This window comes from Pelophylax lessonae (assembly GCF_965119305.1).
Source record: "Pelophylax lessonae genome assembly, chromosome: 7".
NCBI classification, from domain to species: domain Eukaryota; kingdom Metazoa; phylum Chordata; class Amphibia; order Anura; family Ranidae; genus Pelophylax; species Pelophylax lessonae.
The window spans coordinates 32126414-32198502 of record NC_138774.1 but is presented as its reverse complement, the minus strand read 5'-3'; the positions used below and the strand labels follow the sequence as shown (position 1 = coordinate 32198502).

Genomic DNA, 72089 nt, shown 5'->3' with positions numbered 1-72089 from the left:
GCGTCGGGGGTTCTTTTTTATTTATTTTTTTTACAATGTCCCTTTAATTTTTTTTTTCCCTTATCACTTTTACTCCTATTACAAGAAATGTAAACACCCCTTGTAATAGGAATAAGGCATGACAAGTCCTCTTTATGGAGACATCTGGGGTCAATAAGACCCCAATTCTCTCCTCTACCCTGGAAAGCGTGAGATCAAAAAAAATAAATAAATAAAATTTCTGCCTTTCAGGGAAAAAAAAAAAAACTGGCAGTGTTTACATCTGCTAGAGCCGGAAGTGACGTCATGATGTCGCTTCCGGCCTCCCAGGGTCATAGAGATGGCTGGGGACCATCCTGTCCATGGCCAGCTCATTGGTAATAGCACAGGAGAGCCTGGAAAGGCACCAGAGGGCTGCCGGGGGGGGGGGGGGGGGGAAGTCCCCTTCAGCTGCCTGTAAAAGCAATCCAGTGGCTGCTGCTAGGATGGCTTTTACATTAAAGGGAATCGCCAGCTGAAAATAGAGAGGTCTGAAGGATTCCTGTAGCTGCAACCATCATCCAGATATCACCACTTCAACCTAAGGATCTCATATGACATCCATGGGCGGGAAGTGGTTAAAAATATCAGAAAAGCCCTCCCGCGTTGTATTTCAGTGAGGGACAGCTCAGTCTGTGTGGGGTTAAAGACACTGCGGGAATGGCCAAAAAATCTTAGAATCAGCCATGACACCTTTTCCTTAGAAACATCTAAAAAGACAAGAAATATACACTATATTACCAAAAGTATTGGGACACCTGCCTTTACACGCACATGAACTTTAATGGCATCCCAGTCTTAGTCCGTAGGGTTCAATATTGAGTTGGCCCACCCTTTGCAGCTATAACAGCTTCAACTCTTCTGGGAAGGCTGTCCACAAGGTTTAGGAGTGTGTCTATGGGAGTGTTTGACCATTCTTCCAGAAGCACATTTGTGAGGTCAGGCACTGATGTGTGACGAGAAGGCCTGGCTCGCAGTCTCCGCAATAATTCATCCCAAAGGTGTTCTATCAGGTTGAGGTCAGGACTTTGTGCAGCCCGGTCAAGTTCCTCCACCCCAAACTCACTCATCCATGTCTTTATGGACCTTGCTTTGTGCACTGGTGTGCAGTCATGTTGGAACAGGAAGAAGCCATCCCCAAACTGTTCCCACAAAGTTGGGAGCATGAAATTGTCCAAAATGTCTTGGTATGCTGAGGCTATAAGAGTTCCCTTCACTGGAGCTAAAGGGCTATGCCCAACACCTTAAAAACACGCACTCGTGAACCCTACACACTGCGCACTCGTGAACCCTGAACTCTGTACACTGCGCACTTGTGAACCCTGCACTCGTGAACCCGGCACACTACACTGCGCACTCGTGAACCCTGCACACTGGTGAACCCTGCACTCTGTACACTGCGCACTTGTGAACCCTGCACTCTGTACACTGCGCACTTGTGAACCCTGCACTCATGAACCCGGCACACTGTACACTGCGCACTCCTGAACTCTGCACTCTGCACACAGTGCACTCCTGAACTCTGCACACAGTGCACTCCTGAACTCTGCACACAGTGCACTCCTGAACTCTGCACACAGTGCACTCCTGAACTCTGCACACAGTGCACTCCTGAACTCTGCACACAGTGGGCAGTGGGTAGAGGGCAACCATACTGCCAATGTGGCCCTTGATAAAATGGAGTTTGACATCCCTGTTCTACAATGTGTCTGCTTTCTGAAAATATATAAATTTATGAAGGGTTTATGTAATCTTCAGGCCTAAAATTATTTAAACGTGTGCAAAATCGGTTCTGAGAGAGAAAGGGTTAAAAAGAATGTGTCTGAAAAAATTGGTTTGCAGCACCTTTTTCGCTGACTCATGCATTGCCTTACATTTGGAATAAAGGGGAAGTGAAGACAAACAAGTCAAAACTGAAATATAACTGCAAAGTGTCTCAGTTCCCATTTGTAATCTTTATTCAGCTAGTTTCCTAATCCACACATCTCTGTCAGACAATGTGACCACGAAATCATGTACCTGTACATCTTTTTTTTTTTTACTGGGTCTGGGGTACGCATGTGCGCCGCCGGCGAACTGCTCCTGCTGTTATTGGACACAGCAGGAGCCAATCAGCAGATCCAGCGATCGTTCCCGAGGGAGGCAGAACAGCGGTCTGCCTACAGTATGTAAACAAGGCACATCGCCATTCTGTCAGAGGGGAAGATGGAGATCTTGTGTTTCTGCTAAGCAGGAACATGGATCTCTGTCTTCCCCCAGTCAAAGCACCTCCCCCACACACAGTTAGCAAGCACCCCCAGGGAACACATTTAACCCTTTGATTGCTCCTGGTGTTAACCACTTCTCTGCTAGTATCATTAGTACAGTGACAGTGCAATTTTTCTTTTCAACTAGTATAAAAAAAAAAAAAGAAATTCCATAAATATATCCATAGTTTGTAGATGCTTTAACCACTTGCCGACTGCCTAACGCCGATCTACGTCGGCAGTCAGCCCCTCACAGGCAAAGTGACGTAGGGCTACGTCACCAGCTTGTGAGGGTCTAGGGAGCGAGCGCGCGCCCCCGGAGGCGCGCTCCCGCTCCCGCGTGGTCACGGACCCCCCCCGCGCGTGTGACCAGCGGACCCGATGTCCGCCGGTCACTCTGCGATCGGCGGGGGAGAGGGAGAAAGTCAGGCGGCTTGTGTAAACAAACCACCTGTCATTCTCCTCCGTGTAAAAACACTGATCACACGGATCTACTATGTAGATCCGTTGATCAGTGTCCTTACAGCTCAAGCCACAGCCAATCACAGTAGAAAGCACGCCCCTAGGGACACACACAGCCCCTCCCTCCCAAATAAAGTTAACCCCTTCACTACCAGTGTATTTTTACAGTAACAGTGCATATGTATAGCACTGATTACTGTAGAAATGTCACTGGTAACCCCAAAAGTGTCAAAAATGTCAGTCAAGGGTCCGATCTGTCCGCCCCAATGTCGCAGTACAGCAAAAAAAAAAAAAATCGCAGATCGCCGCCATTACGCGTAAAAAAAAAAAACAACAAAAATGACAAAAATCTTTCCCTTTGTTAGTAAACGCGATAACTTTTGCGCAAACCAATCAAAATACGCTTTTTGCGATTTTATTTACCAAACATAGGTAGCATAAAACAAATTGGCCGAAAATGTTAAAAAATTTTGATTTTTACATTTTTTTGGGGGGGAATTTCATATAAAAAAAATGTGAAAAATATTGTTTATAGTGCATGATCAAAAAAAAAAAAAATCGCACAGGTGATCAAATACCGCCAAAAGAAAGCTCTGTTTGTGGGGAAAAAAAGGACGTCAAATTTGTTTAGGTACAGCGTCGCACGACCCCACAATGGTCCGTTAAATTCACGCAGTGCCGAATTGCAAAATAGGCCCTGGTCGAAATGGGGCTAAAATCTTCCGGGGCTTAAGTGGTTAAATGAGTAGCATTCATGTTTGGGACAAATAGAGTAAAGCAGAATAAGAAGACAATTATAAATCTTGCAGAATCTTTATAGCTGAATGTTCAGACTTTGCCCAGCAGTGGCTGTCTCAGTCACAGGTCTGTGTATGATCACAGCCGCAGGATGTCTACCATTACATGTTATGGCTCGTCACATGTCTCCTTCCTATTCTATACATAGAATACATCATCTGCAGGAGGTAATGAGGGGACTTATCGCTCCCTTCTGTGCAGCACAACAGCTCAGCGATCAAAGGTGACAGATTTCGGAGCACGCAGGTTACTGGCCGTCTTACGACTGAGAAAGACGGGAAGTCGGCCCATTGGCATACCAATTACTGCTCTTCTGAAGCCCTTTCACCACTAAATTGGGGAATTTGTCTATTTTTTTCCCTTTTCAATATTCCGAAAAGTCGACAATCCATACAGGGATAGTAGTAGAACTTAGCGAATATTAGGAAGTGTCTGTAAAGCCCAAACATTTATTTGTTTGGGTTGCAATAGAATTAAAGCAGTATTAAACCCAAATATATTGCAGCTTACTAGAGCTGCACGATTCTGGCCAAAATGAGAATCACGATATTTTAGCTTGGAATAAAGATCACGATTCTCTGTGTAACAAAAAAAAATTGGGATAACTTTACTGTTACGTTTTTTTTTTTTTTTTTATTCATTAAAGTCTATTAATTGCGTTTGAAAGACTGCTGCGCAAATACAGTGTGACATAAAATATTACAACAATCGCCATTTTATTCTGTAGGGTCTCTGCTAAAAAAATATATAAAATGTTTGGGGGTTCTAAGTACTTTTCAAGCAAAAAAAAAAACTGATTTTAACTTGCAAGCAACAATTGTCAGAAAAAGATCCAGTCTTTAAGAGGTTAAACTTCCTTTCTCCCTGGCAGAGGGGAGGGAAAGATACAATGTAATCATTTTGTTTATAGTTACTGGGAGGCTTTTTTTTTTTTTCCACAGCTGTTCTCTCTGCTATGCAGCTATGCAAAGAATCCAGCAAATGTCAGGTTTAGATCGTCAGGGGGGGTGAATCGAGATCGCGATTTTCATACGATTAATCGTGCAGCTCTACAGCTTACCAATTCTTAGATGTGGTGGCTGCATTCTTTTTAGGCTTTCTTTTTCTTCGATTTTCATCTAGTGATCCAGTGAGCAAGTCTGTTGTTTTTAACAAGCTCTCAGCAGAATGTGCACTATATTGTCAAAAGTATTGGGACACCTGCCTTTACACGCACCGTGCTTTGTGCACTGGTCCAAATCATTTGATGGAGGGGGGGATTATGGTGTTGGGATTGTTTTTCAGGGGTTGGCCCCTTAGTTCCAGTGAAGGGAACTCTTAACCGATTTACTGCAGCAGGCAGCCGCTCCTAGGCAAATCGCCGTACATGTATGGCGCTCGCTCTCGGGAGTCTAGGGGGGCGAGCGCGTGCCGCCAGCGCGCTCCCGTCCCCACTCGTTAGCGGGGAAGCCGATACAGCGGGCAGGGGGCTCCGATTGCCACCTGACACTCGCGATCGTTCCCCACTGAGAGAGGACGGTCGGCGGATGTAAACACAGCTGACCGTTCTTCTCTCTGGAATGATCACAGAGCCCATGTGATCCTTCTATATAGGATCACAGGTCTTTATGGTAATTTCAGAAGCCACGCCCCCCCCCCACAGTTAGAATCACTACCCTAGGCTCACATTTAACCCCTTGATCACCCACAGGGTTAACCCCTTCCCTGCCAATGTAATTATTACAGTAGCAGTGCATATTTTTAACACTGATTACTGTAGTAATGTCACTGGTCCCCCCAAAAGTGTCAAAAATGTCAGTTAGGGGTCTGATCTGTCCGCCAGAATGTCGCAGTCCCGCAAAAAGTCGCAGATCGCCGTCATTACTAGTAAAAAAAAAAAAAAAAAAAAAAAAAAAACAACAAATCTTTCCCGTAGTTTGTAGACGCGATAACTTTTGAGCAAACCAATCAAAATACGCTTATTGCGATTTTTTTTTTTACCAAAAATATGGAGCAGAAAAAAAATCGACCTAAAATGTTAAAAAAATTTAGATTTTTACATTTTTTTGGGGAATGTTATATATCAGAATGTGAGAAATATTGTCTTTTTTTTTTTTTTTTCAAAATTGTCGCTTTTTTTGTGTATAGCGCAAAAAATAAAAAAAATCGCACAGGTGATCAAATACCACCAAAATAAAGCTCTGTTTGTGGGAAAAAAGGACAAAAACTTGTTTGGGTACAGCGTCACACGACCGCGCAATTGTCAATTAAAATAACGCAGTGCCAAGTTGAAAAAAGTGGCCTGGTCATTAAGGGGGCAAATCCTTCCGAGCTTAAAGTGGGTAAGGCATCAGCGTACCAAGACATTTTGAACAATTTCATGCTCCCAACTTTGTGGGAACAGTTTGGGGATGGCCCCTTCCTGTTCCAAAATGACTGCACACCACTGCACAAAGCAAGGTCCATAAAAGACATGGATGAGTAAGTTTGGGGTGGAGGAACTTTACTGGCCTGCACCTCAACCCAATAGAACACCTTTGGGATGAATTAGAGCGGAGCCAGGCCTTCTCATCCAACATCAGTGCCTGACCTCACGAATGCGCTTCTGGAAGAATAGTCAAACATTCCCATAGACACACTCCTAAACCTTGTGGACAGCCTTCCCAGAAGAGTTGAAGCTGTTATAGCTGCAAAGGGTGGGCCAACTCAATATTGAACCCTACGGACTAAGATTGGAATGCCATTAACCACTTCTGGACCGGAAGGATTTCCCCCTTAATGACCAGTCCATATTTTGCGATTCAGTACTGCGTTATTTTAACAGACAATTGCGCGGTCGTGCGACGCTGTACCTAAATAAAATGTATGTCCTTTTTTTCCCACAAATAGAGCTTTCTTTTGGTGGTATTTGATCACCTGTGCGATTTTTATTTTTTGCGCTATAAACAAAAAAAAGAGCGACAATTCGGAAAAAAAAAAAAACACAATATTTTTCACATTCTGCTATATGACATTCCCAAAACAATTTTTTGTTAAATCTATTTTTTTTTTAACATTTTAGGCCAATTTGTATTCTGCCACATATTTTTAGTAAAAAAACAAAAAAACGCAATAAGCGTATTTTGATTGCTTTGCGCAAAATTTATCGCAACTACTAACTATGGGAAAGATTTCTGTCATCTTTATTTTTTTTTTTTTTTACTAGTAATGGTGGCGATCTGTGATTTCTAGCGGGACTGCGACATTGCGGCGGACAGATTGGACCCCTAACTGACATTTTTGACACTTTTGGGGGGACCAGTGACATTACTACAGTAATCAGTGCTGAAAATATGCACTGTTAAATTCTTTATGGAAAAAAAAAAAAAAAAAAAAAAAAAAAATATGCACTGTTACTGTAATAATGACACTGGCAGGGAAGGGGTTAACCTAGTGGGTGATGAAAGGGTTAATTGTGAGCCTAGGGTAGTGTTTCTAACTGTATAGGGGAGGAGCTTATGAAATGATCATAGAGACATGTGTTCCTATTTAGAAGGATCACAGGCGCTCTGTGATCATTCCAGAGAGAAGAACGGTCAGATGTGTTTATAACAGTCGACCGTCCTTCTCTCTGTGGGGAGTCCCTGCTGCCGAGTTGGGGCGGGAGCGCACCCGCCGGCGCACGATCGCCCCCTAGTTGCAGGTTTGCGACCGATGTAGAGCTACGTCAGTTCCCGCAGGAGGGGCTGCCTGCCGCAGTAAATCTGAGGTGGGCGGTCCTTAAGTGGTTAAAGTTCATGTGCATGTAAAGGCAGGCGTCCCAATACTTTTGATAATATAGTGTGTCTGTTTACATGGATGAGACAAACCATTGCTGCTGGCAGCTGGGACTGGACCGGATCGGCTGCATAGTAAGTACAGCGATGTTTGCTTTACAGGGTTAGAATGTGGCAGAGAACAGGTTTTGCCTGAACTTCCACTTTACAGCTTTTTCTCCTTTTGATCTGGCCATTAACACACCTCCTGTATTAGAGCCCCCCCCCCCCCATACTCTGGATTAAGGAGCACATGTCTCACAAAATAATGGGGTGGGCAACTATATGGCAGATGAGGCAAAGTGGCTCTTGTAGCTCTGACGACGTAGACCTACGTCGGCAGACACTCCCCCAACTCGGCGGCGCGCATGCGCCGCCGGAGGCTCGCTCCGACTGTATTCAGTCACAGTGGGAGTCGGGCCAGGGGAGGAGCAGCAGTGGTCACCGCCGCTCTTCCCCGATCATCGGGGAATCGAGTGTGGAGATCCGCCCGCTTGTGTAAACAAAGCGGGCGGATCTCCTAAGTGACTACAAACAAACTGAATATCCGCGCTACCAGTGTAAGCAGCTGTCATAAACCACAGTGTGATCAGAAAATGAAATATAAAATACAGCGCTGAAAATGAAATCCTATGTATATATGGAAAAGTAAATACAATCAAAAATAACGATAAAATTCTGGAACAGTCCAATCCACCCATGCACCATGGCAAGTGAAGAAATCCGTCTAATAGGTGCTTGAAAAAGTGAGAACCTCCACCACATGTATAGTGACCAATTGGCCTCTTACCGAATACAGGTGACCAATGCTCTCACAAAGGTCATCAACGCTTTCGCTTTTGGCAGCCAGAGAATGTAGTAGGCTGAAGTTAGTATTTTCTTTCCTAAATGGGTTTTAAATGCCGGCACATCAGCTGTGCGGGCTGTGACAGGCGATCTGTACTCTCAGAGCCAAACAGCAGGCATCTGATAGCAGGCTCCGCCCCCTATACGCGTTGCGTCATCTGTTGACTTTGTCAGTAGGGGACAGAAGAAACACCGGAGAGAGAAGAAACCCTTTTAAAAACGCTGTCTGGGCAAGGCCATCTTAGACGTGGGCATCTGCAGCTGCAATCTCCTAAGTGACAGTCAGGGACAGATTGCAGGGTTCAGCATAGCTGAACCTGCGATCTGTCACTGTCACTCAGTCACCTCCCCCCACACATGTCAGTAAGCACCAGGCATACATTAACCCCTCCATCTCCAATAAAATTAACCCCTTCACTGCCAGTGTCATTTTTACAGTAACAGTGCATATTTATAGCACTGATTACTGCAGTAATGTCACTGGTACCCCCAAAAGTGTCCAAAATGTCAGTGAAGGGTCCGATCTGTCCGCCGCAATGTCGCAGTACCGCAAAAAAAAAAAAAAAAAAAAAAAAAAAAAATCGCAGATCGCCGCCATTACTCGTTAAAAAAAAAAAAAAAAACAAAAATGACAAAAATCTTTCCCTTAGTTAGTAAACGCAATAACTTTTGCGCAAACCAATCAAATCCTCCGGTGGTAAAGTGGTTAATGTTGAAAAATATAAAGTAATGCACCTGGGTGCCAGAAACCAGAAAGCAAGCAACTCATTAGGGGGGGGGGGGGGATCTCTGGGTGAGTCTAAGATGGAAAAGGACCTGGGGGTACTGGTAGACAACAGGCTTGGCAGTGGCATGCAATGCCAAGCCGCTGCAAGCAAAGCCAACAGAATACTGGGATGTATAAAAAAGGGGATTCACTCCAGAAATAAAGAGATTATTCTCCCACTCTACAAGACTCTGGTCCGGCCACATCTGGAGTATGCTGTCCAGTTCTGGGCACCGGTCCTCAGGAAGGATGTGCTGGAACTGGAAAGAGTCCAGAGAAGAGCAACAAAAATAATTAGTGGAATGGAGGACATCAGCTATGAGGAAAGACTACAAGCACTGAACTTATTCTCTCTGGAGAAGAGACGATTGAGGGGGGATATGATATCAATGTACAAATACTGTACTGGTGACCCTAGCATAAGGAACAAACTATTCAGAGAAAGGAGATACAATAAGACACGTGGCCACTCACTAAAACTAGAGGAAAGGCGGTTTAAAATACGCAGGGGGTTCTTCACTGTCAGAGCGGTAAGGATGTGGAATTCTCTTCCACAAGCAGTCGTATCAGCAGGGAGCATCGATCATTTCAAAAAACTATTAGATGGGCACCTTAACCACTTGCCAGCCACCGCAAGTACATTTACTGCAGCGGTCAGCCCCTCCTGGGCAAAGTGACATAGTACTACGTCGCTAGCCCAGGAGCCTGTAGGGGGCGAGCGCGCGCTCGTTCCCCTGCATCCCCGCGCGTGTGACCGGCGGCTCCGATGTCCGCCGGTCACTCGCGATCTTCCGGTGGAGAGGGAGAAAGGCAGGCGGCTGATGTAAACAAAGCCGCCTGTCATTCTCCCTGGTGTAACTGCAGAGACTATACGATTCTGCTATGTAGGATCGTATGTCTCTGTGGTTACATGAAAAACCACACCCCCCCCACAGTTCAGCCCCGTACACACGTACCGATCATCGGCCGAACGATCGGCTGTCTTTTGTCCAGGGCTGTCGTGTCCGCTGAAAAGTGCAAAAGACTGCACACGAATTTTGTCGGCCGACTGCAGAAGTGATGTCATGTGATGGTTAACTTTCCCTGTGTTTTTTTTTCTATGAGCATGCCCAATCTTGCAAATCTGCTGTCTGTCGGCCGAAATCTGTACTGACTGGCGAACAATCGGCCGTTCTGGTGTTGGCCAAAAAAAAATTTTAATGCCTGCACAACAGATTCTGTTCGGCCGAAAATGCGCTGTCGGCTGTCGGAAGCATCATACTAACAAGCCTACAATCGGCCAATCGGTCATCGGCCGAATATTTACGGCCGACGATCGGTACGTGGGTACGGGGCTTTAGACGCACACCCCTAGGGACCAGAGATGTATAGTAACTAAGTAGAACTACTTCACTACTGTACTTAAGTACCGAAAGGCGGTATCTGTACTTTCCTAGAGTAGAATTTTTTTCTCCTACTTCCACTTTTACTTCACTACATTTTTTCAATGATTTCAATACTTCTACTCCGATTTTTTTTTTTTGTGCTGCATAGTTACTCGTTACTATTATAAAAATTACCACTAGGGATGCACCGAAATGAAATTCTTGGCCGAAGCCGAAGCCGAATAATAATGAAATGTTTGGCCGAAGGCCGAATACCGAATGCGGTGTTTCGCATTTTTTCCATTTATTTTGCCAATTTTTTGTCCTCTCTCTTGTCCTCTCACTCTCTCTCTCTTGTCCTCTCACTCTCTCTCTCTTGTCCTCTCATGTCTCGCTCTCTCTCTTGTCCTCTCAGGTCTCTCTCTCTCCCTAAATGTTACTGTAGGGAATGGGATTCAGTGCACACTGCAGCCTTGTACCATAGGGTTAATGTTAGTGACACTGTAGGGATTGGGAAGGATGCTGGGAATGGAAATCAGGAAGCATGCAGGCAGCCTTGTAAATTTTAATTGCAGATACAGGGCACTGGGCAGGTCAGGGTTAATGTGGTAACATCAATTACTCAGTGACAGTCAGTCAGTGTCAGTGTGGACTCGATCAGATTATACAGTGACAGACAGTCTCTCATAGTGGTGGTAGTAGGAGGCTGGAGGTGGACTAGTAGGAGCCTGGAAAGGAGCACAGCCGCATACATACATTACTCACTCGTGCACTGCAGCCCGCCCCACACATTCAGTGAGTTACTCTCCTCCCTAGTTTTTTCAATGGCACATTCAGGAAGCCAATCACGCCGTGAGTAGCGGCACAGCGGAACCAATCAGGTGTGCAGGCACGCGTCATTGGTTCGCTGTGCAGCTAATCACGGCGTGATTGGCTTCCTGAATGTGCCATTGAAAAAACTAGGGAGGAGAGTAAGATTCACTGAATGTGTGGGGCGGGCTGCAGTGCACGAGTGAGTAATGGATGTATGCTCACCGCTGAAGTGTCCCGGCTTCACGGAAGTCTGTGAGTCCTCCTCCGAGTCCCTTCCCCCTGTAAATATCGTGACCTCGGCGATATGAATATCGCCTACGGCCAAAGAACGATAGTCGATATCATATCGACTATCGTTCAGCCCTATTGTTCGGCACAAAATTATTCGGCCGAATACCGAAAGTGCCATTTTTTCTATTTTCGGCCGAATAATGTTCGGCCGCCGAATATTCGGTGCATCCCTAATTACCACTGCCAGAACAGTAGATGGCAGGTTTCATGAAGCTCAAAACATGTGTATTATCAGCGCATACGAAAATAAAAGCTACTGTATGTATAAATAAAAGCTGCATTTGAAATAATAAAAAACAATATGATGTTCAAACTTTTGACTTCTTTCTTTAATAACTACATAACACTGTACTTGCACTTTAACTTTCAGTACTTGAGTAGCAAAATTTAAAAAAAAAAACTACTTGCAATACTTAAGTACAAAAAATGTTGCATACTTTAGTACTTCTACTCCAGTCACTTTTTGATCGAGCACTTCCACTTCTACTCAAGTCACTTTTTGATCGAGCACTTGTACTTTTACTCAAGTATGGGTTTCAAGTACTTTATACAACTCTGCTAGGGACACATTTAACCCCTGCATCTCTAATAAAATTAACCCCTTCCCTGCCAGTGTCATTTTTACAGTAACAGTGCATATATATAGCACTGATTACTGTAGTATTGTCACTGGTACCCTCAAAAGTGTAAAAAATGTCAGTCAAGAGTCCGATCTGTCCACCGCAATGTCACAGTCCCACAAAAAAAAAAAAAAAAAATTGCGCAGATCGCCGCCATTACTCGTTAAAAAAAAAACCAATAAAAATGACATAAATCTTTCCCTTCGATAGTAAACACAATAACTTTTGCGCAAACCAATCAAAATACGCTTATTGCGATTTTTTTTTTACCAAAAATATGTAGCAGAAAACAAATTGGCCTAAAATGTTAAAAAAATTTTGATTTTTACATTTTTTTTTGGAAATTCATATAAAAAAAAATGTGAAAAATATTGTTATTCTTTCAAAATTTTCAATCTTTTTTTGTTTATAGCGCAAAAATTAAAAATGGCACAGGTGATCAAATACCACCAAAATAAAGCTCTGTTTGTGGGAAAAAAAGGACGTCAATTTAATTTGGGTACAGCGTCGCACAACCGCGCAATTTGTATGTTAAAGTCACGCAGTGCCGAATCACAAAATAAGCCCTGGTCTTTGAGCAGCCAAATCCTCCAGGGCTTAAGTGGTTAAAGACCACAACATACAGGGGTATACAATGCACAACATACAGGGGTATACAATGTACAACATACAGGGGTATACAATGTACAACAAACAGGGGTATACAATGTACAACATACAGGGGTATACAATGTACAACATACAGGGGTATACAATGTACAACATACAGGGGTATACAATGTACAACATACAGGGGTATACAATGTACAACATACAGGGGTATACAATGTACAACATACGGGGGTATACAATGTACAACATACAGGGGTATACAATGTACGGTTAACAGCAAACACACACACACATCATAGGTTGAACTGGATGGACTGATGTCTTTTATCAACCTCACAAACAAACTATGTTTAATCTGCCCAATGTGAACGGGGGCTTAATGTTCCATGAACGACACCCCGAAACAGATTGCAAAATGCAGTGAGCTTGACATAATCACATGACATGGATGTTCACACCCATGTGATGCCATTTTGATGCGGGGAAAAAAGGGTCCACCATTGCACCAAAATATTGTAGGACCCTTTTTTCCCCCCCGCACCTAAATCTTAATCACATGCAATGCAATTCTGGCAAGCATTGCATTGTGGGAAAGTCAGAGTTACTAAAACAGCAGAGAGGTGATTATTAGCTAAAAAAACACTACTGCAAAAAAGCTAAAAAATGCTGAGAAACTCACTACAAAGCTACTGGCGTTTTTAGAACATTCAGTGTGCATGAGGCCTAAAAGTGAATTTATAAACTTTGTGGCTTTTGAGGAGTAGAGTTAATAGAAAGTTTTGTGTGCCTGGAGTTCAGCATTAAGTGCAGTTTGCTTTAACCGGTTGCTGACCGCCGCAAGTACATATACTGTGGCGGTCTGCCCCGGCCAGGCAAAGTGACGTATCGGTACGTCACTAGCCTGTCACTCGCTTGTGAGCTAATAGCGGGCGAGCGCGCGCCCGCGGAGGCGCGCGCCCGCCCCGGCTCGTTCCCTGGGAAGTCAGTGCGTGTGACCGGCGGACCCGATGTCCGCCGGTCACTCACGATCGTCCGCCGTGAAGGGAGAAAGGCAGGCGGCTAATGTAAACAAAGCCGCCTGTCATTCTCCTCTGTGTATGAATAGTGATCATACGGTTCTACTATGTAGGACCGTTGATCACTGTTCCTACACCAGTAGCCATGTCCAATCACAGTTAGAAGCACGCCCCTAGGGACACACTTAACCCCTCCCTCTCCAATACAGTTAACCCCTTCCCTGCCAGTGTCATTTTGCAGTAACAGTGCATATGTATAGCACTGATTACTGCAGTAATGTCACTGGTACCCCCAAAAGTGTCAAAAATGTCAGTCAAGGGTCCGATCTGTCCGCCGCAATGTCACAGTACCGCAAAAAAAAAAAAAAAAAAAAATTGCAGATCGCCGCCATTACGCGTTAAAAAAAAAACACCAAAAATGACAAAAATATTTCCCTAAGCCCCGGTTCACATTTGTGCGTGTGCCGGGTTTGCATGTAATGTCGGAGCGCACTGCTCCGACATTACATGCGATCAGCTGTGCGGTGCGAGTTTAGCCATACAGTTTGTATGGCTAAATTCGCATCGCACCCGGAGCAAACACGCACAGGAGGCATTTTTGCAGCCGCATCAGGATCGGATCGCACAGCGGTTCACACTTGTGCGATCCCATCCTGTGCGAACTGCATGATCGCACTGCGATATGCGATCAAACTGGGGGTGTTGTTAAGATTACATTGACACCCCCTAGCGTATCGCATATGGCAGTGTGAACTGCCGGGGGTGCGTGTGCGATGCGGGAACAGGCTGCGAATTCGCAGCCTTCCCGCATCGCATATATGTGAACCGAGCCTTAGTTAGTAAACGCAATAACTTTTGCGCAAACCAATCAAAATACGCTTTTTGCGATTTTTTTTTTACCAAACATAGGTAGCAGAAAACAAATTGGCCTAAAATGTTAAAAAATTTTGATTTTTACATTTTTTTTTTTTTTTTGGGAATGTGAAAAATAATGTTATTTTTGCAAAATTGACGCTCTTTTTTTGTTTATAGCGCAAAAAGTAAAAATCGCACAGGTGATCAAATACCACCAAAAGAAAGCTCTGTTTGTGGGAAAAAAAAGAACGTCAAATTCGTTTAGGTACAGCGTCGCACGACCGCGCAATTGTCCGTTAAAGTCACGCAGTGCCGAATCGCAAAAAAAGCCCTGGTCAGGAAGGGGGTAAAATCTTCCGGGGCTTAAGTGGTTTAATTGTGCCGTTTTTTGGTGACCCTGACATGAATGGAGTACAACAATGATTAATGTAGAGAGCAATAAATAGTTCTCTGCTTCACCCCACCCTCTTATAACCCAGCCAGGTACATTGTCAACAAGCCGGCATACAGAAGAGAAGTACTGATTATCATTAAGTATTTATAAGGAGAAGTGTTTCTGTGCAAAACAAATGATGTAAAAGCCGATGAGTCAAGCTCTTGTAAAATGAATTGATGAACTCAGTAATGAAATGCGTTAGAGGAGCCGTCATATTTAAAGGGGACCTCACATTTCAGTCCAGGTCTGCCTATTCAATGATGCCCCAACCCCGGTCACCTAACTCTTTCACTGCCAGAGCAGTTTTTGCAGGGTTTTTTGCACACGTTTAACCACTTAACAACCCAGCCAATTTCTCAAATGTGTTGTTTAAAAGAAAAAAAAACAGTATTTTTTGCTAGAAAATTTCTTAGAACCCCTAAATATTATATCATTTTTTTTTTTTTGGCTAGAGAAAATGGCGGTCATCACAATTTTTTATGTCACACGGTTTTAGGGCAGCGTTTTTTTTAAACACAATGTTTTTGGGAAAAATGCACTTTAACCACTTGCCGACTGCCCCACGCAGATTACTGTTGCACATAATCCCTGCACAGGGCGGCTCGGCTGCACATAATCCCTGCACAGGGCGGCTCGGCTGCGCATAAGCACTGCACAGGGCAGCTCGGCTGCACATAATCCCTGCACAGGGCAGCTCGGCTGCACATAATCCCTGCACAGGGCAGCTCGGCTGCACATAATCCCTGCACAGGGCGGCTCGGCTGCGCATAAGCACTGCACAGGGCGGCTCGGCTGCGCATAAGCACTGCACAGGGCGGCTCGGCTGCACATAAGCACTGCACAGGGCGGCTCGGCTGCACATAATCCCTGCACAGGGCGGCTCGGCTGCGCATAAGCACTGCACAGGGCGGCTCGGTTGCACACAAGCACTGCACAGGGCGGCTCGGCTGCACATAAGCACTGCACAGGGCGGCTCGGCTGCACATAAGCACTGCACAGGACGGCTCGGTTGCACATAAGCACTGCACAGGGCGGCTCGGTTGCACATAAGCACTGCACAGGGCGGCTCGGTTGCACATAAGCACTGCACAGGGCGGATCGGTTGCACAGATCTACGCGATTATGTGCACACGGTTTTGGCAACGCAGGATTAGACACAGTGGGAGGCAGACCGCGGGAGGAGCGGGCTCGATCGCTGCTGGCCCCCCGCGATCTTCGGCAAAACTGACAGGAGAGCCGTCTGTAATGTAAACAATGTAAGACAGCTCTCCTGTCAGAGAGGCAGGGAAAGATCTGTGATTCAGCTAAGCTGACCGATTTCTCTCTGCCTCTGTTCAATCCATCCCCCACAAATTTAGTAAGCACATTAACCACTTTACGACTGCTCACAGTAATATTACTGCGGCAGAGTGGCTCGTTATCGTCTGACGACGTAGTACTACGTCGTCAGACACTCCCCCTTCTGGGCGGCGCTTGTTTTCATTCACAGCGGGAGTCGGGCCAGGGGAGGAGCAGCGGCGATCGCCGCTGCTCTTACCCGATCGTCGGGGATCGAGTCTGGAGATCCGCCCGCTGTGTGTAAACACAGCGGGCGGATCTCCATAGTGACAGGGAGTGACAGATCGGACTGTTCAGCATAGCTGGACATCCGATCTGTCCATGACTCACTCAGTCCCCCCACAAGTCAGTAAGCACCAGGCATACATTAACCCCTCCCTCTCCAATAAAATTAACCCCTTCCCTGCCAGTGTCATTTTTACAGTAACAGTGCATATGTATAGCACTGATTACTGCAGTAATGTCACTGGTACCCCCAAAAGTGTCAAAAATGTCAGTCAAGGGTCCGATCTGTCCGCCGCAATGTCACAGTCCTGCAAAAAAAAAAAAAAAAAAAAAAAAAAAAAAAAAAAAATCGCAGATCGCGGCTATTACGCGTTAAAAATAAAAACACCAAAAATGACAGAAATCTTTCCCTTTGTTAGTAAACGCGATAACTTTTGCGCAAACCAATCAAAATACGCTTATTGCGATTTTTTTTTACCAAACATAGGTAGCAGAAAACAAATTGGCCAAAAATTTTTTAAAAAATTGCTTTTTACATCTTTTTTGGGGGGGAATTTCATAAAAAAATGTTAAAAATATTGTTATTTTTTCAAAATAAACGCTCTTTTTTTGTTTATAGCGCAAAAAGTAAAAATCGCACAGGTGATCAAATACCACCAAAAGAAAGCTCTGTTTGTGGGAAAAAAAAGGACGTAAATTTCATTTGGGTACGGCGTCGCACGACCGCACAATTGTCAGTTGAATTCGCACAGCACCGAATCTCAAAAAGTGGCCCAGACGTAAGACAGCAAAATCCTCCAGTGGTAAAGTGGTTAAGGGTACACATTTAACCCCTTGATCACCCCCAGTGTTAACCCCTTCCCTGCCAGTGTCATTTATACAGTAACAGTGCAAATTATTTAGGACTGATCACTGTATTAATGTCCCTGGTCCCGAAAAAGAGTCACTTAGTGTCAGATTTGTCTGCCGCAATGTCGCAGTCCTGATAAAAATCGCTGATCCCCCCCATTACTAATAAAAAACTAAATAAAAAGTCCATAAATCTATCCTGTAGTTTGTAAACGCTATAACTTTTGCGCAAACCAACTATTATACGCTTTTTGGGATATTTTTATTTTTTTTTTTAACCAAAAATATGTAGCAGAATACAAATTGGCCTAAACTGATAAAAAAAATTAGATTTTTTTTTCAAATTTTTTTTTGGGAATGTTATATAGCAGAAGATAGAAAATATTGTTATTTTTTCAAAATCAACGCTCTTTTTGTTTATAGCACAAAAACAAGAAACCGCAGAGGTGATAAAATACCACCAAAAGAAAGTTCTGTTTGTGTGGAAAAAAAGGACATCAATTGTGTTTGGATACAGGGTCACATGACTGCGCAATTGTCAGTTAAAGCACCGCAGTGCCGAATCGCAAAATATGGCCTGGTCATTAAGGGGGGGGGGGGGTAATTAGCACCCCCTGATTCTTACCTGAACCCAATCTCTGTCCAGGAGTCCCTCTGCTGTCCGGGACTCTCCCTCCTGATTAGCTGAGACACAGCAGTGGCGCCATTGGGTGCTGCGTCTGTCAATGAAATCAGTCAGCCAATCGGGAGAGAGAGGGGGTGGGGCCAAATGGCAGCTCATTGGCTGAATGGACAGACGGAGCTGCAGCTCGGCTCGGATGCCCCCATAACAAGCTGCTTGCTGTGAGGGCACTCGACTGAAGGGAGGGGCTAGGAGCTGCAACGAGGGACCGGAGAACAGGAGGATCCAGGCTGCTCTGTGCAAATTTTTTTTAAAAACAAGACTTTACAATCATTTTAACCACTTTACCACCGGAGGATTTTGCTGTCTTACGTGCAGGCCACTTTTTGCGATTCGGCACTGTGCGAATTTAACTGACAATTGCGCGGTCATGTAACGCTGTACCCAAACGAAATTTATGTCCTTTTTCCCCACAAACAGAGCTTTCTTTTGGTGGTATTTGATCACCTGTGCGATTTTTACTTTTTGCGCTATAAACATAAAAAGAGCGTAAACTTTGAAAAAATAAATATTTTTCACATTTTTTTATATGAAATTCCCCCCCAAAAATTTAAAAATCTAAATTTTTTTAAATTTTTGGCCAATTTGTTGTCTGCTACATATGTTTGGTAAAAAAAAAAAAATCACAATAAGCGTATTTTGATTGGTTTGCGCAAAAGTTATTGCGTTTACTAACTAAGGTAAAGATTTCTGTAATTTTTAGTGTTTTTTTTTAACTAGTAATGGCGGCGATCTGCGATTTTTATTGCGGGACTGCGACATTGCAGCGGACAGATCGGACCCTTGACTGACATTTTTGACACTTTTGGGGGTACCAGTGACATTACTACAGTAATCAGTGCTATATATATGCACTGTTACTGTAAAAATGATGACACTGGCAGGGAAGGGGTTAATTTTATTGGAGAGGGAGGGGTTAATGTATGCCTGGTGCTTACTGACGTGTGTGGGGGGAGGTGACTGAGTGACACAGGGACAGATCGCAGGTTCAGCTATGCTGAACCCTGCAATCTGACACTGCCTGTCACTTAGGAGATCCGCCCGCTTTGTTTACACAAGCGGGCGGATCTCCAGACTCGATTCCCCGACGATCGGGGAAAAGCAGCGATCGCTGCTGCTCCTCCCCTGGCCCGACCCCCGCTGTGACTGAAAACAGCGGGAGCGAGCCTCCGGCGGCGCGCGAGCGCCGCCCACAAGGGGAGGAGTCCAGCGACATATGTCTACCTCGCTGGACGGGAACGAGACACTTTGCCGCAGTACAGTCAACGTGACTGGTCGGCAAGTGGTTAAAGAAAGTACAATATTTAGCAACTCACATGGTTGATGATTAAAACAGGCTCATCTATGTAGGGGCCTAAAAGACCCCAAATCTCTCCTCTGCCCTTAAAAGCAAAAGATCAAAAAATAAAACATTTTTATCTTATGCTTTAAGAAAAAAAACATGTTTACATGGCCCGAGAACGGGAAATAACATACGACGTTGCTCCGGTGGTGGCCATCTTGCCATCGCTCATCTCTATGAGAAAACAGTGGCGATGCCAGATGGTTCCCGGGCTCAGCAATTGGTAACGTAAGCCCTGGAACCATCAGGAAGCATCTAGCTGCAGCCATAATTGCGGTATTTAACGTGAAAGTCATGACGTCAATTTCCAGTTAGGCATTCGGCAAGTGGTAAAAAAAAATACAAACCCGATTCCAAAAAAGTTGGGACACTGTACAAATTGTGACTAAAAACAGAATGCAATGATGTGGAAGTTTCAAATTTCAATATTTTATTCAGAATACAACATAGATGACATATCAAATGTTTAAACTGAGAAAATGTATAATTTTAAGGGAAAAATAAATTGATTTTAAATTTTATGGCATCAACGCATCTCAAAAAAGTTGGGACAAGGCCATGTTTATCACTGTGTGGCCTCCCCTCTTCTTTTTATAACAGTCTGCAAACGTCTGGGGACTGAGGAGACAAGTTGCCCAAGTTTAGGAATAGGAATGTTGTCCCATTCTGGTCTAATACAGGCTTCTAGTTGCTCAACTGTCTTAGGTCTTCTTTGTCACATCTTCCTCTTTATGATGCGCCAAATGTTTTCTATGGGTGAAAGATCTGGACTGCAGGCTGGCCATTTAAGTACCCGGAACCTTCTTCTACGCAGCCATGATGTTGTAATTGATGCAGTATGTGGTCTGGCATTGTCATGTTGGAAAATGCAAGGTCTTCCCTGAAAGAGACGACGTCTGGATGGGAGCATATGTTGTTCTAGAACTTGGATATACCTTTCAGCATTGATGGTGCCTTTCCAGATGTGTAAGCTGCCCATGCCACACGCACTCATGCAACCCCATACCATCAGAGATGCCGGCTTCTGAACTGAGCGCTGAGAACAACTTTGGTTGTCCTTGTCCTCTTTAGTCCGGATGACACGGCGTCCCAGTTTTCCAAAAAGAACCTCAAATTTTGGTTCGTCTGACCACAGAACAGTTTTCCACTTTGCCACAGACCATTATAAATGAGCCTTGGCCCAGAGAAAACGCCTGCGCTTCTGGATCATGTTTAGATTTGGCTTCTTTTTAGGCTTATAGAGTTTTAGCTGGCAACGTCGAATGGCACGGTGGATTGTGTTCACCGACAATGTTTTCTGGAAGTATTCCTGAGCCCATGTTGTGATTTCCATTACAGTAGCATTCCTGTATGTGATGCAGTGCCGTCTAAGGGCCCGAAGATCACCGGCATCCAGTATGATTTTCCGGCCTTGACCCTTACGCACAAAGATTGTTCCAGATTCTCTGAATCTTTGGATGATATTATGCACTGTAGATGATGATAAATTCAAACTCTTTGCAATTTTTCTCTGAGAAACTCCTTTCTGATTTTGCTCCACTATTTTTCGCCACAGCATTGGGGGAATTGGTGATCCTCGGCCCATCTTGACTTCTGAGAGACACTGCCACTCTGAGAGGCTCTTTTTATACCCAATCATGTTGCCAATTGACCCAATAAGTTGCAAATTGGTCCTCCAGCTGTTCCTTATATGTACATTTAACTTTTCCGGCCTCTTATTGCTACCTGTCCCAACTTTTTTGGAATGTGTAGCTCTCATGAAATCCAAAATAAGCCAATATTTGGCATGACATTTCAAAATGTCTCACTTTCAACATTTGATATGTTATCTATATTATATTGTGAATAAAATATAAGTTTATGAGATTTGTAAATTAGTCCATTCCTTTTTTACTCACAATTTGTACAGTGTCCCAACTTTTTTGGAATTGGGTTTGTTGTAATATTAGGCCTCAAGTACGCATAAACCCCCAAAACATTATATGTTTACCGAAAGCAAACCCCGTAGAGCAGCATTTTTCAACTGGGGTGCCTTGGTAAAATGCCTAGAAACTGCCCAAAAATTGTATACCAGCCAGCAGGTGGATCAAGCCTGCCTATTATGGCACTTTTCCACTGCAAGTACTGGCTGGGCTCTACTCGGCCCTGCTTGGCCCTGTTTGCTTTTCCACTGCTGGTACCGCATGGTACGGTGTTGGAACGGTTCGGTACGGTTTGCTTTTCCACTAAAGTAGTACTAAAGTGGGTGGGATGTGGGTGGGATAACAACGATTCTCTGACCAATCAGTGGCTAGTAGTGACTGCATGCAAAGGATTGTGGGATATGGTACCGGGTATGGTACCTCTTGGAACCACAATCGAGGTGGTACTGTTTTTGAGAGCCGTACCGCTCGGTTCCATGCAGTGGAAAAGCGCCGCCGTACCGTACCGAACCGTTTCTACACCGTACCATGTGGTACCGGCAGTGGAAAAGCACAAAAGCGAGCCAAACCGTTCGGTTCCATGCAGTGGAAAAGCGCCGCCGTACCGTACCGAACCATTTCTACACCGTACCATGTGGTACCGGCAGTGGAAAAGCACAAAAGCGTGCCGAACCGTTCGGTTCCATGCAGTGGAAAATCGCCATTAGTTACATAAAGCCACAGGTTCTAATTGTGCACCATTACCACCTCCTATCCACCAATGTCCTAACAACCAAGGACATCATCAGTCACTGGCACAGCACCCTTGTTTGCCCCTCTCCATCAGCTCTGGAGTCACATTAGCTGAGTGAGGGAGAGAAACTGAGGGAGAAGAGAAACATTGGCATACTAGTCAGTACCAGTGTGCAAAGGTGTATGCTGTGGAAGAATAAATCACCGCTAATGTTGGGTGCCCGACACATATAGGTGTTGCTGCATTATGTAAAACTATTATTATTGTTTTTTTAAATTTTAGAATTGGGTGCCTCGAGGATTGTGCGGAATTGTAAAGGGTGCCTTGACTGCAAAAACACTGCCCTAGAGAATAAAATAGTGGTAGTTCCAATTTATATCACACAATATTACCACAAAGGTCTAAGAAATGCAAAATGAGTTAGTTAAAAAAAGTTAATTTTAGAGCACAAAAGCGCAATACATTAACCTACATTTCTGGTAAAATAGAAATATTGAGGTTGCACCGAGTAAATAGATACCTAGCATGTCAAACCTTAAATTTGCGAGCGACCCGTGAAATGGGGACAATCTTCAGTAGCCTATTTTTTCTATAGGTCATCATTTTAGCGCTATGGAGGAGGTCTGGTGCTAGAATTATTGCCATCACTCCGATACTCTTAGCGATATGTAACCTGAATCGTAATCTACGTTTTCATGTGTAGGCGTCCCAGATTTTTGTGTACATGCCTGTATGGGGGGGGGGGGGGGGGGCTCATAATTTTTTGGAGGGGGACATTTTTATGCTTGAGCATAACTTTACATTTTTTTACATCATGTAGTTTTTCATCATGACTTTTTGTGATGATTTTTTGGTGACTGGTTCTCTTCTTCTTGGTGACAGGTTTGGACGACGTACATAGTATGTGTTTGAATATTCATTGTAAGGATATATTGCATATAGAGAATTATTAATGGTGTTTAAATTGGATGTAAACAATGCACAACTGTAGATATACACACATACAGTGACTTGCAAAAGTATTCGGCCCCCTTGAACTTTGCGACCTTTTGCCACATTTCAGGCTTCAAACATAAAGATATAAAACTGTAATTTTTTGTGAAGAATCAACAACAAGTTGGACACAATCACGAAGTGGAACGAAATTTATTGGATATTTCAAACTTTGTTAACAAATAAAAAACTGAAAAATTGGGAGTGCAAAATTATTCAGCCCCCTTACTTTCAGTGCAGCAAACTCTCTCCAGAAGTTCAGTGAGGATCTCAAGATCCATATCACGACTGATTGTTGTCCTATGGACAGAGTCTCCCACCTCAGCTGTAGATCTCTGCGGTTCATCCAGAGTGATCATGGGCCTCTTGGCTGCATCTCTGATCCGTCTTCTCCTTGTATGGGCTGAAAGTTTAGAGGGACGGCCAGGTCTTCGTAGATTTGCAGTGGTCTGATACTCCTTCCATTTCGATATAATCGCTTGCACAGTGCTCCTTGGGATGTTTAAAACTTGGGAAATCTTTTTGTATCCAAATCCGGCTTTAAACTTCTCCACAACAGTATCTCGGACCTGCCTGGTGTGTTCCTTGTTCTTCATGATGCTCTCTGCCCTTTAAACGGACCTCTGAGACTATCACAGTGCAGGTGCATTTATACGGAGACTTGATTACACACAGGTGGATTCTATTTATCATCATTAGTCATTTAGGTCAACATTGGATCATTCAGAGATCCTCACTGAACTTCTGGAGAGAGTTTGCTGCACTGAAAGTAAAGGGGCTGAATAATTTTGCACGCCCAATTTTTCAGTTTTTTATTTGTTAACAAAGTTTGAAATATCCAATAAATTTCATTCCACTTCATGATTGTGTCCCACTTGTTGTTGATTCTTCACAAAAAATTACAGTTTTAGATCTTTATGTTTGAAGCCTGAAATGTGGCAAAAGGTCGCAAAGTTCAAGGGGGCCGAATACTTTCGCAAGGCACTGTTTTTTTCTACACAGAGATTGATACAAATTTTTCACTACAAATTCATTATTTGTTTAAATTAATTTATTATTAATATAAGTTACACAAGTTTGTGCAGCACATATTTATATTATTTCACCTACAGGAAAGTCTTATTATAGGCTTACCTATATATACAATCAATGGAAGTTTACTTCCACTTTAGAGTCGGTTCACATATATGCGATGTCAGACATCGCATGTGATTCGGAGCACACTGCTGTGCAAATCACATGCGATCTCTGTGTGATACAAATTCAGCCATACAGATTGTATACAGATTGTATAGATGAATTTGCGTCGCATTTGGACCAAACTCGCACAGGACCCTTTTTTGGGTCCACACCAGAATCTGGTGTTCACACCTATGCGATCCGATTTATGTCCGAACTGAGAGTTCACACTGCAATATGCGAACCGATCTGGGGGTGTCGTTATTTTGGACTGACACCCCCAGCGATTTGCATATGGCAGTGTGAACTGCCTGCGAGTTGAGTGCGATACGGGCACCCGCAGTGGATTCGCAGGGTTCCCGCATTGCATATGTGTGAACCGGGACATAAGGTAACTAGGACAAGTAGTAGAATAAAATGTTTTCTGCATTGTATTGTTAATTGTAACTAAAAAATTGCTGATAAAACTTTTTTTACTCTTTTTTTTCCACTTAACCACTTGCCGACCGCCGCAAGTACACATACTGCGGCGGTCAGCCCCTCACAGGCAAAGTGACGTATGGGTACGTCACTAGCCTGTGAGGCTCTGGGGAGCGAGCGCGCACCGCCGGAGGTGCGCTCCCGCATGGTCACGGACTCCCCCGTGCGTGACCGGCGGACCCGATGTCCGCCGGTCACTCGCGATCGTCGGGTGGAAAGGCAGGTGGCTAATGTAAACAAAGCCGCCTGTCATTCTCCTCTGTGTATGAATGGTGATCATACGGTTCTACTATGTAGGACCGTTGATCACTGTTCCTACACCTCAAGCCACAGCCAATCACAGTTAGAATCACGCCCCTAGGGACACACTTAACCCCTCCATCTCAAATAAAGTTAACCCCTTCACTACCAGTGCATATATATAGCACTGATTAGTGTAGTAATGTCACTGGTAACCCCAAAAAAGTGTCAAAAATGTCAGTCAAGGGTCCGATCTGTCCGCCGCAATATATATATATATATATATATATATATATATATATAGAGAGAGAGAGATAGAGATAGAGATAGAGATAGAGATAGAGATAGAGATAGAGATAGAGATAGAGATAGAGAGAGAGAGAGAGAGAGAGAGAGAGAGAATCTCTTAAAGCACAATTAATTACACAATATGACTTTACATTTGAATACTCACTTGCTCCAGGCTTCCATCCTGACAGCCGCCTGTGTGATTGATTTCAGATTTCACCTTCATATCATTATCTGTGCAGAAAGAGGAAAGTTTGACGTCATTGTGCAATGTCAGTCCATTGATGCATTCACATTGGTGATATTAAAGCGGATACCTTCTGCATTCAGCAGTCGGAATTAACACCTGCCCAGAAGTCCCGCCCCTTCTGGATGTGACATCACCAGACACCACGAAAATGTGGCAAAACCCAGAGAATGGTTTTCAGAGACATAAAGGGGCGGCTGGGAATGAATGACTTTCACCAGCAATGACAGGAACACGTCCAGACATCAGGAGCCCTTTTTTTTGGGGGACACTGGCTTCAATGACGGGGACACATCCTGAGTTTAGGGGGCCATTATACTGCGGGACACCGGGTACATACAATGACGGGGACACATCCTGAACTCAGGGGCCATTATATTGGGGGACAACGGCTACATTCAAGGACGGGGACACATCCTGACATCAGGGGACCATTATACTGGGGGACAACGGTTGCATACAACAGGGACACATCCTGAGATCAGGGAACATTATATTAGGGACATTGGCTAGAAACAATGATGTTGACACCTCCTGAGATTAGGGGCCATTATATTGAGGGACACTGGCTACACACAAGGACGGAGACACATCCTGAGATCAGGGGCCCATTATATTGGGGGACACAGGCTACATACAATGATGGGGGACACATCCTGAGATCAGGGGCCATTATATTGGGGGACACAGGCTACATACAATGATGGGGGACACATCCTGAGATCAGGGGCCATTATATTGGGGGACACCAGCACAGACAAGGACAGGGCCACCTCCTGAGATCAGGGGCCATCATATTGGGGGACACCAGATACATACAATGACGGTGACACATCCTTAGATCAAGGGCCATTATTTTGGGGGACACCGGCTACAGACAATGACGGGGACACATCCTGAGATCAGGGGCCCATTATATTGGGGGACACAAGCTATATACAGTGGGTACGGAAAGTATTCAGACCCCCTTAAATTTTTCACTCTTTGTTATATTGCAGCCATTTGCTAAAATCATTTAAGTTCATTCTTCTTCCTCATGAATGTACACATAGCACCCCATACTGACAGAAAAACACAGAATTGGTAACATTGTTGCAGATTTATTAAAAAAGAAAAACTGAAATATCACATGGTCCTAAGTATTCAGACCCTTTGCTGTGACACTCATATATTTAACTCAGGTGCTTTCCATTTCTTCTGATCATCCTTGAGATGGTTCTACACCTTCATTTGAGTCCAGCTGTGTTTGATTATACTGATTGGACTTGATTAGGAAAGCCACACACCTGTCTATATAAGACCTTACAGATCACAATGCATGTCAGAGCAAATGAGAATCATGAGGTCAAAGGAACTGCCTGAAGAGCTCAGAGACAGAATTGTGGCAAGGCACAGATCTGGCCAAGGTTACAAAAAGATTTCTGCTGCACTTAAGGTTCCTAAGAGGACAGTGGCCTCCATAATCCTCAAATGGAAGACGTTTGGGACGACCAGAACCCTTCCTAGAGCTGGCCGTCCGGCCAAACTGAGCTATCGGGGGAGAAGAGCCTTGGTGAGAGAGGTAAAGAAGAACCCAAAGATCACTGTGGCTGAGCTCCAGAGATGCAGTCAGGAGATGGGAGAAAGTTGTAGGAAGTCAACTATCACTGCAGCCCTCCACCAGTCGGGGCTTTATGGCAGAGTGGCCCGACGGAAGCCTCTCCTCAGTGTAAGACACATGAAAGCCCGCATGGAGTTTGCTAAAAAACACCTGAAGGACTCCAAGATGGTGAGAAATAAGATTCTCTGGTCTGATGAGACCAAAATAGAACTTTTTGGCCTTAATTCTAAGCGGTATGTGTGGAGAAAACCAGGCACTGCTCATCACCTGTCCAATACAGTCCCAACAGTGAAGCATGGTGGTGGCAGCATCATGCTGTGGGGGTGTTTTTCAGCTGCAGGGACAGGACGACTGGTTGCAATCGAGGGAAAGATGAATGCGGCCAAGTACAGGGATATCCTGGACAAAAACCTTCTCCGGAGTGCTCTGGACCTCAGACTGGGCCGAAGGTTTACCTTCCAACAAGACAATGACCCTAAGCACACAGCTAAAATAACGAAGGAGTGGCTTCACAACAACTCCGTGACTGTTCTTGAATGGCCCAGCCAGAGCCCTGACTTAAACCCAATTGAGCATCTCTGGAGAGACCTAAAAATGGCTGTCCACCAACGTTTACCATCCAACCTGACAGAACTGGAGAGGATCTGCAAGGAGGAATGGCAGAGGATCCCCAAATCCAGGTGTGAAAGACTTGTTGCATCTTTCCCAAAAAGACTCCTGGCTGTATTAGATCAAAAGGGGGCTTCTACTAAATACTGAGCAAAGGGTCTGAATACTTAGGACCATGTGATATTTCAGTTTTCCTTTTTTAATAAATCTGCAACAATGTCAACAATTCTGTGTTTTTCTGTCAGTATGGGGTGCTATGTGTACATTCATGAGGAAGAAGAATGAACCTAAATGATTTTAGCAAATGGCTGCAATATAACAAAGAGTGAAAAATTTAAGGGGGTCTGAATACTTTCCGTACCCACTGTACAATGACAGTGACACATCCTGAGATCAGGGGCCATTATATTGGGGGGACACCGGCTACGTACAATGATGGGGACACATCCTGAGATCAGGGGGGCAATTATATTGGGGGACACCGGCTACATACGACGGGAACATCCTGAGATCAGGGGCCCATTACATTGGGGGACACAAGCTACATACAATGACAGGGACACATCCTGAGATCAGGGGCCCATTATATTTTTTTTTTCTGTCGGAGATAACAAAGAAAAAAGGGGGGCCCATTATATTGGGGGACACAAGCTACATACAATGACGGGGACACCTCCTGAGATCAGAGGCCCATTTATATTGGAGGACACTGGCTACGTACAATGACGGGGACACATCATGAGATCAGGGGGGGCATTATATTGGGGGACACCGGCTACATACAATGACGGTGACACATCCTGAGATCAGGGATCATCATATTGGGGGACACTGGCTACATACAAGGACGGTGACATCCTGAAATCAGGGGCCACTATATTGGGGGACACTGGCTACATACGACTGAGACACATCCTGAGATCAGGGGCCATTATATTGGGGAGGGTGAAACAGGCTACCTACAATGATGGTGACATCCTGAGATTGGGGGCCATTATATTGGGGGACACCGGCTACATACGACGGGGAAACCTCATGAGATCAGGGGCCATTATAAAGGGGGACACCGGCTACAGACAATGACGGGGACACCTCCTGAGATCAGGGGCCATTATAAAGGGGGACACCGGCTACATACAATGACGGGGACACATCCTGAGATCAGGGGCCATTATAACGGGGGACACCGGCTACAGACAATGACAGGGACACCTCCTGAGATCAGGGGCCATTATAAAGGGGGACACCGGCTACATACAATGACGGGGACACATCCTGAGATCAGGGGCCATTATAACGGGGGACACCTGTTACATACAATGACAGGGACACATCCTGAGATCAGGGGGGGGGGGCATTATATTGGGGGACACCGGCTACATACAAGGACGGTGACATCCTGAAATCAGGGGCCACTATATTGGGGGACACTGGCTACATACGACTGGGACACATCCTGAGATCAGGGGCCATTATATTGGGGAGGGTGAAACAGGCTACCTACAATGATGGTGACATCCTGAGATTGGGGGCCATTATATTGGGGGACACCGGCTACATACGACGGGGAAACCTCATGAGATCAGGGGCCATTATATTGGGGGACACCAGATACATACAATGACAGGGACACCTCCTGAGATCAGGGGCCATTATAAAGGGGGGACACCGGCTACAGACAATGACGGGGACACCTCCTGAGATCAGGGGGACCATTATATTGGGGGACACCGGCTACAGACAATGACGGGGACACCTCCTGAGATCAGGGGCTATTATATAGGGGGACACCGGCTACAGACAAAGGACAGGGCCACATCCTGAGATCAGGGGCCATTATAAAGGGGGACACCGGCTACAGACAATGACGGGGACACATCCTGAGATCAGGGGCCATTATATAGGGGGACACCGGCTACAGACAAAGGACAGGGCCACATCCTGAGATCAGAGGCCATTATAAAGGGGGACACCGGCTACATACAATGACAGGGACACATCCTGAGATCGGGGGGGGGGGGGCATTATATTGGGGGACACCGGCTACATACAATGACAGTGACACCTCCTGAGATCGGGGGGGGGGCCATTATATTGGGGGACACCGCCTACATACAATGACAGGGACACATCCTGAGATCAGGGGGCCATTATATTGGGGGACACCGGCTACATACAATGACGGGGACACATCCTGAGATCAGGGGGCCATTATAAAGGGGGACACCGGCTACATACAATGACGGGGACACATCCTGAGATCAGGGGCCATTATAACGGGGGACACCGGCTACATGTGAATTGGGGGGACGCCTCCATGGGGTGACACCGGTCTCACACACATTGATGGGGGGGTCTCAGGATACTCTGACAGGTGATCATGGACTCCAGACACACACAGAGAGGGGTGATGACGTCACAGAACACAGAATGGCCTCACAAGGGGTGTCATGGACCTGGTGATGACGTAACACGTCGGTCAGTGACATCAACAGCACCTACCCTGCAGTCACGTGACTGTGTCTCTTCCTTCCCTGCCTCAGGTCTCTGCAGTCTCTGCCTCCCCCTCTCTCTCTACTCGCTCCCCCCCTTCTTCTTCCCCGCTTCCACTTCCGCCGGAAGCCGCTATTGGGACGCCGTCGCCATAGCAACTGACACCCGCGGTCTGTGACAGAAAGCCCAGCGGCCTTCCCGCACGAGCCGCCGAAAATTCCGCCGCCTTCCAGGCTGCTCGGCGCTAAATTCATCAACACAGGCGACACATGTGGCTGTGAGAGAGCTGCGGGGCGCTGATTGGTGGAAGTTGGATGTCACATGACCAACTGGGGAACCGTCATTGGCCTGCCCACTTTTCGCCGACTGGTCTCTAGAGCGAGTAGTTTGTATCCTCTATGTGTCTTCTGTAGGCAGATATTTTGCTTTGGTCTAATAAGTAATTTGCAGCGCTTTTGTCTTCACAAATATGGCCGATAACATTCGTTTATTGGGGAAAAGTGACGACACATTTTCTTGTTTGCTAATGCCTGAAAATCAATGCTATATTGTATTATCGCTGTATAAAATGTAATCTTACAACGGTGTTGGTCAAGTTTTGTATTAGTAATTAACTACAATATTTTCGAATAAATGTGTCAATTGTGTGACAGAATAATGTTTTACGGTAGCCTCCATTTTTCTTTATGGCGGAAGTGAGTGACATTTCTAGTCTTTTTCTTTCTCATTTTAACAGTTTAACCGTTCTGTAAATGTAATCTATATTCTGTCAGCGATACACGAATAAAATATGTTTTTTTTTTTTTGTTTTTTTAATTCAGCAAGACTTCCTTACCTATATCATAGAGGCGGGCGGAAGTGGCGGGGTAGAGCGCCGGAAGTGGCTGATTGGACGCTCTGTCCTTAGAGACGGTGATAGCGGACAGTTTCTGGGTGCCGTGGTTTTGCCCGGGGGGGAGCGCAACGTCACGTGACATGGCAGAAGCCTGCCGGACAGAGATCGGGGGAGGAGCTTCGTCCAACACCGTGATCACTGAGACCGAGACCCTGCCGGTGAGTGACGTCACCGACACCTCCAATGACATAATCACCCCTCCCCCATCCCAGTACACCCCAATGACATAATCACCCCCCCCCACCCATTCCAGCGAATCACACTGACATAATCACCCCCCATCCCAGGACACCCCACTGAAATATTTACCTCCCCCTTCCCCCATTGCAGTACACCCCTCTCTAACCCCAGAGTACCCCCTCCCCCCATGCCAGCACACCCCACCAGCATAATCCCCCCAATCCCAGTACACCCCACTGACATCACCCCCCATCCCAGTACACCCCTCCCCCATCCCAGTACACCCCACTGACATAATCCCCCCCCATCCCAGTACACTCCTCCCCCATCCCAGTACATCCCACTGACATAATCACCCCCATCCCAGTACACCCCTCCCCCATCCCAGTACACCCCTCCCCCATCCCAGTACACCCCACTGACATCACCCCCCCCCCCCATCCCAGTACATCCCACTGACATAATCCCCCCCGATCCCAGTACACCCCACTGACATAATCCCCCCCCCCATCCCAGTACACTCCTCCCCCATCCCAGTACACCCCTCCCCCATCCCAGTACATCCCTCCCCCATCCCAGTACATCCCACTGACATCACCCCCCATCCCAGTACATCCCACTGACATCACCCCCCATCCCAGTACATCCCACTGACATCACCCCCCATCCCAGTACACCCCACCGACATAATCACCCCCATCCCAGTACACCCCTCCCCCATCCCAGTACACCCCACTGACATAATCACCCCCCATCCCAGTAGATCCCACTGACATAATCACCCCCATCCCAGTACACCCCTCCCCCATCCCAGTACACCCCACTGACATCACCCCTCCCCCATCCCAGTACATCCCACTGACATAATCCCCCCCCCCCCATCCCAGTACACTCCTCCCCCATCCCAGTACATCCCACTGACATAATCCCCCCCATCCCAGTACACCCCACTGACATAATCACCCCCGTCCCAGTACACCCTTCCCCCATCCCAGTACATCCCACTGACATAATCCCCCCCCATCCCAGTACATCCCACTGACATAATCCCCCCCCCCCCATCCCAGTACACTCCTCCCCCATCCCAGTACATCCCACTGACATAATCCCCCCCATCCCAGTACACCCCACTGACATAATCACCCCCGTCCCAGTACACTCCTCCCCCATCCCAGTACATCCCACTGACATAATCCCCCCCCCATCCCAGTACACCCCACTGACATAATCACCCCCGTCCCAGTACACCCTTCCCCCATCCCAGTACATCCCACTGACATAATCCCCCCCCATCCCAGTACATCCCACTGACATAATCCCCCCCCCCCATCCCAGTACACTCCTCCCCCATCCCAGTACATCCCACTGACATAATCCCCCCCATCCCAGTACACCCCACTGACATAATCACCCCCGTCCCAGTACACTCCTCCCCCATCCCAGTACATCCCACTGACATAATCCCCCCCCCCCCATCCCAGTACACCCCACTGACATAATCACCCCCGTCCCAGTACACCCTTCCCCCATCCCAGTACACCCCACTGACATAATCCCCCCCATCCCAGTACACCCCTCCCCCATCCCAGTACACCCCACTGACATAATCACCCCCATCCCAGTACACCCCCCCCCATCCCAGTATACCCCACTGACATAATCACCCCCATCCCAGTACACCCATCCCAGTACATCCCACTGACATAATCCCCCCCCATCCCAGTACACTCCTCCCCCATCCCAGTACATCCCACTGACATAATCACCCCCCATCCCAGTACACCCCTCCCCCATCCCAGTACACCCCTCCCCCATCCCAGTACACCCCACTGACATCACCCCCCCCCCCATCCCAGTACATCCCACTGACATAATCCCCCCCATCCCAGTACACTCCTCCCCCATCCCAGTACATCCCACTGACATAATCACCCCCCATCCCAGTACACCCCTCCCCCATCCCAGTACACCCTCCCCCATCCCAGTACACCCCACTGACATCACCCCCCCCCCCATCCCAGTACATCCCACTGACATCACCCCCCCCCCCCCATCCCAGTACATCCCACTGACATAATCCCCCCCCCCCCATCCCAGTACATCCCACTGACATAATCCCCCCCCATCCCAGTACATCCCACTGACATAATCCCCCCCCCCCCATCCCAGTACATCCCACTGACATAATCCCCCCCATCCCAGTACACTCCTCCCCCATCCCAGTACATCCCACTGACATAATCACCCCCCATCCCAGTACACCCCTCCCCCATCCCAGTACACCCCTCCCCCATCCCAGTACACCCCACTGACATCACCCCCCATCCCAGTACACCCCTCCCCCATCCCAGTACATCCCACTGACATAATCACCCCCATCCCAGTACACCCCTCCCCCATCCCAGTACACCCCTCCCCCATCCCAGTACACCCCACTGACATCACCCCCCCCCCCCATCCCAGTACATCCCACTGACATAATCCCCCCCGATCCCAGTACACCCCTCCCCCATCCCAGTACACCCCACTGACATCACCCCCCTCCCCCATCCCAGTACACTCCTCCCCCATCCCAGTACATCCCACTGACATAATCCCCCCCCATTCCAGTACACTCCTCCCCCATCCCAGTACATCCCACTGACATAATCACCCCCATCCCAGTACACCCCTCCCCCATCCCAGTACACCCCTCCCCCATCCCAGTACATCCCACGGACATAATCCCCCCCCCCCCATCCCAGTACACTCCTCCCCCATCCCAGTACATCCCACTGACATAATCACCCCCGTCCCAGTACACCCCTCCCCCATCCCAGTACATCCCACTGACATAATCCCCCCCCATCCCAGTACACTCCTCCCCCATCCCAGTATACCCCACTGACATAATCCCCCCCATCCCAGTACACCCCACTGACATAATCCCCCCCATCCCAGTACACCCCTCCCCCATCCCAGTACACCCCACTGACATAATCACCCCCATCCCAGTACACCCCCCCCATCCCAGTACATCCCACTGACATCACCCCCCCCCCCCCATCCCAGTACACCCCACTGACATAATCACCCCCATCCCAGTACACCCCTCCCCCATCCCAGTACATCCCACTGACATAATCCCCCCCCATCCCAGTACACTCCTCCCCCATCCCAGTACACCCCTCCCCCATCCCAGTACATCCCACTGACATAATCACCCCCCATCCCAGTACACCCCTCCCCCATCCCAGTACACCCCTCCCCCATCCCAGTACATCCCACTGACATAATCCCCCCCCCCCATCCCAGTACATCCCACTGACATAATCCCCCCCATCCCAGTACACTCCTCCCCCATCCCAGTACATCCCACTGACATCACCCCCCCCCCATCCCAGTACACCCCACTGACATAATCCCCCCCATCCCAGTACACCCCTCCCCCATCCCAGTACACCCCACTGACATCACCCCCCATCCCAGTACACCCCTCCCCCATCCCAGTACATCCCACTGACATAATCACCCCCCATCCCAGTACACCCCTCCCCCATCCCAGTACACCCCTCCCCCATCCCAGTACATCCCACTGACATAATCCCCCCCATCCCAGTACACCCCTCCCCCATCCCAGTACACCCCACTGACATCACCCCCCATCCCAGTACACCCCTCCCCCATCCCAGTACATCCCACTGACATAATCACCCCCCATCCCAGTACACCCCTCCCCCATCCCAGTACACCCCTCCCCCATCCCAGTACACCCCACTGACATCACCCCCCCCCATCCCAGTACATCCCACTGACATAATCCCCCCCCCCCCCCCCATCCCAGTACACTCCTCCCCCATCCCAGTACATCCCACTGACATAATCCCCCCCATCCCAGTACACCCCTCCCCCATCCCAGTACATCCCACTGACATCACCCCCCCCCCATCCCAGTACACCCCACTGACATAATCCCCCCCATCCCAGTACACCCCTCCCCCATCCCAGTACATCCCACTGACATAATCCCCCCCATCCCAGTACACCCCTCCCCCATCCCAGTACACCCCTCCCCCATCCCAGTACATCCCACTGACATAATCACCCCCCATCCCAGTACACCCCCCCCCCCATCCCAGTACACCCCTCCCCCATCCCAGTACATCCCACTGACATAATCCCCCCCATCCCAGTACACCCCTCCCCCATCCCAATACACCCCACTGACATCACCCCCCATCCCAGTACACCCCTCCCCCATCCCAGTACATCCCACTGACATAATCACCCCCCATCCCAGTACACCCCTCCCCCATCCCAGTACACCCCTCCCCCATCCCAGTACACCCCACTGACATCACCCCCCCCCCCATCCCAGTACATCCCACTGACATAATCCCCCCCCCCATCCCAGTACATCCCACTGACATAATCCCCCCCCATCCCAGTACATCCCACTGACATAATCCCCCCCATCCCAGTACACTCCTCCCCCATCCCAGTACATCCCACTGACATCACCCCCCCCCCCCCATCCCAGTACACCCCACTGACATAATCCCCCCCATCCCAGTACACCCCTCCCCCATCCCAGTACATCCCACTGACATAATCCCCCCCCCATCCCAGTACACCCCTCCCCCATCCCAGTACACCCCACTGACATCACCCCCCATCCCAGTACACCCCTCCCCCATCCCAGTACATCCCACTGACATAATCTCCCCCATCCCAGTACACCCCTCCCCCATCCCAGTACACCCCACTGACATCACCCCCCCCATCCCAGTACATCCCACTGACATAATCCCCCCCCCCATCCCAGTACATCCCAGTACACTCCTCCCCCATCCCAGTACATCCCACTCACATCACCCCCCCCCATCCCAGTACATCCCACTGACATAATCCCCCCCCCATCCCAGTACATCCCACTGACATAATCCCCCCCCCATCCCAGTACACCCCTCCCCCATCCCAGTACATCCCACTGACATAATCCCCCCCATCCCAGTACACCCCTCCCCCATCCCAGTACACCCCACTGACATCACCCCCCATCCCAGTACACCCCTCCCCCATCCCAGTACATCCCACCGACATAATCACCCCCCATCCCAGTACACCCCTCCCCCATCCCAGTACACCCCTCCCCCATCCCAGTACATCCCACTGACATAATCACCCCCCATCCCAGTACACTCCTCCCCCATCCCAGTACATCCCACTGACATAATCACCCCCCATCCCAGTACACCCTCCCCCATCCCAGTACACCCCTCCCCCATCCCAGTACACCCCACTGACATCACCCCCCCCCCCATCCCAGTACATCCCACTGACATAATCCCCCCCCATCCCAGTACATCCCACTGACATAATCCCCCCCATCCCAGTACACTCCTCCCCCATCCCAGTACATCCCACTGACATCACCCCCCCCCCCATCCCAGTACACCCCACTGACATAATCCCCCCCCATCCCATTACACCCCTCCCCCATCCCAGTACATCCCACTGACATAATCCCCCCCATCCCAGTACACCCCTCCCCCATCCCAGTACACCCCACTGACATCACCCCCCATCCCAGTACACCCCTCCCCCATCCCAGTACACCCCTCCCCCATCCCAGTACATCCCACTGACATAATCACCCCTCCCCCATCCCAGTACACCCCACTGACATCACCCCCCCCCCCCATCCCAGTACACTCCTCCCCCATCCCAGTACATCCCACTGACATAATCACCCCCATCCCAGTACACCCCTCCCCCATCCCAGTACACCCCTCCCCCATCCCAGTACACCCCACTGACATCACCCCCCCCCCATCCCAGTACATCCCACTGACATAATCCCCCCCCCATCCCAGTACACTCCTCCCCCATCCCAGTACATCCCACTGACATAATCCCCCCCATCCCAGTACACCCCTCCCCCATCCCAGTACATCCCACTGACATCACCCCCCCCCCATCCCAGTACACCCCACTGACATAATCCCCCCCATCCCAGTACACCCCTCCCCCATCCCAGTACATCCCACTGACATAATCCCCCCCATCCCAGTACACCCCTCCCCCATCCCAGTACATCCCACTGACATAATCACCCCCCATCCCAGTACACCCCCCCCCCCATCCCAGTACACCCCTCCCCCATCCCAGTACATCCCACTGACATAATCCCCCCCATCCCAGTACACCCCTCCCCCATCCCAGTACACCCCACTGACATCACCCCCCCCCCCATCCCAGTACATCCCACTGACATAATCCCCCCCCATCCCAGTACATCCCACTGACATAATCCCCCCCATCCCAGTACACTCCTCCCCCATCCCAGTACATCCCACTGACATCACCCCCCCCCCCCCATCCCAGTACACCCCACTGACATAATCCCCCCCATCCCAGTACACCCCTCCCCCATCCCAGTACATCCCACTGACATAATCCCCCCCCCATCCCAGTACACCCCTCCCCCATCCCAGTACACCCCACTGACATAATCTCCCCCATCCCAGTACACCCCTCCCCCATCCCAGTACACCCCACTGACATCACCCCCCCCCCATCCCAGTACATCCCACTGACATAATCCCCCCCCCCATCCCAGTACATCCCAGTACACTCCTCCCCCATCCCAGTACATCCCACTGACATCACCCCCCCCCATCCCAGTACATCCCACTGACATAATCCCCCCCCCCATCCCAGTACATCCCACTGACATAATCCCCCCCCATCCCAGTACATCCCTCCCCCATCCCAGTACATCCCACTGACATAATCCCCCCCATCCCAGTACACCCCTCCCCCATCCCAGTACACCCCACTGACATCACCCCCCATCCCAGTACACCCCTCCCCCATCCCAGTACATCCCACCGACATAATCACCCCCCATCCCAGTACACCCCTCCCCCATCCCAGTACACCCCTCCCCCATCCCAGTACATCCCACTGACATAATCACCCCCCATCCCAGTACACTCCTCCCCCATCCCAGTACATCCCACTGACATAATCACCCCCCATCCCAGTACACCCTCCCCCATCCCAGTACACCCCTCCCCCATCCCAGTACACCCCACTGACATCACCCCCCCCCCCCATCCCAGTACATCCCACTGACATAATCCCCCCCATCCCAGTACACTCCTCCCCCATCCCAGTACATCCCACTGACATCACCCCCCCCATCCCAGTACACCCCACTGACATAATCCCCCCCATCCCATTACACCCCTCCCCCATCCCAGTACATCCCACTGACATAATCCCCCCCATCCCAGTACACCCCTCCCCCATCCCAGTACACCCCACTGACATCACCCCCCATCCCAGTACACCCCTCCCCCATCCCAGTACACCCCCCCCCCCCCATCCCAGTACACCCCTCCCCCATCCCAGTACATCCCACTGACATAATCACCCCCCATCCCAGTACACCCTCCCCCATCCCAGTACATCCCACTGACATAATCACCCCCCATCCCAGTACACCCCTCCCCCATCCCAGTACACCCCACTGACATCACCCCCCCCCCCCATCCCAGTACATCCCACTGACATAATCCCCCCCATCCCAGTACACTCCTCCCCCATCCCAGTACATCCCACTGACATCACCCCCCCCATCCCAGTACACCCCGCTGACATAATCCCCCCCATCCCATTACACCCCTCCCCCATCCCAGTACATCCCACTGACATAATCCCCCCCATCCCAGTACACCCCTCCCCCATCCCAGTACACCCCACTGACATCACCCCCCATCCCAGTACACCCCTCCCCCATCCCAGTACACCCCCCCCCCCCATCCCAGTACACCCCTCCCCCATCCCAGTACATCCCACTGACATAATCACCCCCCATCCCAGTACACCCCTCCCCCATCCCAGTACACCCCTCCCCCATCCCAGTACACCCCACTGACATCACCCCCCCCCATCCCAGTACACTCCTCCCCCATCCCAGTACATCCCACTGACATAATCACCCCCATCCCAGTACACCCCTCCCCCATCCCAGTACACCCCACTGACATCACCCCCCCCCCATCCCAGTACATCCCACTGACATAATCCCCCCCCCCCCCATCCCAGTACACTCCTCCCCCATCCCAGTACATCCCACTGACCTAATCCCCCCCATCCCAGTACACCCCTCCCCCATCCCAGTACATCCCACTGACATAATCCCCCCCATCCCAGTACACCCCTCCCCCATCCCAGTACATCCCACTGACATAATCACCCCCCATCCCAGTACACCCCTCCCCCATCCCAGTACACCCCTCCCCCATCCCAGTACACCCCACTGACATCACCCCCCCCCATCCCAGTACACCCCTCCCCCATCCCAGTACACCCCACTGACATAATCCCCCCCATCCCAGTACACCCCTCCCCCATCCCAGTACACCCCACTGACATAATCCCCCCCATCCCAGTACACCCCTCCCCCATCCCAGTACACCCCACTGACATAATCACCCCCATCCCAGTACACCCCCCCCCCCCCATCCCAGTACATCCCACTGACATCACCCCCCCCCCCCATCCCAGTACACCCCACCGACATCACCCCCCATCCCAGTACATCCCACTGACATAATCACCCCCCATCCCAGTACACCCCTCCCCCATCCCAGTACATCCCACTGACATCACCCCCATCCCAGTACACCCCTCCCCCATCCCAGTACATCCCACTGACATAATCACCCCCCATCCCAGTACACCCCTCCCCCATCCCAGTACATCCCACTGACATCACCCCCATCCCAGTACACCCCTCCCCCATCCCAGTACATCCCACTGACATACATCATGGTCACAGAGGGACATTCCTCCTCTGGTGTAGTGGGGGGGAGGGGATCACAGGGTTGGAGGCTCAGGTAAGTAAAGCTGTTCTTCCTGGTCCCCTTGGAGGGGTATTTCCAGGACATGGCGGGTGGGGTCGTATGGTCCTGTGGCTGGGGGGGGGGGGTCGTGTGGTCCTGTGGCTGGGGGGGGGGGGGTCGTGTGGTCCTGTGCCCCGGGGGGGATCGTGTGGTCGTGTGGCCGGCCATTCTCAGCCGTGTTTTCACATCCTCGGTCACACTGCGGATGATATAAGAAGGTGGCGCCATCTGGTGGCTGATTACGGCTTTTGTTGTTGCAGGAGCCGCGCTCGCTGACACTGAAGCTCAGGAAGAGGAAGCCGGATAAGAAAGTGGAGTGGACGTGTGACACCGTGGACAACGAGAACCTGGGGAGGCGCTCTTCCAAATGTGAGGCCCCTCGGCTTTATTTATCACCCCCCCCTCCCCCCCCCAATGAGAGGGCTGTAGAAGGTCAGAGTGTGATCACCGAATTGTCAGGAACTCTTTGTAGGATTTCTTTACATGGGAGACATCAGTACCCCCCCGCAGTAATACCCCTCCATCACTCACCCATTTTTCACTGCTGTCATAGTTTGGCGGACAATTACTCCAACATGCAACTTTGTACCCAAAGTAATTTTAATTTTTTTTTTGAGACAGACAGAACTTTCTTTTAATGAAATTTAAAGTGGAAGTCCAATTAAAAGTGGAAGTTCCGCCCTTCCGCTTCATCTCCCCCCCACCCCCCACCCCAAACTACAACTTTTTTTTTGGGGGGGGGGGGGGGTATCTGATTATGATAGGTATTCACTCCTACTTACACTCAAATCATCTAGGCAATCCAAGAGGAAGGTGAACCCGCTCCCCTTATGCACCCAGCTTTCGGGGACACCTCATAGGTCCCAGGAGGCTGCGGGACCAACCACAAAGTGCAGCGCAGTGTGAGGCCACCAGGAGTCATTGCCGGCTTCCCTTAGTAAAAATTCCGGGGACCTGAAGACCGGCTCTGATGAGAACAGCACTGGATCCCAGGACAGGTAAGCATTCTAATATTAAGTCAGCAGCTACAGCATTTGTAGCTGCTGACTTTTATTTAAGATCCTCTTTAACCCCTTTAATAGGTTTCAGATGCTGAGAGGCAGGGTGGGGTTTCTAATAATGACCGCCATGATTGGCTGTCACAGCTGTCACATGATCAGAAAGCTCTTGATCGCAAGTAGCCATTCAGAGCTTTCCGTTATCTGCTGATTTACACACCAATTCACGCAAATATGCGGCCACTCTGCACCAAGGCCCGCCCATAGAGAGGCCTCTGGAAAAAAAAGATATAATGTTTGGGGGTTCTAAGTAGTTTTCTAGCAAAAAAAAAAACAGATTTTGGCTTGTGTCAAAAATAGGCCTAGTCTCAAAGTGGTTAAAGCGGAGTTCTGGCCACAGAATCGTTGTTTTTTTTGTTTTTTTTTTTATCAATACCTCCCAAACTGTCACCCCCTCCCCCCCCCCCTTTATACATCAACTAATCCTGTTTTTTACAGTACAATAATCGATTGGCAATTAGAAAATCTTACTTTATAAAAAGTCTCCTGAGCGCCGCCATCTTTGTCCTGGTTCCCCTGAAGCCGCTGTGTTAATGAATGCCCTGCTTCCTGGTTCGAGAAGGAGAGGGGCCGGTGTAACGTGAGAATTACCTACCCCGTGAGAAAAACCTACCCTCGTCACTTCCGGGCAGGAACAGCTGAGCAGCGCAGCAGTGCGCATGCTCAGAGGCCCGGAGACCTATTGAAAAAGATAAGGAGCTGACTACTGGGCATGCGCAGTAGTATGAAAGTATTAGGGTGTCCGTGAAAAAAACCTACCCACGCGGAGGTGACATTAAAACAGCTGTACTACAATATGAGTCATCTCCGCTTCTTCCCCTGTGACTACCCTGATCTTGGCTAGTAAATATAAAAGCGGCTGGCGGCTCCGTTATTTATCTTTTCATGCACCCGCCGGCGCTTTTATATTTAGTAGCCAACATCAGTGAAGTGTCAGGGGAAGGAGCGGAGATGATTCATATTGTAGTACAGCTGTTTTAATGTAACCGCCGCTTTACAGACACTGAGGGTGCACCGAGTGACGAGGGTAGGTTTTTCTCACGGGTAGGTAATTTTCACGGAACACCGGTGTAACGTTAGAAAACCATACCTCGTTAGAATTCCATACCCTCGTCACTTCCTGCCAGAAACATCTGAGCAGCGTAGCAGTGCGAATGCTCAGAGCCCCGGATACGTAATTGAACAGCTGAGGAGCTGACAAGTGCGCATGCACGGAGGGTATGAAATTATCACGGTAGTGTGTGAAACGTTACATTTCCGGCGGGTACATTAAAACAGCTCGGCTGCAACATGGGTCATCTCCGCTCCTATCCCTGTCACTTCCCTGATGTCGGCTACTAAATGTAAGAGCGGCAGCGGGTGTATGAGATGTAAATGACGGAGATGTCGGCTCCGGGATCCACTTTTATATTTAGTAGCCGAGATCAGGGAAGTGACAGGGATAGGAGCGGAGATGACTCGTATTGCAGACGAGCTGTTTTAATGTAACCGCGGCAAGTGTAACATTACAGTGGTGACGTAGGTACACCGGAAGTGACGAGGGTATGTTTCTCTATCGCTCATTGACAGACGTAGTCTTCTTGATTCTCAAGAGCTGGGTTATGTTGTCTCCGCAGGAGTAGGACTAGGCAGAAAGACAAAACGTTCTGGCTCCACCTTAGGGGCAGTCCCTGAGGGTATATCCTCCCTCTCTCTGCTACAGGGAATCAGTTTTTTTCTGTCTAGTCAGGAGTAAGGACCTAAGTTCCTTGCTGGGATCTTTTGGTCCTGGCAAGACTTTTTTTCTTTAAGAAAAAGACATTTTTTAGGTAGTTTTCTCCAGTGTTTTTTTCCTGTGAGATCTTCAAGCAAAAATGCCGGACTGGGCGACACTTGTGGTCACCCCAGCCGGCCTACGAGCGCGCGCAGACCATGGCATTGCGCTTGGTCGGCCGCGACACATTCAAGTAAGTATGCGGGGCCGGGCGACGGGCTGGATGTTGAGATCCAGTGGTCACCCCGGTTTCTGCCTACGAGCGCGTGCAGACCAGAGCTCCGCGCTGGGTCGGCCGCGACGGAGTCCCAGTGAAGGGACTGACTTTGCGAGTTAAAAGTCTCGCTTGGACGCCAGGTACCAGAGAGTCGAGGCGTCCACAAACCCCCACCCCGGTGGAGAGGGTATTGTGAAGAGAGGGTGCCTGTCGGTTCGGTATGGTGAGTAAACGTTCCCTTTTTTCCTCATTATGAGGCAGTATGTATTATGGGCCCCTCCATATATGGTCAGTATATATCTGATACTTACAAGTCCCCCTTGTAATACAGCATGTGTTTGTGGGAAGTGGACTTGGTTTAAGAGCTAACACTCTACCCAGCAGACTGTAACATTACAGCAGACATAGGAGGTATAATCCTACCTTATGTGCAGTGTATCTCTGTAGATCCATATGTCACCTCTTAGCAGAGTGCAGGTGGATGTGCTGGGAAGACGATTTCGGCGGTCCGCCGCCATTTTGCCGTAGACCGAATGCATGTATGTCCTCAGGTCACGCCGGCCGCCATGTTTTTGGAGTCTTATGTCTCTTCTATGGGGGCGGCCATGTTTTGTGAGCCCAGCTACCTCGTGGAGGGCTGGGAACGCCGGAAGGCGTACACAGGGGGCGGAGCCACGCCTTCTACCCGGGAAAAAGCAAACAGCTCCTTCCAGTCTGTGTAAGACAGACGCTGACTGCAGTTGGTTGGAAACTGCACTGCATCGGTTGGTGAGCCTTGGGGGTCCCTCTCTCTCTCTCTGGGATCGAGAAGCAGGTACTCTGAGGGGCGCTATTGCGCTAGGGGGAGACACACAAAAAAAAAAAAAAAAGAGAATAAGTTTTTTTGTTTTGCTGGCAAATGTGTCCTGTATTAACATGGACCCTGCCACTCATGTATCTCCTCCGGATCCCCTCGAGGGGTCTGCGGGATCCTCCAGCACCCCACTGACAATTGAATCATTGTCCGCTATTATGGAAACTTTTGTGTCCCGGGTGGAAGTGGCTTGTCAGGGACAGGGCGCAAGAAAGCGACCCCCGCCTAACCCCTTATTATCTGTAACCTCGGATTCAGACTCTGAGCCTATTTCTGCAGTTGCAGGTACTTCATCTGGGATTGGTGTCTCGGGTCCTGTCTCTTCAGACAGTGAGGAGGATGTTTCGGCATCCGCCATAGCCCGAGAGGAAGCGTTGGTAAACGCACTCATTGTATCTGTTCAAGAGACCTTAAGGTTACAGGGTATTCCATCGGAAATAGCTGAAACTGAGATCCCTTTTGGGACTAAAAAACGCATCAAAGTGGCGAAGGTTTTTCCATTGCCCAAATGTTTTGGCAATCCAATCGAAGAAGAATGGCGTCTGCCAAAACGCACTTTTACTATTTCTAAACGCATTGACAGGCGTTATCCGTTTGAGGAAACCCTTATTAAGAAATGGACAGAACCACCTGTGGTGGATTCACCAATTGCTAGATTGAATAAAGCCACGGTTATTCCTTTAGAAGACGCTCCGTCTTTTACAGATCCAGTGGATCGCAAGATAGAAGCTATGTCTCGCACCATGTTTTCCTTGATTGGATCAGCTTTCAGACCTATAATAGCTATTGGTCTGGTTTCGCAGGCTGTAACTGAATGGACCAAGTGGTTACGCCGGGACTTAGAAGAAGTCCCTCAGGCGGTATCAGATTTGTTGGAACAAATGATACAGGGGTTACAGTTTGTGTGTGATGCGGCGTTAGACGCCACTCCATTAATGGCGCGAGCATCAGTCTCAGCAGTGGTTCTCAGGCGTACACTGTGGCTTAAAGGTTGGTTAGCCGACCAAGGTTCCAAAAAAGCATTGGCTAATATCCCCTTTTCAGGAGAGCGTCTATTTGGAGCCAACTTAGATGAGATCATTAAGGATCTCACCGGTGGAAAGAGCACCTTTTTACCGCAAAATTTTAAAGGTAGAGGAACTCGTCAAAGACGAGGGCCTTCTTTTTCTGCTCACAAGAGGTTTTTTCGTCCAGCGGGTGAAAAAACTAAGTCCTCCAAAGCTCCTGCAGGAGGCGTCAGGGGTCGTTGGTCGGGCAAGCAAAAGCCCGCCCCCTCCAGACCTGAAGATAAACCATCCAAAGCCTGAAGGTGCGCCCCCACCCATAACTGGGGTGGGGGGACGTCTTCGCCGGTTCCCGGATCCATGGCTTTCCAGAATCCCGGACAAATGGGTTTGCGAAGTCATAAGGTCAGGGTACAAGATCGAGTTTCGATCTCTCCCACCGGCGCGATTCTTCCCTTCCAATATCCGACTATCCTCAGATCGTTTAGAAGATCTGCGGAGAGCAGTCACAGATTTACTACAACAAGGAGTGGTAGTCCACGTTCCTTGGACAGAACGGTTTCAAGGGTTTTATTCAAACCTGTTTACAATACCCAGGAAAGAGGGCAAAGTGCGTCCAATTCTGGACTTAAGAGCACTCAATTCTTTCGTCAACATAAGAAGATTCAGAATGGAGTCCATTCGCACGGTAGCAGCCTTCCTGCATCCAGGGGATGTCCTAGCGTCCATAGACATCAAGGACGCCTATCTTCACATTCCCATTTTCGCAGGACATCAGCGGTTTCTACGCTTTTCCGTAGAGGAGAACCACTATCAGTTTGTGGCGTTACCTTTCGGTCTCGCCACGGCTCCGCGGGTCTTCACAAAGGTGTTGGCCCCAATGTTGGCACTTCTGCGCCAAAGAGGTATATCGATCCTTGGTTACCTAGACGATCTTCTGCTTCATGCAGAGTCTCCTCAGACCTTGCTACAAAACATAGAAATTACTATGATTTCTCTACAGGAATTCGGGTGGCTGGTGAACCAGCAAAAGTCATTTCTGGTTCCCACCCAGAGGCTCGAATATCTGGGTCTAATTCTAGACACAGTCAGGACAAGAGTTTTTCTTCCGGTAGGGAAACTCCGAAAGATTCAATCAGCAGTCCAGTTGTTACTGTCCAACAGCTGGTCTTCCCTTCGGACTTGCATGAGGGTTCTGGGGTTGATGGTGGCTTCGTTCGAAGCAGTCCCATTTGCCCAGTCCCATACCCGAATTCTTCAGCAAGAGATTCTTCTCAGATGGAATCGGAATCCGGAATCCCTGGACAATCAGATCCGATTGAGCAAACAGACCAGAGAGTCTCTGGTCTGGTGGCTTCGGTCTCCGATGCTCAGCCAGGGAAAGTCATTTCTGCCAATATATTGGACGATAGTGACCACGGATGCCAGTCTATCCGGATGGGGAGGAATTCTCGGTCAGTTATCTGTCCAGGGACTTTGGTCCCCGGAAGAATCCAGGTTACCGATAAATGTATTGGAACTGAGAGCGATCAGACTTTGTCTGATTCACTGGACCGAGCAGCTCCAGGGCAGCCCGGTTCGGATCCAGTCGGACAATGCCACGGCCGTGGCTTATGTCAATCACCAGGGGGGCACCAAGAGTGTCCGAGCGGCCAAAGAAGTGGCTTGCATTCTTCGCTGGGCGGAACGATTTGTTCCAGCAATCTCTGCGGTGTTCATTCCGGGGGTGGAGAATTGGCAGGCAGATTATCTCAGCCGTCAGACCCTGGATCAGGGGGAATGGTCCCTCCATCCAGACGTTTTCCACCAGTTGTGCCTACGGTGGGGCACCCCGGATGTGGATCTGTTGGCATCACGATTCAACAGGAAAGTTCAGAGATTCGTGGCTCGCTCCCGCGATCCTCTAGCAGAAACCGCAGACGCACTGATCGCCCCGTGGGGGCAATACCAGCTAATATATGCCTTCCCTCCTCTCGCGTTACTGCCAAGACTTCTTCGCAGGATAGAGGAGGAAGGAATCCCAGTAATCCTGGTAGCGCCGGACTGGCCTCGTCGAGCTTGGTACGCCGACATGGTCAGACTGGTGGCGGACGTCCCGTGGAGACTTCCTCTCAGGGAGGATCTACTGTCTCAGGGTCCGATCTTCCATCCTGCTTTACGATCGCTGGCTTTAACGGCCTGGCTATTGAGACCCAGGTGCTGAAGGACAAAGGTTTGTCAGCTTCAGTTATTCCTACTCTAGTTGAAGCAAGGAAAGCGACTTCCAGAAAGATTTATCATCGCACATGGAAGTCCTACATTGCATGGTGTGAACCTTTGGGGTTCCGTCCTCGGTCTTATTCGATTAGTCGAATATTGGCTTTTCTGCAACAAGGGTTTGAGCAGAAACTGGCCTTGAGTACTATCAAGGGTCAGGTCTCAGCATTAGCCATCTTCTTTCAGAAGCCTTTGGCTACTCATTCCTTGGTGCGGAACTTCATCCAGGGGGTGCGACATCTGGCTCCGCCAGTGCACGCGCCGTTACCCCCCTGGGATCTTAATTTAGTGTTGTCGGTTCTTCAGAAACCTCCCCTTGAAGATATTAGGGAGATTCCTCTACCCACGTTGTCCCAGAGGGTGGCCTTCTTGGTGGCTATTACTTCTGCATGCAGGGTGTCAGAACTGGCCGCATTATCTTGTCGTTCACCATATCTGGTGGTTCATAGAGATAAGGTGGTTCTTCGTCCGAATCCATCCTTCCTACCAAAAGTGGTTTCAGAATTTCATCTGAATGAAGAAATTTTATTACCTTCCCTGTGTCCTAAGCCCAGTCATCCTCGGGAGTTTGCTTTACACTCCTTGGATGTGGTCCGGGCGATCAGGGTATACTTGAAAAAGACAGACTCGTTTCGCAAGACGGATTCACTTTTTGTGATCCCAGATGGACCCAAAAAGGGGTTGCCTGCATCTGCCGCGACCATTTCCAGATGGATCAGACAGACGGTAGTACAGGCTTATTCTATTAAGGGTCGGGAGCCCCCGTTCCCTGTTAAGGCGCACTCCACTCGGGCACTTAGTGCGTCATGGGCCTTTCGCCATCAGGCGTCAGTGGTCCAGGTGTGCAAGGCGACTACCTGGTCGTCGGTGCATACCTTTACTAAACATTATAAAGTTGATGTAATGGCATCGTCTGATGCCTCGTTTGGCCGCAAGGTTTTGCAGGCCGCAATTTGAGGAGACCAGTGGTCTACCTCGAGGGTTTTTTCCGGTGGAAAATTTTTCTTTTAGTCTCATTCTTTGTTTATAATGAGCCTTTAAAACTTCTAGTTTGGCACCGGTTGGGCCTTCTAGATTGGATTCGATTTTGTCAATCCCACCCCTCATTTGTGGCACTGCTTCTGGATGTCCCAGCTCTTGAGAATCAAGAAGACTACGTCTGTCAATGTGCGATAGAGAAAAATGGATTTTTGTAAGATCTTACCGTAAAATCCTTTTCTCTTAAGCTCATTGACAGACGTAGTACCCACCCCTCTATCATTGAGTTGGGTTGGGTTAAATTCTCTGTACTGCTTTAAACAGAACTGATTCCCTGTAGCAGAGAGAGGGAGGATATACCCTCAGGGACTGCCCCTAAGGTGGAGCCAGAACGTTTTGTCTTTCTGCCTAGTCCTACTCCTGCGGAGACAACATAACCCAGCTCTTGAGAATCAAGAAGACTACGTCTGTCAATGAGCTTAAGAGAAAAGGATTTTACGGTAAGATCTTACAAAAATCCATTTTTTTTTTTCACGGAACACCGGTGAATGCAGCGTGAAATCTCGCGCATGCCCAGTACTATGCGATCGGCATAGTATAGGGATGCCTATCATCGCGTTATTTCCTGTTTGGAAATAACGCGATGAGAGGAGCGGCCGGCCGCCTACGTCACTGCCCATTGCATCCTGGGAGCGACGAGTAAGAGCTCCCAGGAGGCATTGCGGGACAGGAAGTGATGACGCGGGCCGCGGCCGAGGAAGGAGGAAGTGGAAGGAAAGGAGGAAGTGGATGTAAAGGTGAGTATATTATCCTCTGTAATAAGGTAAGTTTAAAAAAAAAAAGCTGGGAATATCCAATTCTAGCTCAGGTAAGGATAAGGAAGCGGATGCCATAAAATCTACAGGCATGATTTTGTGGCCGGAACTCCGCTTTAATATGTTTTTTTTTAACATATGTACTCTAATATGCAGTACCATTGCAAAGGTATTCTATTCTATCAGATGGAACTGTCAGTATACTGAGAGAGAGATGCATATAATAATAATACGTTTTTAAATGATTTTACAATTTTATGTGCACAGTGGTTGTAATGCCCATTTATATCCTTTTGGAGGTGCTGCAGAGGGTTCATTTTGTCAGGATGAAGGAGTTTTTACTCCCTTCTCTCCCCCTTCCATTAGGTATAAGGATGTCAGCAATCTCCCATTTTTTATTTTTGAGCAGAACACAGCAAAGACTGACACCTGATTTGGTTTCTGATTACTTTTTTTTTATTTTTTTGTTATTTATCACGTGTGCTGTTGCTACGGTAATTTGCCTTTTCTTGTGCTGCCAAATGTGGCAGAGGGGCCATTTAAATGCCAATAACATCCTGAATCGTCTCTTATTCACTCATTCTCTATGACTCACTCCGCTGGGCTATATTGGGGAGCGCAGAGCGGCATCTGATAGTGGGTGGTAGTGACACATCTCCATAACGTCACCATGGCAACCGGTACTTCTCTCTTCTGATACTTGGAGGACTTGGATCTTCCATGCATTCGGTTGTCAGCACTGCCATAATGGCGGCATCACTTCATGGCGGGGACTGGTTACTGTGCAGACAATCATAGTTACATAGTAGGTGAGGTTGAATAAAGACAATAGTCCATCCAGTTCAACCTGTGTAGGTGTGTGTGGCCGTAATCATCTCACATAGCCCTGAATGTTCTGATCCTTGAGATGTACGTCTAAGAGTCTTTTGAAAGCCACCATACTTCCCGCAGAAACCACCTCTTGTGGTAGAGAATTCCACAATCTTGTAGCCCTAACAGTAAAGAACCCTCCTCGTTGCCTGAGGTTAAAACGCTTCTCCTCTAATCGCATTGTATGCCCTCGAGTCCTCATGCAATCCCTTCGACTGAACAGCTTATTTTCTAAGCTGAGATCCCCATTGAGATATTTATAAATTGCTATCATGTCCCCTCTCAGGCGTCTCTTCTCCAGGGAGAATAAATCAAGCGATTGCAGACGCTCTTCATAATTAAAGTCCTCCAATCCCCTAATTAGTTTAGTTGCCCTTCTCTGGACTCTCTCCAGCTCCAACACATCCCTCCTGAGGACTGGCGACCAGAACTGGACAGAATACTCCAGATGCGGTCGGACCAGAGTTTTATAAAGTGGAAGGATTATAGTCTTATCTCTGGAATACATCCCTTTCTTTATGCATGCTAATATTCTGCTGGTATTGGCAGATCAAATCTACACTGATGATCATCCATGTTGGTTTGGTGAAGGCTGCAGATTTCTTGTGGCCAGGATCTGATTTAACCACTTTACCACCGGAGGATTTTGCTGTCTTACGTCTGAGCCACTTTTTGCGATTCGGCACTGTGCAAATTTAACTGACAATTGCGCGGTCGTGCGATGCCGTACCCAAACAAAATTTACGTCCTTTTTTCCCCACAAACAGAGCTTTCTTTTGGTGGTATTTCATCACCTGTGCGATTTTTACTTTTTGCGCTATAAACAAAAAAAGAGCGTAAATTTTGAAAAAACAACAATATTTTTCACATTTTTTTTATATGAAATTCCCCCCCAAAAAAAATGTAAAAATCAAAAATTTTTTAAATTTTTGGCCAATTTGTTTTCTGCTACCTATGTTTGGTAAAAAAAATCACAATAAGCGTATTTTGATTGGTTTGCGCAAAAGTTATTGCGTTTACTAACAAAGGGAAAGATTTCTGTCATTTTTGGTGTTTTTTTTTTTTTAACGCGTAATGGCGGCGATCTGCGTTTTTTTTTTTTTTTTTTTTTTTTGCGGGACTGCGACGGACAGATCGGACCCTTGACTGACATTTTTGACACTTTTGGGGGTACCAGTGACATTACTGCAGTAATCAGTGCTATAAATATGCACTGTTACTGTAAAATTACACTGGCAGGGAAGGGGTTAATTTTATTGGAGAGGGAGGGGTTAATGTATGCCTGGTGCTTACTGACATGTGGGGGGGAGGTGACTGTGTGACACAGGGACAGATCGCATGTCCAGCTATGCTGAACACTCCGATCTGTCACTCCCTGTCACTTGGGAGATCCGCCCGCTTGTGTTTACACAGGCGGGCGGATCTCCACACTAGATCCCCGACGATCGGGGCAGAGCAGCGGCGATTGCCGCTGCTCCTCCCCTGGCCCGACTCCCGCTGTGACTGAATACAACGGGAGCGAGCCTCCGGCGGCGCGCGAGCGCCGCCCACAAGGGGGAGTGTCTGACGACGTAGGTCTACGTCGTCAGACGATAACGAGCCACTCTGCCGCAGTAGTACTATGGTACTCAGTGGCAAAGTGGTTAAAGTGGAGTTCCGGCCTATTTTTGCAACTTTAGTGATTCCTGGAGTGCTCGCTATGCTGATCAACAATTGGGCATTTTCAATTTTTTTCGGGGGTCCCTTACCTTATTTTCAGGGCATTTTTGATTGTACTTCCTCCTTCTCCCCCCTCTGTGGCCGCGGCCACCGACATCACTTCCGCCTTTGCATTGCATCCTGGGAGCTGTTTGTCATCACTCCCAGGAGGCTGGAATCAGGAAGAACTCCCAGAACACTCCCTGGAATCAGGAAGAAGGACACAGCAGATTACACTGAGGCTTCAGATGCCCAAATCCAAGATGGCTGTGCTCAGACAGCGATTTTGACTAAAATCCAATACTGTACACCTTGTAAGTATGAGAATAGCGGTTCTGTAAAGGGCGATAGATTAGTATTATAGGGGTATTTTTAGTTAAAAAAGGTATTTGAGGCCGGAACTCCACCTTAACCTCTTCACACCGCTCCTCCCGGCTTCTGGAGATGTTTAAAATGTGGGGTGAGGCTTAAAGTGGAACTTCAATCAATCAACATTGAATATTTTGAATCCTTATACTGCTAACATTAGTAAATAGATAGGAAAGTATATCCTATTTACTTGATTTAAACTTTTATTCTACATTTCTTCAGTTACTTCCTGGTGTCTTGCCTAGGCAAATGATGACCTACATCCCAGGAGTCTTCTGGAGAGGAGGAGGGGTTTTCTCAGCTAAGCCCACCCTCGCATGCATGCCTGAGCTAAGGACAGCTGGATTCCAAGAATTAAATGCTACATGAATCTTTTCCCTTACTCAAGATGGTCACAGCCAGAAATGCTAGGGGGTGTTTTTAAAAGTGATTGCTCAACAATAAAAAGAGAATGGAGACATTGATGGATGGGGGTGTTTGCTTTAAATATTAAAAATGAATTACAATGGAGTTCCACCCTCAAAAGTCACTTTGCCCCATCCGCTTGCTGAGTGTCACCTGAAAAAGAAATGGATAATCACGATTTTTGTTTACTTACCTTGTTTTAGAAGAAAATATACTCACCGTTCTTCCACTTCCTCGCTCTGTGGCCGCGGCCCGCGCCGTCACTTCCGGCTTGCATTGATTCCTGGGAGCTGAACGTCATCGCTCCCAGGAATCAATGCGCCTGCACCGGCCTCGCTCATCACTTCCGGTGCAGGCGCGTCATTCCCTGCTAAACAGCTTCTGGGCCTGCCCAGAAACTGTGCAGGAATGACGCGCCGGACATGACGAGCGGGGCCGGTGCAGGGCATTCTGGGACGAAGAGGACACAGAAGAGGACGCGCTGGCTTCAGCTGCCCACACCTGAGATGGCAGCGCTGGACAAGACATTTTCAAGGTAAGTATTTCTTCTAAAAGGTAAGTGCGAACCGGGACAGTACAGAGGCTATCCATTGTGGAATGTACTAACCCTGACTGTCCCGGGGGTATTTTTAGTGAAGAATACTTTCCGAGGGTGGAACTCCGCTTTAAATAGCATTTTTACTTTGATTTACTCAGATACAGTGAAGTTTCGCTTTAAGATCATGTGACTGCCATGATTGGCTGTCACGGCGGGCGCGTGATCCGAAAATTCCTGATTGCATGCAGCGATCAGCAGCTTTCAGTTAGACGTCGGGCGCACGCGCTCGGCACAGCGCTAATGATCGCAATTTACGCAAACCTGAATTATTTGCGTGCGGCCGGCACCAAGGGGTAAAATGATTATAAAGGAAAAAAAATAATAAAATAACAAACCTCTACTCAACTGCTCTGTGTAATAGAATTGCACAGAGCGGCCCCAAACCTCCTCTTCTCAGGTCCCCCGCCGGCACTCCTGGCTCCTCCCTCCTGTCCATTGTTGGAAGCGGATTGGCACTTGTGCGCGCTCGCTTCTGAGCTCCGCTGCTGGGTCCATTTTTTAATTGGATAAGTTTAACCACTTTAGGCTACATTCACACCTGAGCGTAGCGTTTTCGCGTGTTTTTTACCGCGATTTACAGGCGTTTTTTGTGCAGGCGTTTTTAGATTGAGTAGAAACCAATGGAAAACGCCTGTAATCTGCCCAAAAAGAAGCTCATGTACTTTTTTGAGCGTTGGGCGTTTTTCTTACAGCGTCAAATCGCTCAGATGTGAACAGGGGCCATTGAAATGAATAGGATTTGTCTTGTTAGGCGTTTTGAGAGCTGATCCTAGAGCAGAAAAACTCCCCAAAAACGCCCCAAAACGCATACATGTGAACGGAGCCTTAAGACTGGAAGGATTTGCCCCCTTAATGACCAGGCTCTATTTTGCGATTCGGCACTGCGTTATTTTAACTGACAATTGCGCGGTCATGCGACGCTGTACCCAAATAAAATTGACGTCCTTTTTTACCCACAAACAGAGCTTTCTTTTGGTGGTATTTGATCACCTGTGCGATTTTTTTTTTTTTTTTTTTTTTTTTTTTTTTTTTTCACTATAAACAAAAAAAGAGCGACAATTTTGAAAAAATAACAATATTTTTCACATTCTGCTATATGACATTCTCCAAAAAAAAAAAAAAAAAACATTTTTTTTTACATTTTAGGCCAATGTTTACTGCTACATATTTTTGGTAAAAAAAAAAAACACAATAAGTGTATTTTGATTGGTTTGCGCAAAAGTTATCACATCTACTAACTACGAGAACGATTTATGTCATTTTTATTGTGTTTTTTTGTCATTTTTATTGTGTTTTTTTTCTAGTTATGGCAGTGATCTGCGATTTTTTTTTTTTTTTTTTTTTTTTTTTCTTTTTTTTTTTTTTGCGGGACTGCGACATTGCGGCGGACAGATCGGACCCCCAACTGATATTTTTTACACTTTTGGGGGGACCAGTGACATTACTACAGTAATCAGTGCTATAAATATGCATTGTTACTGTAATAATGACACCGGCAGGGAAGGGGTTAACCTGGGGGTGATCAAAGGGTTAAGTGTGAGCCTAGGGGAGTTTTTTCTAACTGTGGGGGAGGGACTTGTGGAATGACCATAGAGACATGTGATCCTATATAGAAGGATCACAGGCGCTCTGTGATCATTGTAGAGAGAAGAACGGTCAGCTGTGTTTACAACTGCAGACCGTTCTTCTCTCTCAGGGGGGAGCGATCGCGAGTGGCTGGCTGCAATTGTGGGCGTCGACCCCATGGATCGGCTACCTAATGCAGGCGCACGTACGCCCCCAGGAGCGCTCCCGCGAACCCATGTACTCCTACATCGGTTCGCGCAGCCGAGCCAGCCTGCTGCAATATATCTGCGGCGGGCGGTTGGCTAGTGGTAAATATTAGATGTCAATGTTAGGGGTTAATATTCAGCTGCTAAATAAAATCACTGTCAACAACACTGTATTGATGGGGGAATCATGCAAAAAATTTTTTCCTGCAACCCGTGGTTGCAGGAAAGAAATGCACATCCTGTATGGCCTGCCAAAGAGCTCTTTCACACGGGTGATCCGATCAGATCCGCCCGTCAGTTTTTTAGGCGGATCTGATCGGATCCTCCATGCAGCTCTATGGGGCAGCGGATGTCAGCGGAGACATCTCCGCTACCATCCGCATCCGATCCTGTGCTGATATCTGGACGGATGGAAACCCTATTTTTCCATCCGTTCAGTAATCGGATCGGATCTGATGAGAGCGGACAGGCGGTCCGCTCTCATCCGATCCCCCATAGAGGGCAGCGGGGGCTGAGACACCTCCCTCTCTGCTCTGCAAGCGGAGACGGAGCTGTCATCCGCCGGCTCAGCGGGGATCGCGGATCGATTCCCCGCTGAGCAACACGGATCCGCCTACGGAGGCGGACCGTGTGAAAGAGGCCTAAGTGTAGACTTTTTAGGAAATCAGTAAGCCAATCACACAAGCAGGAATTGACATTTCTGAGGTCGTTCCATACACCGACTATGTACAGAACTCCCAGGTTGTCATATTGCATTGAATTTTATTTTTTATAAAATGACAGCGCTAGAGATTGAAAACAAAAGGTAATTATTAATTGCATTAAGGCTGCATTCACATGTCAGCTTATAATCGCGGGCAGAACCGCCGCGGTTCCGCCCGCGATTCGGAGATTTATTGCAAATCGCGGGACGCCTAGCGTTGCCCGTTGATTTGCAATAGCCCCCCAAACGCCGAGCGATGTTGCCGCGATTTACGCCCGCCGAATCGCGGCAACATCGCGCAAACAAAATCGCGGAACGCAATACGCTCCAAAAAAGTACAAGAGCCTAAATGACAAGGTGACATCTGATGCAATTGTATGAGATATCATTATTTTTTTAACATATTTGCAAATTTTTTTTTCCCATTAAAGTGTAGTTCTCTTTTAACCACTTGCTGACCGCCTACTGCAGATATACTGCAGCAGAACTGCCCCACTGTTCTGGATGGGGTGCGCACGCCGCCTGGCTGTGTTGCCATTCGCTCCAGTACGAGTCCCAGCCAATGATTTATGGTTGGGACCCACATTGTTGGAAAAGCCTCCACAATTAAGAACCCCCCCCCCCTCTTAAAGAACCAGCTCCCACAGAAGAAAAAGGTGTTAAAAATGTCCTGAAGGATTGTAAGTGAATCACTTCATCTTTAAAATTTCAAGGCAGCAGGTGGCGCTCTAGGCTTTCTGTTCACATATTTACCAGGCTAACCGTAAGGTGAAACTCTATCAAAAGACACATTATAAAATTATCTTTAGCGTGGAGTTAAGATATTTGATTTTTTTTTTTTTTGCTTCTGGAATCTGCTTAAACATTTGAGTAAGTTACGGCTCTCTTGCAATTTCTGGGTAACTATTCTCTTTAGCATTGCTTTGTGAATGGCAAGGGCCAGATAGGCCCTAGGAGCCAGGCAGAAAGTGTATCCATATATTGGTTTTTTTTTTTTTTTATTGCCGATACCGATATTTTGGTCATCGCGTATCGGTATTGGCAGATATTTTCGTACATTAAAATTTTTTTTTTATTATTATTTATTTATTTTTTCTTGACAGGTACTGTTGTGGAGGGATCTGGGGGGTCTAAAAGACCCCAAACCCCTCCTCTGCACTTAAAAGCATTCAAAACACCAAGTTTGGCTGTTTTGAATGCTGTCATTTTTTTTTTAACCACTTAAGCCCCGAAAGATTTTACCCCCTTCCTGACCAGGGTTTTTTTTTTTTTTTTTTTTACTGCGAGACTTTAACGGACAAATGCGCGGTCGTGCGATGCTGTACCTAAACGAATTTCACGTCCTTTTTTTCCCACAAACAGAGCTTTCTTTTGGTGGTATTTGATCACCTGTGCGATTTTTTTTTATTTTTTTTTTTTTTATCATGCGCTATAAACAAAAAAAGAGCGTAAATTTTGCAAAAATAACAATATTTTTTATTTTTTTTTTATATGAAATTCCCCCCAAAAAAATGTAAAAATCAAAATTTTTTAACATTTTCGGCCAATTTGTTTTATGCTACATATGTTTGTTAAAAAAAAATCGCAAAAAGCGTATTTTGATTGGTTTGCGCAAAAGTTATCGTGTTTACTAACAAAGGGAAAGATTTTTGTCATTTTTGGTTTTTTTTTTTTTTTAACGAGTAATGGCGGCGATCTGCGATTTTTTTTTTTTTTTTTTTTTTTTGCGGTACTGCGAAATTGCGGCGGACAGATCAGACCCTTGACTGACATTTTTGACACTTTTGGGGGTAGCAGTGACATTACTGCAGTAATCAGTGCTATAAATATGCACTGTTACTGTAAAAATGACACTGGCAGGGAAGGGGTTAACTGTATTGGAGAGGGAGGGGTTACGTGTGTCCTAGGGGCGTGTTTCTAACTGTGATTGGACATGTCTTCTATTGTAAAAACAGAGATCAACGGTTCTACATAGTAGAACCGTCTGATCTCCATTTTTACACAGGGGAGAATGACAGGCGGCTTGTTTACATAAGCCGTCCGCCTTTCTCCCGCTGTACCGACGATTGTAGTGTGACCTGCGGACATCGGGTCCGCCGGTCACACGCCCGGACTCCTCTGTGAACGAGCCGAGGCGGGCGCGCGCCTCAGCGGGCGCGCGCTTGCCCGCTATTGGCTCAAAACCCGGTGACAGGCTAGCGACGTAGATCTACGTCACTCTGCCTGGCCGGGGCTGACTGCCGCAGTAAATATACTGTGCGCCGTCGGCAACCGGTTAATCTGACGCCGAGTACCCGGAAGTGATGTCATGATATCACTTCGGAGTTTTTAGATGGAGACCCAATCAGAGCCGAATGCTTCGGAGGCCGTGCAGGCTGGTTGCCCGGGTCTCCGCGGAAGGCGGTGGGGGGAGACTCTAGCTGCAGGCATCACTATGGTTCACGCACTTTCCCGAAATATCGGCAATATCGGTAACCTCAGGGTCAATTCCAGATGGCTCAGACAGACTGTGGTTCAGGCTTATTCCATTAAGGGTCAGGTTCCTCCTCTCCCTGTTAAGGCGCACTCTACCCGGGCGCTTCGTGCCTCCTGGGCTTCCGTCACCAGGCGCCAGTGATGCAGGTTTGCAAGGTGGCTACCTGATCGTCTGTGCACACATTCACAAAGTTTTATAAGGTGGATGTGTTGGCATCTGCAGATGCTTCCTTCGGCCGCAAGATTTTGCCGACTGCTGTTTAGAGGTCTTGTCCTCCTTTGAGTGTGTTTTTTTTTTATATATTTTTTTCAGGTGAGCTCCAGTTGTTTATGGTTGAGCTCCATAATACCTGGTTGGCTATGGTTTAGCCTTGGGAATTTTTTCTTTTTGTTCCCACCCCTCATGTTTGACACTGCTTTTGGGTCGCCCCAATGGTCTAGAAGATAAGGAGCTGTGTCAGTCAATAAACGAAAGAGAAAATTGAATTTTTGACTTGACGTAAAATCCATTTCTCTGATGTTCATTGACTGACACGGCACCCGCCCCTTCTTCTGACACTGCTTGTAACAAAACTGAATACCTATAGCAGAGAGTGGGAGTATACTCCCTGGGACTGCCCCATACAGTGCCTTGCGAAAGTGTTCGGCCCCCTTGAACTTTGCGAACTTTTGCCACATTTCAGGCTTTAAACATAAAGATATAAAACTGTAATTTTTTGTGAAGAATCAACAACAAGTGGGACACAATCATGAAGTGGAACGAAATTTATTGGATATTTCAAACTTTGTTAACAAATAAAAAAACTGGGCGTGCAAAATTATTCAGCCCCTCTACTTTCAGTGCAGCAAACTCTCTCCAGAAGTTCAGTGAGGATCTCTGAATGATCCAATGTTGACCTAAATGACTAATGATGATAAATAGAATCCACCTGTGTGTAATCAAGTCTCCGTATAAATGCACCTGCACTGTGATAGTCTCAGAGGTCAGTTTAAAGCGCAGAGAGCATCATGAAGAACAAGGAACACACCAGGCAGGTCCGAGATACTGTTGTGGAGAAGTTTAAAGCCGGATTTGGGTACAAAAAGATTTCCTAAGCTTTAAACATCCCAAGGAGCACTGTGCAAGCGATAATATTGAAATGGAAGGAGTATCAGACCACTGCAAATCTACGAAGACCTGGCCGTCCCTCTAAACTTTCAGCTCATACAAGGAGAAGACTGATCAGAGATGCAGCCAAGAGGCCCATGATCACTCTGGATGAACTGCAGAGATCTACAGCTGAGGTGGGAGACTCTGTCCATAGGACAACAATCAGTCGTATACTGCACAAATCTGGCCTTTATGGAAGAGTGGCAAGAAAAAAGCCATTTCTTAAAGATATCCATAAAAAGTGTCGTTTAAAGTTTGCCACAAGCCACCTGGGAGACACCAAACATGTGGAAGAAGGTGCTCTGGTCAGATGAAACCTAAATCTAAGTTTTTGGCAACAATGCAAAACGTTATGTTTGGTGTAAAAGCAACACAGCTCATCACCCTGAACACACCATCACCACTGTCATACATGGTGGTGGCAGCATCATGGTTTGGGCCTGCTTTTCTTCAGCAGGGACAGGGAAGATGGTTAAAATTGATGGTAAGATGGATGGAGCCAAATACAGGACCATTCTGGAAGAAAACCTGATGGAGTCTGCAAAAGACCTGAGACTGGGACGGAGATTTGTCTTCCAACAAGACAATGATCCAAAACATAAAGCAAAATCTACAATGGAATGGTTCACAAATAAACATATCCAGGTGTTAGAATGGCCAAGTCAAAGTCCAGACCTGAATCCAATCGAGAATCTGTGGAAAGAACTGAAAACTGCTGTTCATAAACGCTCTCCATCCAACATCACTGAGCTCCAGCTGTTTTGTAAGGTGGAATGGGCAAAAATTTCAGTCTCTCGATGTGCAAAACTGATAGAGACATACCCCAAGCGACTTACAGCTGTAATCGCAGCAAAAGGTGGCGTTACAAAGTATTAACTTAAGGGGGCTGAATAATTTTGCACGCCCAATTTTTCAGTTTTTTATTTGTTAAAAAAGTTTGAAATATCCAATAAATTTCGTTTCACTTCATGATTGTGTCCCACTTGTTGATTCTTCACAAAAAATTACAATTTTATATCTTTGTTTGAAGCCTGAAATGTGGCAAAAGGTCGAAAAGTTCAAGGGGGCCGAATACTTTTGCAAGGCACTGTAGGCGTAGTCAAGTTTTTGTCTGCCTAGTACTCCTGTAGGGTGCAGTATACCTAATGGTCAAGAAGATAAGGAGCTGTGTCCGTCAATGAACATCAGGGAAATGGATTTTACGTTAAGTCAAAAATCCCATTATTTGCAAAATATTATAACAGAAACTTAAAGCGGAGTTCCGGCCTCGGGGGTGAATTTTAGATAAAAATATCCCCGGGACAGTCAGGGCTAGTACATTCCACAATGGATAGCCTCTGTACTGTCCCGGGTCGCACTTACCTTTTAGAAGAAATGCTTACCCTGAAAATTTCTTCTCCAGCGCTGCCATCTCAGGTGTGGGCACCTGAAGCCAGCGTGTCCTCTTCTGCATCCTCTTCAGTGACGTCGGAGTCCCAGAATGCCCTGCACCGGCCCCGCTCGTCAGTTCTGGTGCAGACGCGGCATCCCTGCACAGCTTCAGGGCATGCCCAGAAATTGTTTAGCAGGGAATGCCACACCTGCACTGGAAGCGAGGAGCGGGGCCGGTGCAGGCGCATTGACTCCTGGGAGCGAAGACATTCAGCTCCCAGGAGTCATCGTAAACCGGAAGAGACGGCGCAGGCCGCGGCCGCAGAGGGAGGAAGTGGAAGGAAGGTGAGTGTATTTTCTTCTATAACAAGGTAAGTAAACAAAAAAAAAAAAAATCGGGAGCATCCGTTTCTTTTTCAAGTGCCACTCAGCAAGCGGATGGCCCAAAATCTATTTTTTTCTTTTTTTTTCGATTTTGAGGCAGGAACTCCGCTTTTAAGTGTTTTTTTTTTTTTTTTTTTTTTCGATTTTGAGGCAGGAACTCCGCTTTATGTTTTTTTTTTTTCTCGGCAAAAAAAATAAAAAAACCCAGTGGTGATTAAATACCACCAAAAGAAAGCTCTATCTGTCTCAAAACAATTATAAGCATTTAATTTGGGTACAGATTTGCATGACTGCGCAATTTTCATTCAAAATGCGACAGCACTAAAAGCTGAAAATTTGTCCTGGGCAGGAAAGGGGTAAAAGTGCCCGGTTAGCAAATGGTTAAAAAACTGAAATCCAGTGAATGAAAGGGGCAAGCCAGGGACAGTCTGGGGAAGAAGGAACTAGAGAACGCTGGAAGCCCTCCAGCCACAAAATGTTTCAGGCTCTATCTGACTTTCTGCAGCCTTTTCTGTACATTATGAGAAGCTGGCAGTGTGCTCTGTGCAGTGTAATTGGAGTAAGTAAATTCAGTCCAAGAGAGGAGCCGGTACACCTGTGAGTATATGTTATCCCTCACCTTGTAAAGAAACCCATTCAGTTTATAATAGAATTGAAAGGCAAAACACTTACCGTATATACTCGAGTATAAGCCGACCCGAATATAAGCCGAGGCCCCTAATTTTACCACGAAAAAGTGGGAAAACTTTTTGACTCGAGTATAAGCCTAGGGGGGGGAAATGCAGCAGCTACCGGACCCAACTGGACCACCACGAGACACAAAACATGGGCTGGGGGCATGGTACAGGAGATGGCACAGGTCATGGCACAGGTGATGGTACAGGCATGGCACTGGGCATGCAGTGCTGCGGGCATTGTACAGGAGATGGTTCAGGCATGGCACAGGTGATGGTACAGGCATGGCACTGGGCATGCAGTGCTGCGGGCATTGTACAGGAGATGGTTCAGGCATGGCACAGGTGATGGTACAGGCATGGCACTGGGCATGCAGTGCTGCGGGCATTGTACAGGAGATGGTTCAGGCATGGCACAGGTGATGGTACAGGGATGGCACTGGACATGCAGTGCTGCGGGCATTGTACAGGAGATGGTTCAGGCATGGCACAGGTGATGGCACAGGGCATGGCACAGGTGATGGTACAGGCATGGCACAGGTGATGGTACAGGCATGGCACAGGTGATGGTACAGGCATGGCACAGGTATGGAACTGGACATGCAGTGCTGCGGGGATGGCACAGGTGATGGTACAGGCATGGCACAGGTGATGGTACAGGCATGGCACAGGTGATGGTACAGGCATGGCACAGGTATGGAACTGGACATGCAGTGCTGTGGGCATGGCACAGGTGATTGTTCAGGCATGGCACAGGTGATGGCACAGGTCATGGTACAGGCATGGCACAGGACATGCAGTGCTGCGGGCATGGTACAGGAGAATGTCCTGTACCATGCCCGCAGCACTGCATGAAGAAATGTAGAGGCTGCGGAGGAGTCTCACTTTACTGTCGGTGAGGCGCCCTGCGCCTATACGTCATGCGTGGTGACACGTCTGCACCATTTTTAAAAAGACAGTGAGCCAGTGACTCAAGTATAAGCAGAAGGGGGCTTTTTCAGCATGAAAAAACATGCTGAAAAACTTGGCTTCTACTCGAGTATATACGGTATGTATAGACATTTAAAAAAAAAAAAAAAAAAGACAATACTCACCCTCTGTTCTCAGCTGCATAAGGCATTCAGAGAGCTGGGGAGGAGAAACCGCATTACACTGAACCTTACAGTGAATGGGGGCATGTTGGCACAAGTCTGATCATTGGAGAAAAGTAGGGTGAGTTCTCAGAACAGCTAGAGAACCGAACACACTGTGCTCTAATGCCTAGTGTGGTCAGTTTTAAAAAGAGAAGTATGGGAATGTTTTTTTATTTTACAATCCTACTCGCCTAGGTGGATGCTGCATCTGTCCCCTGCCGGCTCTAACACTGAGAACCTAGCAATCAAACACTGCCGATCGCTCAGTTCTCAGATCTCCCTGAGCAGAGAGCTGGTGACCGACTCTCTGCTCTGTCTGAAAGCGGGTGAGAACGATCTGCACTCCTGTGATCCATAGGAGACATACAGCCACAATGAACTTTGACTGTACAACTCCTATAATAGGAGAGCAGAGGGACTGGCAGGAAAACCAGGCTTTTCGCACAAAGGAAGCAATACAAAGAGAACAGGAGACTTTTTTTAATACAAGTACAGTGCCTTGAAAAAGTATTTATACCCCTTGAGATTTTCCACATTTTGTCATGTTACAACCAAAAGCGTAAATGTATTTTATTTGGATTTTATGTGATAGACCGACACAAAGTGGCACATAATTGTGAAGTGGAAGAAAAATGATAAATGGTTTTCAGATTTTTTTACAAATATGTGAAAAGTGTGGCGTGCATTTGTATTCACCCCCCTTTACTCTGATACCCCTAACTAAAATCTAGTGGAACCAATTGCCTTCATAATTCACCTAATTAGTAAATAGAGTCCACCTGTGTCTAATTTAATCTCAGAATAAATACAGCTGTTCTGTGAAGCCCTCTGAGGTTTGTTAGAAAACCTTGGTGAACAAACCGCATTATGAAGGCCAAGGAACACACCAGACAGGTCAAGGATAAAGTTGTGGAGAAGTTTAAAGCCGGGTTAGGTTATATAAAAAAATAAATAAATCCCAAATCTTCGAACTTCTCATGGAGCGCTGTTCAATCTATCATCCGAAAATGGAAAAAGTATGGCACCACTGCAAACCTACCAAGACATGGCTGTCCACCTAAACTGACCGGCCGGGCAAGGAGAGCATTCATCAGAGAATCAGCCAAGAGGCCCATGGGAACTCTGGAGGAACTGCACAGATCCACAGCTCAGGAGGTAGAATCTGTCCACAGGACAATTATTAGTCGTGTACTTCACAAATCTGCCCTTTATGGAAGAGTCTCAAGAATAAAGTCATTGATGAAGGAAAGCCATAGGAAATCCCTTTTGCAGTTTGCACGAAACACAGCAAACATGTGGAAGAAGGTACTCTGGTTAGATGAGACCAAAATTGAACTTTTTGGCTAAAAAGCAAAACTGCGTGGCGGAAAACTAACACTGCACATCACCCTAAACACGCTATCCCTACAGTGAAACATGGTGGTGGCAGCATCCTGTTGTGGGGATGCTTTTCTTCAGCAGGGACCTGGTGGTCAGGACCAAGCTGGTCAGAGTTGATAGGAAGATGGATGGCGCCAAATACAGGGGAAGATGGATGGCGCCAAATACAGGGCAATCTTAGAAGAAAACCTGTTTGAGTCTGCAAAAGACTTGAGATTGGGGCGGAGGTTCACCTTCCAGCAGGACAACCACCCTAAACATCCAGCCAGAGCTACAATGGAATGGTTTAGATCAAAGCATATTCATGTGTTAGAATGGCCCATTCAAAGTTCAGACCTAAATCCAATTGAGACTCTGTGTCAAGACTTGAAAATTGCTGTTCACAGACGCTCTCCATCCAATCTGACAGAGCTTGAGCTATTTTGCAAAGAAGAATGGGCAAAAATCTCACTCTAGATGTGTAAAGCTGGTAGAGACATCCCCAAAAAGACTTTCAGCTGTAATTGCAGGGAAAGTCGGTTCTACAAAGTATTGGCTCAGGGGGGTGAATACAAATGCACGCCACACTTTTCACATATTTATTTGTAAATAAAATTTGAAAACCATTTTATCATTTTCTTCCACTTCACAATTTATGTGCCATTTTGTGTTGGTCTATCACATATAATACATTTATGTTTTTGGTTGTAACATGACAATGTGGAAAATTTCAAGCGGTATGAATACTTTTTCAAGGCACTGTACATGGTACAGCAGCCACATATCAGGAATATGAAATGTTGGGGTAACGCTTTCTTTAAGGGAATGCTGGAGTTCAGCTTTTAAACCTCTTTTGTCTCCTAGATAGGATGCGCAGGCCACTGAATTCTTCTTCAGCCTGACTCCCCCTACCAGAGTTGTATAAAATACTCGAACTCCATACTTGAGTAAAAGTACAAGTGCTCGATCAAAAAGTGACTTGAGTAGAAGTGGAAGTGCTCGATCAAAAAGTGACTTGAGTAGAAGTACTAAAGTATTCAACATTTTTTGTACTTAAGTATTGCAAGTAGTTTTTTTTAAAAATGTTGCTACTCAAGTACTGAAAGTAAAAGTACAAGTACTGTTATGTAGTTATTAAAGAAAGAAGTCCAAAGTTTGAACATCATATTGTTTTTTATTATTTCAAATGCAGCTTTATTTATACATACAGTAGCTTTTATTTTCGTATGCACTGATAATACACATGTTTTGAGCTTCATGAAACTTCCATCTACTGTTCTGGCAGTGGTAATTTTTATAATCCTAACGAGTAACTATGCAGCACAAAAAAAAAAATATCGGAGTAGAAGTATTGAAATCATTGAAAAAATGTAGTGAAGTAAAAGTGGAAGTAGGAGAAAAAAATTCTACTCTAGGAAAGTACAGATACCGCATTTCGGTACTTAAGTACAGTAGTGAAGTAGTTCTACTTAGTTACTATACATCTCTGCCCCCTACCGTCCTCTAGGTTGATTTTTTGGAGGTCGTTACCCCTGGCTAACTATCTCCTTTATTTCACAGGCTGTTGCATCTACGAGAAGCCAAGGGCTTTTGGGGAAAGCTCCACCGAGAGCGAAGATGACGATGATGGTTGCGACAGCTCCCACTGCATCCGGGGCCACAAGAAGAAGACACCCGGGTCTGGAGATGTCCCACCACCGCCAAGCCACGAGACCGCAGGCGCCATGCAGCACTGAGAAGGCCAGGAGAGAGTGACGGCGTGCATCTTAAACACACAAACATCATTGTAATATCTCAGCTGCCAAACTCCTATCTCTGCCGGGGTGGGAGAGTCAAAGCAGCGAGTTGCCGGTTAAGTGTTTTGTATCGGGTCACCATTGAGGAATACGGAGGCTACGACACCGGGGGGGAAGATATCGCCTTTTATCCTGACGTCTCACGAGATGGCACAGATGGCGTTTCCTATTCACTCTGTTCTTTGCTGAGCGGACTGACAGCTGTTGCGCTCAGGCTTAACGCTACACATGTTTAATGCACAGTCCTCTCTTCTGTACTGGCAGAAACCGTTTCTTGGTGAATGTACATGCATGGAAGCCCCTCTTCCTCCAAAGCTGCTATATTTCTCTTGTCTAGTGACTGGCCACCCTCCAGTCTCATGATAACCTCATCCAGCCGCTTCTCGCGTCTTCCCCTCAATATTCCCATTCCTCCTCCCAATAAGATATAATCTAATGAATGTAATTTGTCAATGAAATTCCCCAGGAGGAGGGTGCCCTTTCAATTTAACATAGTGTATGCTCCAGAATCGGTATAATTTATTCAAGTATGAAAGGCTTGCTTATTTTGCAAACTGTATTATCGCCAGTTTGGGAGTGCAGTATCCTGTAGATAGAGGATATTAGATTTTATTTCTGAAAAATAGGGCAGAATAAGGTAAAGCGTAGAACTGGATGCTGTCAATTCTCCAGTTCCTGTTAAAAATGACAAATGTGGATGCAAAGGGCAAGGCCACCATGCCACGTTTTTGTACCTGTTGTCACCTGGTGAGGTTAAATGTTTCCGTCACCCACAAGTTGAGTTTTAGCATTGGGTTTGGACCAGGAGAAGTCTCCCAGTAAGCCCTGATTAACATTGAAACATGGTGTGGGAAACCTGCTATCCGTGCATTTTTTTTTTACACGCAGCGTTCAAAATTGCACTGCCCTTGCGATTCACGATGCAAGTGTCAGTGACATGTTAACGAGACCCCAATTGCAGGTTGCAAAGGCAGTGTGTTTGCCTGCACCGGATTGCATGGTATAAAAAACAACCATACGATCTCGCTGCACTGCATTTCTAAAATCGGTGCATGCACTACTTGTGAAGTGAATTGCACAGGAATGCGGTTCATAGTGTCAACCTAGGCTAAGAGATGGCATTGCCCCTCTGACGACAGCGCTACGTTAGTCATGAAGACTTCACGTTAATGTACATTCTGATGTCAGGGGCTCTACTGCCTAACAGCTGGATAGAGAGGCAACCTTCTCCCGGAGGGGGATAAGTTGCTTACATCTGCTACATGGTTCCATTGGATGACCTCCGTAAGAAATATGGCAACTATGATACTACAGCAAATGGAAGGTGTGTTCCAGCTAGGCCAGTCAGACTTAAATATATGCCCAGGTTGCTGAGTTTGGTGGACCTTTTATTGGATAATAGGCAACAGGTCCTTGACCACCAGGCTAACTTTAGACCGCAACAGTTTTACAGGGACCCTTGAAGCATGTACAGCTTTGATACTCCTGTGTGTTTGCCTGGTCGATCCCACCTGCCACCAGGTGCCAGTTCGCTGGTATGCACACTTCAGGGTCAATGAAATGTCTACAAGAAAATAGCGCCAGACCACACACTGTCCATGTGCACCACTGTTGTAAAAACGTCAAATGGCTTCAGAGCTCTCTTCACCCATGGGAGAACAGCCCCTCACCTGTATAGGTCTTAGTCTTTAAAGTGGATCTTCATGCCAACACCACCCCCCTCCAACCCCTACCGTTTAAAGCAGTGGTCCTCAACCCTGGCCTACAGGGCCCACTAACAGGCCAGATTTGCAAGATAACTGAAATACATCCCAGGTGATATCATTTGCTGCTCAGTGATTGCAGTACTCTAGTCTGCATCTCCCCAAGGTAAATCTGGCCTGTTAGTGGGCCCTGAGTACCGGAGTTGAGGACCACTGGTTTAAAGTACTCCCAATGGGTCCAATGTTTTTCTACTACATCCACTTTTTTCTGCTTTCCCCTTCGTCCCGCACTGCCACCTTCTTTGATGATCTTCTGAGTTGAGGCGGCTGCTTCCTGATGACGGGGCTTGGCTGCCCCCTCCTCCTTTCCCAGTGAAGGACTTTGCATCCTGGGATATGTCCCTTCTTGCTAATGACGTCCATGGGCAGGGGGCTGGCCAGAGCTTTATTAAGAAAACGAATGCCCATTTGTGGGGAGGGGGGGTAGATGTGAGGCAACATGTCATGGAGGATGAAGATCCGCTTTAAAGTTGTAAGTAACTCCAGGATTTATTTTTCAATTCTCTATTATTAGATCCCCCTCCTCTTTTGCATAAGAAAAAAAAAAAAGTGCTAAGCTCCACTTACCTTCTTCACCCCCCAGCGCTGACCCAGACTTCCTGCTTAGTACTGTGCCCAAGGTCTTCTTCAGGGCAGACGAACACTTTGTCATTCTGTCCAGCCTATGCTAAACACAACTCACCCCCTAGGAGGGGCACGTCATCACGCTGCTTAGGCTCACAGTACACCAGGGCAGAGGTGTCGCTCAGTCCTGAAAGAATGCTTACCCCCTGCTGCTACAAGATGAAAAGTGGAATAAGCCAGGGGTTGATGTAATAATGCTGGCAAGAAGTCCATTAAGAAATAGAATTAGGTATAGGGGGTTAAAAACTGGTGGGAGGAGGGTTGGACAGAAATCCTGAAGTTTTGCTTTAGGAGGACTTTCCATCAAAATGCATGGTCTGCTTAATCGGCTCCACCCTATGATAAAATGTGGCATGACCTCTATGAAATATATACATTGCATGGCCCAAAAAAAAAGTTGCCACCTGGAATTAACGAAGCAACTAACTGAACTAAGCACGCAGTAACTATCCTATGGGATAGTTACTGCATGTGCCCAAAGAATGATGTCACCTGACTATATTGAATGACCAAGTTATTGCATCAATGGATTATTTTTTTTCCCTGATGGCACGGGCATTCCATGATGCCAATGCCAGGATTCATCTGGCTCAAATTGTGAAAGAGTGGTTCAGGGAGTATGAGACTTAATTTTCACACACGGATTGGTCAGAAAATAACCCCATTGAGAATCTTTGGGATGTGCTGGAGAAGGCTTTGCTCAGTGGTCCGACTCTCCCATCATTATTACAAGATCTTGGTGAAAAATGAATGCAACACTGGACAGAAATAAGTCTTTTGACATTGCAGAAGCCTATTGAAACAATGCCACAGCGAATGCGTGCCGTAATCAAAGCCAATAAAATATTAAAGTATGTGACCTTTTTTTTTTTTGGGCCATTGTATCATCTTTCAAGATATTGGAATCCCCAGCTTTCTGGGGAGCCATCTGGAAGGCCCACGAAGCCACTCTTGCCTAGGCACCAAGGGTTGGCACGAGGCCTAAGATATATATTTCTTTTTATTTCCAAGTGTAATGCCCCTTTTTTACATGGGGCCAGTCTGTAAGGAGTAAGCGAACTGTGCATTTTGATGCCAGCTCTGCTTTCATGAGAAAAACTCCCAACCCTAAGGTAATGGGCACTCACTTTTTGGGGTACGTTAATTTATGGGGGAAGATTTCCATACCTCTTATTAGAAAAACCAAACCTGGGTGAAGAACACATGGGTTATAGCAACCAAAATCTCTTGTATGAAAAGTTTACTATGCGTTGAACATGGCAGCCAATCAGATTCCGCCAATGCATCCTGGGTGTTAGATGCAACAAGGATAGTAATCATTTTGAACACTGGGCCTTTAATGTATTTTACAAGCCTTACCGTGTGCTCTGTATCATAACCACATAAAATGCATACATATAACCATTTCATTGGCTTTGTTTTATGATTTTCCTTTGATTTGTACACTTTTCTTCCTCCCTGTGCTCTATACATGCGTCATTGGGCAGAGGTTGTGAGATGCACGGCAGATGTAAAGTTGGGCTTTAATGACCCTATTAGCATCGATCCTATATGATTGTTCAGTTTGTTCTTTATAGAATCTGTATATTGTGTTTTTTTTTTTTTTTTTCTCCTCCTTTTGAGAATTAAACTATTTTTGTTTGGTATCTGTGTCCAGAAATTTTTTTTGTACCTCACGGGATTTTTTTTTTTAGGTGGTATTTGAGGAGAGCTTATGTGACTGTTCATTTTACTTTTGTGCTCTTATCTGCTGCAGTTAAAGTGGGTCTCAATCCAGCGATGTGCTCAAAAGCATTGGCTCCCTGGAGACTCTCTCCTTCCTTATTGGCTCCTGCTGTTGTCGATCACAGGCAGTCAGCCAATGAGTTAAGCGGGGCCGAGCCACAGCTCCAAGCCTGAATGAGCATGCAGAGCAGCGGCTCAGGAGTGTGCCTGCTCTGGGGGCCCTCCACAGGAGGAAGGGGCCAGGAGCGCCAGCAGGGGGCCTTTAGAAGAGGAGGATCGGGGATGCTCTGTGCAAAATCATTACACAGAGCAGGAGTATGACCTGTTTGTTTAAAAAAAATTGCCTTTTATTATCACTTTAAGAGCCGGTTCACATAGGCGCGACCCGACTTGCCGGGGCGACCTGAGAAGTTGCGGTGCACAGCTCGCACCGTGACCTCGGAGCGGCATGCATGGACTTCATATCATTGAAGTCAATGCAGGTCGCCCCAAAGTAGTATAGGACCCTTTTTCTAAGTCGGAGCGACTTGTGTCGCTCCTATTAGAACGGGTCCTGTGCTAATCTATGGCAGGTGACCCACGGCGACTTGTCAGGCGACCAGGTCACCTGACAAGTCGCCCCAGTGTGAACGGGGTCTTAAGAGAACAGTACATTTAGTCCAGAAAGGTATAGTAGAGGGGTGCTGATACTTAAAAACTTTTGTACAATCAAGCAAAAGAAACTTTCAGACAAGTAATACTGTCTCTGATTTGGTGGCTCACATACATCACGACATTCCTTCGATGGGTACCTGGAAGTAGCTCAAACCACAGAAAGATAGAACCAACACCAAAAAATAAGTCCCAAGATCATTTTTATATTGATTAACATAAGAGCCAATGCTTTTTGGGGCCAACCCCCCCCCCCCCCTCTTCATCAGGTACTAGGCATTGAGTCCTAAAAAAGAGGGGAGTGTGTTGGCTCTTCAAAAATCCTTGGTTGGTTTAGGTGATCAAATTATAAAAATGATCTTTGACTCCACAGGAGCATCAAAAACAGAAGATGAATCCAAGATCATTTTTATAATTTGATCATGTAAACCAGCCATTGTAGATTAAGAGCCAACACATTCCCCTTTCATCAGAACCCAATACCCAGTGCAACCTGTATGTCTCATGAAGGGAGGTTTTTTTTTTTGCCCCAAAACACATTGGCTCTTGCTACATACCTGCTCAGAGGTTGAAGAAATGAGAGGGCTTCCCTTGCGGCTGAGTGTAGAACACCCCTGAAGATTGGGACAGGGAGTGCTGTCCCTGAAAAAGCAAGGTTTGCCAGCTGCGGAGTTGCTTGAGGATAAGGAGATGAGGCACCCAAAGGAGACTTGACCATGCAACAGTGTCAGCAAGGCAGAAGACTCTCTAGATGGACGCTTGTCAATGCAGAGGTGCCAATAAGACAGGTGTCACCTTAGATGCACTGGCAGATCTAGCCAGGTGAATGGAACAGGAAGCGGAGTCAGGCACCAGAACCAGGGTCATACACAGGAGGTCAGCCAGAAGCGGAAGCGAGGTCAAGTTCAAGACGGGGGTCATACAATGTGGCCATGCACACTGACGTGTTTCACCCCACTTGGCCTTAATAGAGCTCTATGCTTAAATGTGTGAAATGCATCAAAAGGACATGGCTAGAAGCAGGGACTGTCAGTAAGCCAGCCAGGCAGAATCAAATCTATGGTGTGATGTCATCCATGTGTGACCCTGTCTACATGTTTGCTGCGTGACAATGAGCAGGGATGGGCTTCCTGATTTCGGCACCTGATACACGGCAGCTCTGTGTTTTGAGCAGCTTTTATATCTGCTATCTATGAATGGTATGCTAATCCCTAAAATACTTAACCTTTCTCTCCTTTCCAGCACTCTTCACTACATGAAAATCTGTAATAAAATAAATACCTGGAATTCAGCTTTAACCTTGTGACGTGAAAGTTTGTGAAAAGATTTAGAACAACTTGTAACATAGGTTGAAAAAAGATTGTCTAGCTCAACCAATAAAAAACAAAAAAAGTGTTTAGAACAGCTTATCTTCCCTCAGAGTTGGCATAACCTTTTCTACACACTAGGTGGTAGACCTTGGTCTTGCTACAAAAATGCAGATTAGGCAGTATCCAGCTGTTGGGCAGACCCTCACCAGATGAATAAAAG

At 47.4% G+C, this 72089-nt stretch overlaps 1 protein-coding gene across 1 annotated transcript; it reads left to right on the top strand.

The window, feature by feature from the left end:
* Nucleotides 1-31090: 31090 nt before the first annotated feature.
* Nucleotides 31091-66052, top strand: PPP1R11 (protein phosphatase 1 regulatory inhibitor subunit 11). The gene is made up of 3 exons (XM_082262640.1): nucleotides 31091-31189; nucleotides 40366-40474; nucleotides 65561-66052. The coding sequence occupies exons 1-3, from the start codon at nucleotides 31112-31114 to the stop codon at nucleotides 65734-65736; spliced, it is 363 nt and encodes a 120-aa protein (XP_082118766.1). The 5' UTR covers nucleotides 31091-31111; the 3' UTR covers nucleotides 65737-66052.
* Nucleotides 66053-72089: the final 6037 nt, after the last annotated feature.

What these genes read in the sequence shown, in the direction of transcription:
- PPP1R11 (XM_082262640.1), top strand. Translation starts at nt 31,112, where the DNA reads ATGGCAGAAGCCTGCCGGACAGAGATCGGGGGAGGAGCTTCGTCCAAC. An exon ending in CTGAGACCGAGACCCTGCCG is followed by an intron (nt 31,190 to 40,365) that starts GTGAGTGACGTC and finishes TTGTTGTTGCAG; the next exon opens with GAGCCGCGCTCGCTGACACT. An exon ending in GGGGAGGCGCTCTTCCAAAT is followed by an intron (nt 40,475 to 65,560) that starts GTGAGGCCCCTC and finishes TTTATTTCACAG; the next exon opens with GCTGTTGCATCTACGAGAAG.